Source organism: Oncorhynchus masou, unplaced genomic scaffold, assembly GCF_036934945.1.
Source record: "Oncorhynchus masou masou isolate Uvic2021 unplaced genomic scaffold, UVic_Omas_1.1 unplaced_scaffold_1051, whole genome shotgun sequence".
In the NCBI taxonomy this organism is placed as follows: Eukaryota; Metazoa; Chordata; class Actinopteri; order Salmoniformes; family Salmonidae; genus Oncorhynchus; species Oncorhynchus masou.
Genome location: NW_027000215.1, coordinates 59224 through 127500, shown reverse-complemented (window position 1 = coordinate 127500; position 68277 = coordinate 59224). Strand labels below are relative to the sequence as shown.

The following is a 68277-nucleotide window of genomic DNA, read 5'->3' as shown; positions in this document are numbered from 1 at the left end:
GAACTCAGCCCTAGGACCAGCTAGATGAGGGGACTGAGGCTTCAGTGCGTTAGTAGAACAGGTTTGTGAACTCAGCCCCAGGACCAGCTAGATGAGGGGACTGAGGCTTCAGTGCGTTAGTAGAACAGGTTTGTGAACTCAGCCCCAGGACCAGCTAGATGAGGGGACTGAGGCTTCAGTGCGTTAGTAGAACAGGTTTGTGAACTCAGCCCCAGGACCAGCTGGATGAGGGTACTGAGGCTTCAGTGTGTTAGTAGAACAGGTTAGTGAACTCAGCCCCAGGACCAGCTAGATGAGGGGACTGAGGCTTCAGTGTGTTAGTAGAACAGGTTTGTGAACTCAGCCCCAGGACCAGCTGGATGAGGGGACTGAGGCTTCAGTGTGTTAGTAGAACAGGTTAGTGAACTCAACCCCAGGACCAGCTAGATGAGGGGACTGAGGCTTCAGTGTGTTAGTAGAACAGGTTAGTGAATTTTAGATGTTTCCAAAACTCAATTCCTTTTTTCTTTAGTTCTTATTATTAGTGGATATTGCCCTAAATCTTGTTATGCAAGTGGACCCCACACCTCGCTACCATAAAGTTAAATTGGTTGAATGACTCATTGAATTTGTTTTAGTCAAAGTTTACTAGGTATTTCAATTTGAATGTGTTTTTTTAAGGGTATAGACGCCCTGCGTACTTTCTCTCTCAGTTCACTGCCTCATTCAGGTGTCCAGTTTCAACTTTAGTAATTGAAGTGTGTGCAGTACTCTATACTCTATAAATCAGTATTTTCATATTTTTGGAGTTTACTGCCAGGGCCCAGGTCTGGCAGTACTGCTCTAGCAGGTCCAGGCTCTGCTGTTGGCCATGTGCTGTGGGAACAGCCATTAAACACTTTGTATTCAGGACATAACTCATTTCTTTGCCACAGTTTTCTCCTATCACAGCCATTAAACACTTTGTATTCAGGACAAAACTCATTTCTTTGCCTCATTTTTTTCACCGTTTTACTTTGGTTTCTTGTTGCAAACAGGTTGCATGTTTGTATTCTATACAGGCTTCCTTCTTTTCATTCTGTCAGTTAGTTTCATAATGTGGAGTAACTACAATGTTGTTGATCCCATCCTCAGTGTTCTCCTGTCACAGACATTAAACTCTGTAACTGCTTTAAAGACACACCACTGGCCCCATTGCAAATGAATTGGGAAGGACACCTGTATCTTTTGTTGTGACTTTGTGTTTTTATTCATCGTCCAACGTGTAATTAATAACTGCACCAGGCTCAAAGGGGATATTGAATGTATGTTTTTTGGTTAGTTTGTTTTTTACCCATTTACCAATAAGTGCCCTTCTTTGCGAGGCATTGGAAAACCTCCCTGGTCTTTGTGGGTGAATCTGTGTTTGAAATCCACTGCTCAACTGAAGGACTTGTAAAGATTTTTTTCTTTTTTTACCTTTATTTAACTAGGCAAGTCAGTTAAGAACAAATTCTTATTTTCAAAGACGGCCTGGGAACAGTGGGTTAACTTCCTGTTCAGGGGCAGAACGACAGATTTGTACCTTGACAGTTCGGGGTTTTGAACTTGCAACCTTTAGGTAACTAGTCCTACTCTCTAACCACTAGGCTACCCTGTCACATAATGGTATGTATGGAGCACAGAGATGAGGCAGTCATTCAAAACTTATGTTAAACACTATATTTTTGCACACAGAGTGAATCGATGCAATTTATATGACGTGATTTGTTAAGCAAAATGTTTACTCCTGAACTTATTTAGAATAGCCATAAAAAGGGCTTGAATATTTAGTGACATTTCAGATTTTTTTTATTTTTATTAATCACAGAAGAAAAATACTAAAAACATAATTCCACTTTGACATTATGAGGTATTGTGTGTGGGCCAGTGACACAAAATGTCAAGTTGATCAAATTTGAATTCCGGCCTTAACACAACGTACTGTGGAAGAAGACAGGGAATATAAACACTTTCTGAACGCCATGTATTCCTATATATCTGCTACAGCCACTGCTGCCATCTGCTGGATGGATATGTAATTGCACGTCCTGCTACCTTTCACAAAGACGTTTCAAACCTCTCTGCCTCTCATACCCGAGTTGACACCAAGTGGCCCAGTATCCATATGTCTCAGGACACCAAGGATGTTCTGTTAGACTGAGACAGATAAAAGTTGTTAACCTTATACAGTATCTAAAAACAATAGATACCACTGTGGCATAACCAGTGAAATCATGTTTCCAATTATCTCATCATCAATTCCATGCCATAGAGACAACGTATTTAGGTTATATTGTACTGGACTAACTAGGCCCCAAATCTATTGTTCTATTGTAGAGGACTAACTAGCCCCAAATCTATTATTATATTGTACTGGATTAACTAGGCCCCAAATCTATTGTTATATTGTACTAGACCAACTAGGCACCAAATCTATTGTTATATTGTACTAGACCAACTAGGCCCCAAATCTATTGTTCTATTGTAAAGGACTAACTAGGCCCCAAATCTATTGTTCTATTGTAGAGGACTAACTAGGCCCCAAATCTATTGTTCTATTGTACTGGACTAACTAGGCCCCAAATCTATTGTTATATTGTACTAGACCAACTAGGCCCAAATCTATTGTTATATTGTACTAGACCAACTAGGCCCCAAATCTATTGTTCTATTGTAGAGGACTAACTAGGCCCCAAATCTATTGTTCTATTGTACTGGGGTAACTAGGCCCCAAATCTATTGTTATATTGTACTGGACTAACTAGGCCCCAAATCTATTGTTCTATTGTACTGGGGTAACTAGGCCCCACATCTATTGTTATGTTGTACTGGTCTAACTAGGCCCCAAATCTATTGTCCTATTGTACTGGACTAACTAGGCCCCCAATCTATTGTCCTATTGTACTGGACTAACTAGGCCCCCAATCTATTGTTCTATTGTACTGGACTAACTAGGCCCCCAATCTATTGTTCTATTGTAGAGGACTAATGAGGCCCCAAATATATTGTTATATTGTACTGGGGTAACTAGGCCCTAAATCTATCGTTATATTGTACTGGACTAACTAGGCCCCAAATCTATTGTTCTATTGTAGAGGACTAACTAGCCCCAAATCTATTATTATATTGTACTGGATTAACTAGGCCCCAAATCTATTGTTATATTGTACTAGACCAACTAGGCACCAAATCTATTGTTATATTGTACTAGACCAACTAGGCCCCAAATCTATTGTTCTATTGTAGAGGACTAACTAGGCCCCAAATCTATTGTTCTATTGTAGAGGACTAACTAGGCCCCAAATCTATTGTTCTATTGTACTGGACTAACTAGGCCCCAAAACTATTGTTATATTGTACTAGACCAACTAGGGCCCAAATCTATTGTTATATTGTACTAGACCAACTAGGCCCCAAATCTATTGTTCTATTGTAGAGGACTAACTAGGCCCCAAATCTATTGTTCTATTGTACTGGGGTAACTAGGCCCCAAATCTATTGTTATATTGTACTGGACTAACTAGGCCCCAAATCTATTGTTCTATTGTACTGGGGTAACTAGGCCCCACATCTATTGTTATGTTGTACTGGTCTAACTAGGCCCCAAATCTATTGTCCTATTGTACTGGACTAACTAGGCCCCCAATCTATTGTCCTATTGTACTGGACTAACTAGGCCCCCAATCTATTGTTCTATTGTACTGGACTAACTAGGCCCCCAATCTATTGTTCTATTGTAGAGGACTAATGAGGCCCCAAATATATTGTTATATTGTACTGGGGTAACTAGGCCCTAAATCTATCGTTATATTGTACTGGACTAACTAGGCCCCAAATCTATTGTTCTATTGTAGAGGACTAACTAGCCCCAAATCTATTATTATATTGTACTGGATTAACTAGGCCCCAAATCTATTGTTATATTGTACTAGACCAACTAGGCACCAAATCTATTGTTATATTGTACTAGACCAACTAGGCCCCAAATCTATTGTTCTATTGTAGAGGACTAACTAGGCCCCAAATCTATTGTTCTATTGTAGAGGACTAACTAGGCCCCAAATCTATTGTTCTATTGTACTGGACTAACTAGGCCCCAAATCTATTGTTATATTGTACTAGACCAACTAGGGCCCAAATCTATTGTTATATTGTACTAGACCAACTAGGCCCCAAATCTATTGTTCTATTGTAGAGGACTAACTAGGCCCCAAATCTATTGTTCTATTGTACTGGGGTAACTAGGCCCCAAATCTATTGTTATATTGTACTGGACTAACTAGGCCCCAAATCTATTGTTCTATTGTACTGGGGTAACTAGGCCCCACATCTATTGTTATGTTGTACTGGTCTAACTAGGCCCCAAATCTATTGTCCTATTGTACTGGACTAACTAGGCCCCAATCTATTGTCCTATTGTACTGGACTAACTAGGCCCCCAATCTATTGTTCTATTGTACTGGACTAACTAGGCCCCCAATCTATTGTTCTATTGTAGAGGACTAATGAGGCCCCAAATATATTGTTATATTGTACTGGGGTAACTAGGCCCTAAATCTATCGTTATATTGTACTGGACTAACTAGGCCCCAAATCTATTGTTCTATTGTAGAGGACTAACTAGCCCCAAATCTATTATTATATTGTACTGGATTAACTAGGCCCCAAATCTATTGTTATATTGTACTAGACCAACTAGGCACCAAATCTATTGTTATATTGTACTAGACCAACTAGGCCCCAAATCTATTGTTCTATTGTAGAGGACTAACTAGGCCCCAAATCTATTGTTCTATTGTAGAGGACTAACTAGGCCCCAAATCTATTGTTCTATTGTACTGGACTAACTAGGCCCCAAATCTATTGTTATATTGTACTAGACCAACTAGGGCCCAAATCTATTGTTATATTGTACTAGACCAACTAGGCCCCAAATCTATTGTTCTATTGTAGAGGACTAACTAGGCCCCAAATCTATTGTTCTATTGTACTGGGGTAACTAGGCCCCAAATCTATTGTTATATTGTACTGGACTAACTAGGCCCCAAATCTATTGTTCTATTGTACTGGGGTAACTAGGCCCCACATCTATTGTTATGTTGTACTGGTCTAACTAGGCCCCAAATCTATTGTCCTATTGTACTGGACTAACTAGGCCCCCAATCTATTGTCCTATTGTACTGGACTAACTAGGCCCCCAATCTATTGTTCTATTGTAGAGGACTAATGAGGCCCCAAATATATTGTTATATTGTACTGTGGTAACTAGGCCCCAAATCTATTGTTCTATTGTACTGGGGTAACTAGGCCCTAAATCTATCGTTATATTGTACTGGACTAACTCGGCCCCAAATCTATTGTTCTATTGTACTGGACTAACTAGGCCTTAAATCGATTGTTCTATTGTAGAGGACTAACTAGGCCACAAATCTATTGTTCTGTTGTAGAGGACTAACTAGGCCCCAAATATATTGTTCTATTGTAGAGGACTAACTTGGCCCCAAATCTATTGTTCTATTGTAGAGGACTAACTAGGCCCCAAATCTATTGTACTGGACTAACTAGGCCCCCAATATATTGTTCTATTGTAGAGGACTAACTAGGCCCCTAAATTTATTGTTATATTGTAGAGGACTAACTAGGCCCCAAATCTATTGTACTGGACTAACTAAGCCCCACAGCTATTGTACTGGACTAACTAGGCCCCACATCTATTGTTCAATTGTACTGGACTAACTAGGCCCCACATCTATTGTACTGGACTAACTAGGCCCCACATCTATTGTACTGGACTAACTAGGCCCAAAATCTATTGTTCTATTGTACTGGACTAACTAGGCCCCACATCTATTGTACTGGACTAACTAGGCCCCACATCTATTGTACTGGACTAACTAGGCCCAAAATCTATTGTTCTATTGTACTGGACTAACTAGGCCCCACATCTATTGTACTGGACTAAATAGGCCCCACAGCTATTGTTATATTGTACTGGACTAACTAGGCCCCACAACTATTGTACTGGACTAACTAGGCCCCAAATCTATTGTTCTATTGTAGAGGACTAACTTGGCCACAAATCTATTGTTCTATTGTAGAGGACTAACTAGGCCCCACATCCATTGTACTGGACTAACTAGGCACCACATCTATTGTACTGGACTAACTAGGCCCAACATCTATTGTTCTATTGTACTGGTCTAACTAGGCCCCAAATCTATTGTCCTATTGTACTGGACTAACTAGGCCCCAAATCTATTGTATTGGACTAACTAGGCCCCCAATATATTGTTCTATTGTAGAGGACTAACTAGGCCCCACAGCTATTGTACTGGACTAACTAGGCCCCACATCTATTGTTCAATTGTACTGGACTAACTAGGCCCCACAGCTATTGTTATATTGTACTGGACTAACTAGGCCCCACATCTATTGTACTGGACTAACTAGGCCCCACATCTATTGTACTGGACTAGCTAGGCCCAAAATCTATTGTTCTATTGTACTGGACTAACTAGGCCCCACATCTATTGTACTGGACTAACTAGACCCCACATCTATTGTATTGGACTAACTCGGCCCCATATCTATTGTACTGGACTAACTAGGCCCCACATCTATTGTACTGGACTAACTAGGCCCCACATCTATTGTTCTACTGTACTGTACTAACTAGGCCCCACGTCTATTGTACTGGACTAACTAGGCCCCACATCTATTGTACTGGACTAACTAGGCCCCACATCTATTGTACTGGACTAACTGGGCCCCACATCTATTGTTCTATTGTACTTGGGTAACTAGGCCCCAAATCTATTGTTCTGGACTAACTAGGCCCCAAAGCTATTGTACTGGACTAACAAGGGCCCACGTCTATTGTTATATTGTACTAAGGTAACTTGGCCCCAAATCTAGTGTTCTATTGTACTGAGGTAACTACTCCCCAAATCCAGGAATTCTGAACAAAGAACCAATTGTCTGTCATGAGATCCCCGGGTCCAGAGTCATGTGATGAAGATTGAGTGCAGGAGGGAATGCCAAATGGCACCCTATTCACTATATAGTGCACTACTATAGACCAGAGCCCTATTCCCTATATAGTGGTACTACAATATACCAGAGCCCTATTCCCTATATAGTGGTACTACAATAGACCAGAGCCCTATTCCCTATATAGTGGTACTACTATAGACCAGAGCCCTATTCCCTATATAGTGGTACTACAATAGACCAGAGCCCTATTCCCTATATAGTGGTACTACAATAGACCAGAGCCCTATTCCCTATATAGTGATACTACTATAGACCAGAGCCCTATTCCCTATATAGTGGTACTACAATAGACCAGAGCCCTATTCCCTATATAGTGGTACTACTATAGACCAGAGCCCTATTCCCTATATAGTGGTACTACTATAGACCAGAGCCCTATTCCCTATATAGTGGTACTACAATAGACCAGAGCCCTATTCCCTATATAGTGGTACTACTATAGACCAGAGCCCTATTCCCTATATAGTGGTACTACAATAGACCAGAGCCCTATTCCCTATATAGTGGTACTACTATAGACCAGAGCCCTATTCCCTATATAGTGGTACTACAATAGACCAGAGCCCTATTCCCTTCATAACACACTAAATCAAATCAAATGTATTTATATAGCCCTTCTTTACATCAGCTGATATCTCAAAGTGCTGTACAGAAACCCAGCCTAAAACCCCAAACAGCAAGCAATGCAGGTGTAGAAGCATGGTGGCTAGTAAAAACTCCCTAGAAAGGCCAAAACCTAGGAAGAAACCTAGAGAGGAACCAGGCTATGAGGGGTGGCCAGTCCTCTTCTGGCTGTGCCGGGTAGAGATTATAACAGAACATGGCCAAGATGCTCAAATGTTCATAAATGACCAGCATGGTCAAATAATAATAATCACAGGCCGAACAGTTTGGCCATAATGACCATCGTTATGTTTGGAGGAAAAAGGGGAGGCTTGCAAGCTGAAGAAAAAGCATGAGCGAGCAAGGAGGCCTACAAACCTGTCTCAGTTACACCAGCTCTGTCAGGAGGAATGTGCCAAAATTCACCCAACTATTGTGGGAAGCTTGTGGAAGACTACCCGAAACGTTTGACCCAAGTGAAACCATTTAAAGGCAATGCTACCAAATACTAATTGAGTGTATGTAAACTTCTGACCCACTGGGAATGTGATGAAATAAGTAAAAGCTGAAATAAATCATTCTCTCTACTATTATTCTGACATTTCACATTCTTAAAATAAAGTGGTGATCCTAACTGACCTAAGACAGGGAATTTTTCTTAGGATTAAATGTCAGGAATTATGAAAAAACTGAGTTTAAATATATTTGGCGAAGGTGTATGTAAACTTCCCACTTCAACTGTATCAGCTACAATGGCAATGTTGTGTCAAGTCCACTTGACAGGAGAGTAAACATTAGTGAACAAATTGATTCTGGATTGATTACCAGAGGACAATGACTGGTTTGTCACCAAGGCCAGGAAGTATCCAAACGCCTGAAGGTACCGCGTTCATCTGAGGTCAGAGGTCTTGGCTTGATTTCTTTTGATTATCCCATGATGTCAAGCAAAGAGGCACTGAGTTTGAAGGTTGGCTCAAATGATGTCAATTAGCCTATCAGAAGCTTCTAAAGCCATGACGTCATTTTCCCCCAAGAACAACAGTTGGAGACGACTAAGCAAACAGCTTGGACATTCAGAAGTGCAGTACAACAGTACTGTGCAGTACATTGATACAACAATAGCCTGAGTCACAGTCTGTGCCATAACGCCACCTCTAGGTCCCTCCAGGTGACTCCTTGTCCAGGTGACTCCTTGTCCAGGTGACTCCTTGCCAAACATGTTTGTTTTGACCACAGGCAATGGGCGTTGGCAATAGCACACAGGTTCTGGGAGCAGGCTAGTAAAACCAGTGTATTCTGGGAGCAGGCTCGTAAAACCAGTGTATTCTGTGACGCTTTAGGCTGAAGTATCGCGTGGTCCAGGGTTGTACTCATGTGTGTTAGTATATTAACCTGGAGGTTTACATTCTAATACATAATCCATCCATTCTACATGAACATCTGAATGCATCCCAATTGGTGCCCTATTCCCTATATAGTGGTACTACTATAGACCAGAGCCCTATTCCCTTTATAGTACACTACTATAGACCAGAGCCCTATTCCCTATATAGTGGTACTACTATAGACCAGAGCCCTATTCCCTATATAGTGGTACTACTATAGACCAGAGCCCTATTCCCTATATAGTGGTAAGACTATAGACCAGAGCCCTATTCCCTATATAGTGCTACTACTATAGACCAGAGCCCTATTCCCTATATGGTGGTACTACTATAGACCAGAGCCCTATTCCCTATATAGTGGTACTACTATAGACCAGTGCCCTATTCCCTATATAGTGGTACTACTATAGACCAGAGCCCTATTCCCTATATAGTGGTACTACTATAGACCAGAGCCCTATTCCCTATGTAGTGGTACTACTATAGACCAGAGCCCTATTCCCTATATAGTGGTACTACTATAGACCAGAGCCCTATATAGTGGTACTACTATAGACAATTTGTAAGTCGCTCTGGATAAGAGCGTCTGCTAAATGACTTAAATGTAAATAGACCAGAGCCCTATATAGTGGTACTACTATAGACCAGAGCCCTATATAGTGGTACTACTATTGACCAGGAAACTGAGCCCATTATGACACATTGTAGAATGGATTACTGTGCAGAAACTTGGCCTGCAATTTGCTGTTTACATAAAATAATACATTGACTCTATAGGTCAAAGTTTCTGATGTTCGTGGGACACCTGTGTGTCTTGATCTATAGTTGAATTAGAATTGCAGCTGTCCCAACGTCTGTCTGTCTGTCGTTCCAGTTGACAAAAGTGTGCAAGTGACATTCAAAACAGTCCGAAGACTGGTCAGACCAGTAAAGTCTTGGTTTTGAGACTCGTCCTGTCATGGCGCATTCCGCACGGGACCGCACCTAAAGCAAATACTGAGGCGGCACGCAGCACAATAGGGGGACGGTCTGAAAACACGCCACTTTGATACAGCTACAACCGAAAGTTTTTTGTGTTTTTTTCGTAGCAGGTTAGAAGAATTTACGCCGCGGGTTTGGAGAAGAAACGTATCATGTTCGGAAAATTAGGTTAAGGTTAGGAAAATAATTAACGTTTGCGAAATTCTTTCCTAACATGCTACAAAAATTCACTTCCGGTGAAGTACCGTGTTTTAGGGAGTCCAGTGTTGGAACAACTTTTACATGTCAAAGAGTGGTGATTTATGACTTGCCGATGTTTCTTCACGCATCGCAGCGCTTAAATCGGATAAACTCATGGTACCCATATGAATGGTCTGATACAGACAAAAAATATCACAAAACACTTTTCCTAAAGCCAAAGGTAGTAAACAAATCATTCTCTCAACCGGTAAACTGGCTGTAACATTTCCCGACGTTAAAACACGCCTGGATAGACTTTGGTCGGCCCCATGGTCCCATGGCTGTCGAGGCTACAGGACGTTTTTTTCTTTCTTCTTCTTTGTGTACGTGTGACTCGAGATTCTGGTGTTGTGTAACCGCTCAATCTCAGTTTCAATCACACAATGTTTCTCACGCGAATATCAGCGGGCGGTTTCATAGTGATAAGAGCAGCGCGCTGCGGCACCATACAAAGACGCAGCTTTTCCCCTCGAGTTGCAGAAGAGGGAGCATCCAGATCTGAGGAAGGACCGATCATAAACTCGCGTCATGGGTAAGTCTCAACGGTGAGATATTAGTGCATTTACAATATCTCTGCTTTCAGGTACTTTGGTTTATATTTCATTATCCTACTGGCTTGTTCAGCTGAATTTAAAGTTGTCATGCATTTGTCCAGTGTTTGAGTAAATAGCCAACAAGTGGTGTGATTTTGTGCTGATGCCTTAGTACTTTGTGTTGCTCTACTGCGTAAGATTTATGCAAACGCTATAATGACAAAACCACTCCGTTTTTTTATTCATTAAAGCAGAGTATTGTGATCAGCATTATTGAACTTGGACAGCTTTATACAATAGTTCCGTTGTAGTTTAACAAACACAATGGATGTATTGTCAGTTGTGGAAACAGTCAAATATACCTTAATAGAAAATGAGTCAAGTAAAATTGAAATGTCCCCACTAAAATACTACTTGAAAAAGTTGTAAAGTATTTTGTTTTAAATATACTCAAGTATCAAAAGTATAAGTAATTGCTAAACAAAAAAATAATAATACTTAATTATCAAAAGTATAAATAATTTCAAACATCCTCCTATTTTCTAGTTTTTTATTTACAGATGGTCTTGAAGTGAGCCCCTGGCTATCTACAGTGAGGGAAAGTATTTTATCCCCTGCTGATTTTGTACTTTTGCCCACTGACAAAGAAATAATCCATCTATAATTTTAATGGTGGGTTTATTTGAACAGTGAGAGACAGAATAACAAAAATATCAAGAAAAATGCATGTCAAAAATGTTATAAATTGATTTGCATTTTAATGAGGGAAATATGTATTTAACCATCTCTCAATCAGAAAGGTTTCTGGGTCTCCGGTGTCTTTTATACAGGTAACGAGCTGAGATTAGGAGCACACTCTTAAAGGGAGTGCTCCTCATCTGTTTGTTACCTGTATAAGACACCTGTCCACAGAAGCAATCAATCAATCAGATTCCAAACTCTCCACCATGGCCAAGACCAAAGAGCTCTCCAAGTATGTCAGGGACAAGATTGTAGACCTACACAAGGCTGGATTGGGCTACAAAACCATCGCCAAGCAGCTTGGTGAGAAGGTGACAAGAGTTGGTGCGATTATTAAACACAAAATAACTGTCAATCTCCCTCAGCCTGGGGTTCCATGCAAGATCTCACCCTAGAACTCCCTAGAAAGGCCAAAACCTAGGAAGAAACCAAGAGAGGAACCAGGCTATGAGGAGTGACCAGTCCTCTTCTGGCTGTGCCGGGTGGAGATTATAACAGAACGTGGCCAAGATATTCAAATGTTCATAAATGACCAGCAGGGTCAGATAATAATAATCACAGTAGTTGTAGAGGGTGCAGCAAGTCAGCACCTCAGGAGTAAATGTCAGTTGGCTTTTCATAGCCGATCATTGAGAGTATCTCTACCACTCCTGCTGTCTCTAGGGAGTTGAAAACAGCATGTCTGGGAGAGGTAGCACGTCCGGTGAACAGGTCAGGATTCCATAGCCGCAGGCAAAACAGTTAACCGGAGCAGCAGCACGGCCAGGTGGACTGGGGACAGCAAGGAGTCATCATGCCAGGTAGTCCTGAGGCATGGTCCTAGGGCTCAGGTCCTCCGAGAGAGAGAAAGAAAGAGAGAATTAGAGAGCATACTTAAATTCACACAGGACACCGGATAAGACAGGAGAAGTACTCCAGATATATAACTGACCCTAGCCCCCTGACACACAAACTACTGCAGCATAAATACTGGAGGCTGAGACAGGAAGGGTCAGGAGACACTGTGGCCCCATCCGATGATGCCCCCAGACAGGGCCAAACAGGAAGGATATAACCCCGCCCACTTTGCCAAAGCATAGCCCCCACACCACTAGAGGGATATCTTCAACCACCAACTTTTTTTTTACCATCCTGAGACAAGGCCGAGTATAGCCCACAAAGATCTCCGCCATGGAGATGGAAACATTATGCTTTGGGGGTGTTTTTCTGCTAAGGGAACAGGACAACTTCACCGCATCAAAGGGACGATGGATGGGGCCATGTCCCGTCAAATCTTGGGTGAGAACCTCCTTCCCTCGGCCAGGGCATTGAGAATGGGTCGTGGATGGGTATTCCAGCATGACAATGTCCCAAAACACATAGCCAAGGCAACAAAGGAGTGGCTCAAGAAGAAGCACATTAAGGTCCTGGAGTGGCCTAGCCAGCCTCCAGACCGTAATCCCATAGAAAATCTGTGGAGGGAGCTGAAGGTTCGAGTTTCAGAACGTCAGGCTCGAAACCTTAATGACTTGGAGAAGATCTGCAAAGAGGAGTGGGACAAAATCCCTCCTGAGATGTGTGCAAACCTGGTGGCCAACTACAAGAAACGTCTGACCTCTCTGATTGCCAACAAGGGTTTTGCCACCAAGTACTAAGTCATGTTTTTCAGAGGGGTCAAATACAGTAGTGCACGACCCTATGGACCCTGGGCAACAGTTGTGCACTACCCTATTGGACCCTGGTCAACAGTAGTGCACTACCCTATGGACCCTGGTCAACAGTAGTGCACTACCCTATGGACCCTGGGCAACAGTAGTGCACTACCCTATGGACCCTGGTCAACAGTAGTGCACTACCCTATGGACCCTGGTCAACAGTAGTGCACAACCCTATGGACCCTGGTCAACAGTAGTGCACTACCCTATGGACCCTGGTCAACAGTAGTGCACTACCCTATGGACCCTGGTCAACAGTAGTGCACAACCCTATGGACCCTGGTCAACAGTAGTGCACTACCCTATGGACCCTGGTCAACAGTTGTGCACTACCCTATTGGACCCTGGTCAACAGTAGTGCACTACCCTATTGGACCCTGGTCAACAGTAGTGCACTACCCTATGGACCCTGGGCAACAGTAGTGCACTACCCTATTGGACCCTGGTCAACAGTAGTGCACTACCCTATTGGACCCTGGTCAACAGTAGTGCACTACACTATGGACCCTGGTCAACAGTAGTGCACTACCCTATGGACCCTGGTCAACAGTAGTGCACAACCCTATGGACCCTGGTCAACAGTAGTGCACTACCCTATGGACCCTGGTCAACAGTTGTGCACTACCCTATTGGACCCTGGTCAACAGTAGTGCACTACCCTATTGGACCCTGGTCAACAGTAGTGCACTACCCTATGGACCCTGGGCAACAGTAGTGCACTACCCTATTGGACCCTGGTCAACAGTAGTGCACTACCCTATTGGACCCTGGTCAACAGTAGTGCACTACACTATGGACCCTGGTCAACAGTAGTGCACTACCCTATGGACCCTGGGCAACAGTAGTGCACTACCCTATTGACCCTGGTCAACAGTAGTGCACTACCCTATTGGACCCTGGTCAACAGTAGTGCACTACACTATGGACCCTGGTCAACAGTAGTGCACTACCCTATGGACCCTGGGCAACAGTAGTGCACTACCCTATGGACCCTGGTCAACAGTAGTGCACTACCCTATTGGACCCTGGTCAACAGTAGTGCACTACCCTATTGGACCCTGGTCAACAGTAGTGCACAACCCTATGGACCCTGGTCAACAGTAGTACACTACCCTATTGGACCCTGGTCAACAGTAGTGCACGACCCTGGTCCTCAGTAGTGCACTACCCTGGTCCACAGTAGTGCACGATAAAGGGAATGGGGTGCCATGTGGAACACTGTCACAGTAATAAAACAGTAATACGTTCTTAGAAAAGAAGGTGCTATCTAGAACCAAAAGGGGGTTTTCAGCTGTTCTCATAGAATAACCCTTTTGAAAAAAACAAAAACATTTTGTGTTCAGGGTAGAACCCTTTTTGGATCCAGGTGGAACCATTTTTGGTTTCAAGAAGAACCCTTTTTGGTTCCTGGTGGAACTCTTTTGGGTTCCAAAAGGGTTCTACCTGTAACCAAAAAGGGTTCTCCTACGGCGACAGCCACAGAACCCCTTTGGAACCCTTTTTGATTGAGTAAAAACCAGATGACAACACATTCATAATGAAATGTAACTTGATGTGTAGTGTTGTTTTAGGGAAACAATTATGACTGATCCATCCACCACCTTATCGTGTGTGTGTGTGTGTGTGTGTGTACCAGCTCAGAAGACAGTGCTGATTGTGTACGCCCATCAGAGTGGGGGGTCCTTTAACTCGGCAGCGAAGGATGTTGCCGTGGAAGCCCTCAGACAGCAGGGCTACAAGGTTGTTGTGTCTGACCTTTACGCCATGAACTTCAGAGCCTCCGCCACCATGGAGGATATTATAGGTACACACACACATGCTCACACACGCCAACAAACTACACACACACACGCCAACACACACATGCTCACACACGCCAACACACGTGCCAACAAACTACACACACACACACGCCAACACACACACGCTCACACACGCCAACACACGTGCCAAACAAACTACACACACGCTTGACGTTGCTGCTGTTCTGTCCCTTTGCCAGGTGAGGTGAAGAACCCGGAGCACTTCAAGTACGGAGAGGAGACCATGCATGCCTGGAAGGAGGGTCGACTCAGTGATGACATCATAGCTGAGCAGCGGAAAGTGGAGGCGGCGGAGCTCGTCATCTTCCAGGTCAGAGGTCACACACTCTTCCCAATCCCTCCCTCTCTCTCTCTCCCTCTCTCCTCTCTCTCCTCTCTCTTTCCCCCTCACTCTTTCCCTCTTTCTCTCTTTCACTCTCTCTTTCCCTCTCTTTCTCTCTCTTTCCCCCTCTCTTTCCCCTCTCTCTCTTTCTGTCTCCCTCCCCTCCCCCAACCTCTCTCTCTCTGTCTCTTCTTCGACTGTGCCCTGCTGCGTTTTAAATTCTCCACCTTTCTCCCCAAAGTATTTAAGCCTACACTCCCCATCATAGTCTTAACAGTGATTGGATTGTTGTAGATGGAGTGTCAACCACCTCTCTCTCTCCTCTCTCTCTCTTTCTCCCTCTCTCTCTTTCCCTCTTTTTCTCTCTTTCACTCTCTCTTTCCCTCTCTTTCTCTCTCTTTCCCCCTCTCTTTCCCCTCTCTCTCTTTCTGTCTCCCTCCCCTCCCCCAACCTCTCTCTCTCTGTCTCTTCTTCGACTGTGCCCTGCTGCGTTTTAAATTCTCCACCTTTCTCCCCAAAGTATTTAAGCCTACACTCCCCATCATAGTCTTAACAGTGATTGGATTGTTGTGGATGGAGTGTCAACCACCTCTCTCTCCTCATCAGTTCCCTATGTACTGGTTCAGCGTTCCAGCCATCATGAAGGGCTGGATAGACAGAGTTCTGACTCAAGGCTTTGCCTTCTCGCTGCAGAAGATGTACAACAATGGAATATTCAAGGTTTGACCTTTTGACCCTTCTGTTTCATGTCTTTAGTTCCAGTGGCCTGTGTTAGTGTCATACCCATTGACAATGAGCAGGAAGAGTTCATGCCATGTATGGGCCCGGATCAGGAGGTTTCGATGTAAATGCAATGCTCCCACCTAATCAAGTCCCCACTTGTGACTGAAAACAAGGGTAGAGATGCCAATTGAAAAGCTCTCTGTTCAAAACGTAGATAGCTGGCTATATGACATAAAATGCTGTATAAAATAGCTATAAGTCTATAAAGGTGCATTACCTGTAAAGCTATCAGTCACTAGTGGAAACATTTACAACTGAAATTAAGTTACGTTATCTTTGTTTATGTATTTTATCTCAGACAATCTGGTAGTAAGTTTGCCAGCTAGAACTCCTAGTAGTTTATGCTAACTAGCTAGCTGGCTAGCATTAACTGCTAGTGAATTTGCTAGCTGGCTAGCATTAACTGCTAGTGAATTTGCTAGCTAGCAAGTTAGCATAAACTAGCGCTAACTGGGCTAGTCATTGTCTAAATGTCAGGTAGAACCACATTCATAACCATCAAGGGGTAACTAGCCCCCAACACACTCAACCAACATCTTATTACTTTACTACTTTACAAAAAAATGATCTACATTTTTCTCTCTAAAAAAATGGATTATTTAAGGCATTCTTATATATATATATATATATATAAACAGAGATCTAACTTCATTGGAATATATCTACAACTTTTTCAACATTTCAAAAAAATTAGATCAATTTACCACAATCGTTTTGTTGAATTGTCTCAAAATTGTGGTGACATTGAGGACATTTTTTTGTTCAGCAAGAACAGTGACAGCCTGAGAAAGTGTTGCGAAAATAATTTAGTGACATCTTGTGGTCTTTATGTGAATTTACAGCTAGTTACCCCCTACTACCCTACACAGTTTAAAATAGCCATAATGTAGGGGGTCCACCACTCTGCCCAAAGTGGGTAAACACGCACGTTGGTGATGAAATGTAACTTCCATATGCTATAAAATACATTTTACCAAGACAAATATGATTCTTCATGTTCTGAATGGTTAATCAAAGCGGAATGAAGTCGGGACCTGCAATTGAATAGCAATGGACAGATGCATTCATTTCCTGATTCCGTTTTGTTCACGTTAATATACCGCTAGTTTGCGTTACTGCGTGACAGTAGGATGTTCTAGATTACACAGATTGAACGTGCGCCAGCCTGAATGAGCACGTCTAGTCTAGCTGACACAATGCTATTCTCTAACATCGTCTAGTCTAGCTGACACAATGCTATTCTCTAACTTCATCTAGTCTAGCTGACCTAATGCTATTCTCTAACATCCTCTAGTCTAGCTGACCTAATGCTATTCTCTAACATCGTCTAGTCCAGCTGACCTAATGCTATTCTCTAACATCGTCTAGTCTAGCTGACCCAATGCTATTCTCTAACATCCTCTAGTCTAGCTGACCCAATGCTATTCTCTAACATCCTCTAGTCTAGCTGACCCAATGCTATTCTATAACATCCTCTAGTCTAGCTGACCCAATGCTATTCTCTAACATCCTCTAGTCTAGCTGACCTAATGCTATTCTCTAACATCCTCTAGTCTAGCTGACCTAATGCTCTTCTCTAACATTGTCTAGTCTAGCTGACCTAATGCTATTCTCTAACATCGTCTAGTCTAGCTGACCTAATGCTATTCTCTAACATCGTCTAGCTGACACAATGCTATTCTCTAACATCATCTAGTCTAGCTGACCTAATGCTATTCTCTAACATCGTCTAGTCTAGCTGACCTAATGCTATTCTCTAACATCCTCTAGTCTAGCTGACCTAATGCTATTCTCTAACATCGTCTAGTCTAGCTGACCTAATGCTATTCTCTAACATCCTCTAGTCTAGCTGACCTAATGCTATTCTCTAACATCCTCTAGTCTAGCTGACCTAATGCTATTCTCTAACATCCTCTAGTCTAGCTGACCTAATACTATTCTCTAACATCCTCTAGTCTAGCTGACCTAATGCTATTCTCTAACATCCTCTAGTCTAGCTGACCTAATGCTATTCTCTAACATCCTCTAGTCTAGCTGACCTAATGCTATTCTCTAACATCCTCTAGTCTAGCTGACCTAATACTATTCTCTAACATCCTCTAGTCTAGCTGACCTAATGCTATTCTCTAACATCGTCTAGTCTAGCTGACCTAATGCTATTCTCTAACATCCTCTAGTCTAGCTGACCTAATACTATTCTCTAACATCCTCTAGTCTAGTTGACCTAATGCTATTCTCTAACATCGTTTAGTCTAGCTGACCTAATGCTTTTCTCTAACATCCTCTAGTCTAGCTGACCTAATGCTATTCTCTAACATCGTCTAGTCTAGCTGACCTAATACTATTCTCTAACATCCTCTAGTCTAGCTGACCTAATGCTATTCTCTAACATCCTCTAGTCTAGCTGACCTAATGTTCTTTTCCTGATTTTTCACCACTTTTTTTTCTCTGGCCTCCATTGATTGAATCACCCTGATTTTGTCCATCCTACAAGGGTATAAAACATCCTACAAGGGTATAAAACATCCTACAAGGGTATAAAACATCCTACAAGGGTATAAAACATCCTACAAGGGTATAAAACATCCTACATGGGTATAAAACATCCTACAAGGGTAAAAAAACAAAAAAACATTTTGAACAGATTATGACAGAGACATGAGGTTTGGACCATTGGTTTTTGTTTGAGCATTACCTACACAATTAATATAGTGTTTTACCCATTGGTCAAATGATGTGTTTTTGTTTGGACACCCTACATAATATCTACCTTATGAAATGACACACTGCTCTCATTCAGTTCAGGCTATATTGCTTCTAGGTTAAGGGTAAATGGTGTTTTGGTGGAATGAATAGGGCCTCTGTCTTTTAATTGTACCTCTTTATTTACTAGGCAAGTCAGTTAAGAACAAATTCTTATTTTCAATGACGGCCTAGGAACAGTGGGTCAACTGCCTGTTCAGGGGCAGAACGACAGATTTGTACCTTGTCAGCTCGGGGGTTTGAACTTGCAACCTTTCGGTTACTAGTCCAACGCTCTAACCACTAGGCTACGCTGCCGCCCCTCCGCTCTAACCACTAGGCTACGCTGCCGCCCCTCCACTCTAACCACTAGGCTACGCTGCCGCCCCTCCACTCTAACCACTAGGCTACGCTGCCGCCCCTCCAATCTAACCACTAGGCTACGCTGCCGCCGCTCCACTCTAACCACTAGGCTACCCTGCTGTTGGGAGTTACACTTCATACTCTTTGTCATTTTACAGGACAAGAAAGCCATGTTGTCGTTCAGCACTGGGTCTATGCAGACTATGTACCGCCCTGACGGCCTCAACGGAGACATTAACGTCACACTGTGGCCCCTACAGGTAACGCAGGATGACAGCCAGGGGGGAAGAGTTAAGATGTGACACCCCCCCAAAAAATATTTTGCTGTATTTGCTTCTCATAGATTGAGAAGACAATCAAGTGGCTTTGGGGATACTTGTGTGTCTCAAAATGAGTTTCCTCATACATTTTTATGCTTCAAGGTTATCTCCAAATACCAAGTATTTCCAATGTGTTTCATTTCGTTTTGGGTTTGCATTTTTTGGGGTTTATTTTATTGGTTCCATTGTAGCATATTGTGCAAACTAAACCAAGCGCAGTTCAAGTATTTGCTACATGTATTTGACCCAGACTCCTCTCCTCTCTCCTCCACGTCCCTCCATCCTTCCAGAATGGCGTGCTTCACTTCTGTGGATTTCAGGTGCTAGCCCCCAGGTGTTCTGGTGTCCGGGACACAACCCCCCCGCGACTCGGACAGCCATGCTGGATGGCTGGAGGGCCAGGCTGAAGACCCTGCTGGTCGAGCGACCCCTGACCTTTGCCCCCAGCGAGATGTTTGACCTGACCTTCCCCGGAGGCTTCGTGCTGCGGCCTGAGGTCAGGGCGGAGCAGAGCACCCGCCCCCACGGCATCACCACCGGACACCACTTGGGGAAACCCCTCCCCCCTGACAACCAGCTGAAGGCTGATGACCCCTCCCCCCTGACAACCAGCTGAAGGCTGATGACCCCTCCCCCCTGACAACCAGCTGAAGGCTGATGACCCCTCCCCCCTGACAACCAGCTGAAGGCTGATGACCCCTCCCCCCTGACAACCAGCTGAAGGCTGATGACCCCTCCCCTGACAACCAGCTGAAGGCTGATGACCCCTCCCCTGACAACCAGCTGAAGGCTGATGACCCCTCCCCCTGGCAATCAGCTGAAGGCTGATGACCCCTCCCCCCTGGCAACCAGCTGAAGGCTGATGACCCCTCACCCCTGGCAACCAGCTGATGACTCCTCCCCCTGACAACCAGCTGAAGGCTGATGACTCCTCCCCCTGACAACCGGCTGATGACTCCTCCCCCTGACAACCAGCTGATGACTCCTCCCCCTGACAACCAGCTGATGACTCCTCCCCCTGACAACCAGCTGATGACTCCTCCCCCTGACAACCAGCTGATGACTCCTCCCCCTGACAACCAGCTGATGACTCCTCCCTCTGACAACCAGCTGATGACTCCTCCCCCTGACAACCAGCTGATGACCCCTCCCCCCTGACAACCAGCTGAAGGCTGATGACCCCTCCCCCTGACAACCAGCTGAAGGCTGATGACCCTTGGATAATTATTTCTCCAATAGAATCCAGAGAGTGTCCTTCAGTGGAAGCTTCTCTAACATCAGATATGTAAAGTGCGGTGTCCCTCAGGGTAGTTGCCTTGGGCCAGTTACTCTTCTCTATTTTTACAAATGATTTGCCACTGGTCTTAAACACAAAGCTAGAATCACTACGTATGCAGATGATTCCACACTCTACACATCAGTATCAGGTGTTTAATAATAAAAACATTCTCTAAGACCTAAACCTCAGCTGGAGTTGTGTATAAAGGGTTGTGACCATTGAGCAAGTTGAGGAAGCTAAATTCATACTTATAAACTGGGTGCTTCGAGCCCTGAATGCTGATTGGCTAACAGCCGTGGTATACCACGGATATAACAAAACATTTATTTGGACTCTTCTAATTACGTTGGTAACCAGTTTATAATAGCAATAAGGCACCTTGGGGGGGTTGTGGTAAATGGCCAATATTCCACGGCTAAAGGCTGTATCCAAGAACTCTGCGTTGCGTCGTGCTTAAGAACAGCCCTTAGCCGTCGTAAATTGTCCATAAACCACATCCCCCCCCTCGCGCCTCATTGCTTAAGTATAACAGTGGATGGTCAGTTATTATGGTCAAGTCAAATTGACAGAGTTGTCGTGAAGATGGGGAGAGGTATGTCTGTTGTAAAAAGATGTTCTGCGTTTTTGAAACATCAATAAACTGCACTAGTTGTTCAGACTCTGGTCATGTCTCATGTTGATTACTGTCCGGTAATATGGTCAGGTGGAGCAAAGGAGGAATCTAGCAAAGCTACCCTCTTAAAGGTGCTATCTAGAAACTAAAAAGCATTTTGAACCAAAGGAGAACCCTTTGAAGAACGCTTGTTGGTTACAGGTAGAACTCTTTTGGTTCCAATAAAAACCTTTTCATACCTGGAACCAAAAATGGTTTTCACCTAGAACCAAAAAGGGTTCTCCTATGTGGACAGTTGAAGAACGGTTTTGGAGCCCTATTTTCTAAGAGAGAACCGCTGTCTCAAAACAGAGCAGCACGCCTTGCCCTGAACGCCTTGCCCTGGACGCCTTGCCCTGAACGCCTTGCCCTGGACGCCTTGCCCTGAACGCCTTGCCCTGAACGCCTTGCCCTGGACGCCTTGCCCTGAACGACTTGCCCTGAACGCCTTGCCCTGGACGCCTTGCCCTGGACGCCTTGCCCTGAACGCCTTGCCCTGAACTAACATCAGCAACATGCATCCCAGTCTTTCCTGGTTGAGGGTTGACAAGAGATGAACTGCTTCTCTTCTATTTGTTTTAATGATAAATACTACTGGAATGAACATTCCAGATTGTTTGCGTAATCAAATAACACCCAGCAGAGACACCCCATACATACCCCACAAAGACATGCCACCAGGGGTCTCTTCACAGTCCCCAAGTCCAGAACTAATTCAAGGCAATACACGGTTTTATACAGAGCCATGATTGCATGGAACTCCCTTCCCTTTAAAAAACGGATTAAAATTAAAAACAACTCATGGGAGGAGGACACACAAACATTTGTTTTTAGTTGTATTGTTGGGAACCCCTCCTCCATGACAACCAGGTGAAGGCTGGTAACCCCTCCTCCATGATAACCAGCTGAAGGCTGGTAACCCCTCCTCCCTGATAACCAGCTGAAGGCTGATAACCCCTCCTCCCTGATAACCAGCTGAAGGCTGGTAACCCCTCCTCCATGACAACCAGCTGAAGGCTGATAACCCCTCCTCCCTGATAACCAAATGAAGGCTGATAACCCCTCCTCCCTGATAACCAGCTGAAGGCTGATAACCCCTCCTCCCTGATAACCAGCTGAAGGCTGGTAACCCCTCCTCCCTGATAACCAGCTGAAGGCTGATAACCCCTCCTCCCTGACAACCAGCTGAAAGCTGATGACCCCTCCTCCCTGATAACCAGCTGAAGGCTGATAACCCCTCCCTCTGATAACCAGCTGAAAGCTGATGACCCCTCCTCCCTGATAACCAGCTGAAAGCTGATAACCCCTCCCTCTGATAACCAGCTGAAGGCTGATGACCCCTCCCTCTGATAACCAGCTGAAAGCTGATGACCCCTCCTCCCTGATAACCAGCTGAAAGCTGATAACCCCTCCCTCTGATAACCAGCTGAAAGCTGATAACCCCTCCCTCTGATAACCAGCTGAAAGCTGATGACCCCTCCTCCCTGATAACCAGCTGAAAGCTGATAACCCCTCCTCCCTGATAACCAGCTGAAGGCTGGTAACCCCTCCTCCCTGATAACCAGCTGAAGGCTGGTAACCCCTCCTCCCTGATAACCAGCTGAAGGCTGGTAACCCCTCCTCCCTGATAACCAGCTGAAGGCTGGTAACCCCTCCTCCCTGATAACCAGCTGAAGGCTGGTAACCCCTCCTCCCTGATAACCAGCTGAAGGCTGGTAACCCCTCCTCCCTAATAACCAGCTGAAGGCTGGTAACCCCTCCTCCCTAATAACCAGCTGAAGGCTGGTAACCCCTCCTCCCTGATAACCAGCTGAAGGCTGGTAACCCCTCCTCCCTGATAACCAGCTCAAGGCTGGTAACCCCTACTCCCTGATAACCAGCTCAAGGCTGGTAACCCCTCCTCCCTGATAAAAAGCTCAAGGCTGGTAACCCCTCCTCCCTGATAAAAAGCTCAAGGCTGGTAACCCCTCCTCCCTGATAAAAAGCTCAATGCTGATAACCCCTCCTCCATGACAACCAGGTGAAGGCTGATAACCCCTCCTCCCTGACAACCAGCTGAAGGCTGGTAACCCCTCCTCCCTGATAACCAGGTGAAGGCTGGGAACCCCTCCTCCCTGATAACCAGCTGAAGGCTGATAACCCCTCCTCCCTGATAACCAGCTGAAGGCTGATAACCCCTCCTCCCTGATAACCAGCTGAAGGCTGGTAACCCCTCCTCCCTGATAACCAGCTGAAGGCTGGTAACCCCTCCTCCATGACAACCAGCTGAAGGCTGATAACCCCTCCTCCCTGATAACCAGCTGAAGGCTGATAACCCCTCCTCCCTGATAACCAAATGAAGGCTGATAACCCCTCCTCCCTGATAACCAGCTGAAGGCTGGTAACCCCTCCTCCCTGATAACCAGCTGAAGGCTGATAACCCCTCCTCCCTGACAACCAGCTGAAGGCTGATAACCCCTCCCTCTGATAACCAGCTGAAAGCTGATGACCCCTCCTCCCTGATAACCAGCTGAAAGCTGATGACCCCTCCCTCTGATAACCAGCTGAAGGCTGATGACCCCTCCCTCTGATAACCAGCTGAAAGCTGATGACCCCTCCTCCCTGATAACCAGCTGAAAGCTGATAACCCCTTCCTCTGATAACCAGCTGAAAGCTGATAACCCCTCCCTCTGATAACCAGCTGAAAGCTGATGACCCCTCCTCCCTGATAACCAGCTGAAAGCTGATAACCCCTCCTCCCTGATAACCAGCTGAAGGCTGGTAACCCCTCCTCCCTGATAACCAGCTGAAGGCTGGTAACCCCTCCTCCCTGATAACCAGCTGAAGGCTGGTAACCCCTCCTCCCTGATAACCAGCTGAAGGCTGGTAACCCCTCCTCCCTGATAACCAGGTGAAGGCTGGTAACCCCTCCTCCCTGATAACCAGCTGAAGGCTGGTAACCCCTCCTCCCTGATAACCAGCTGAAGGCTGGTAACCCCTCCTCCCTGATAACCAGCTCAAGGCTGGTAACCCCTCCTCCCTGATAACCAGCTCAAGGCTGGTAACCCCTCCTCCCTGATAAAAAGCTCAAGGCTGGTAACCCCTCCTCCCTGATAAAAAGCTCAAGGCTGGTAACCCCTCCTCCCTGATAACCAGCTCAAGGCTGGTAACCCCTCCTCCCTGATAAAAAGCTCAAGGCTGGTAACCCCTCCTCCCTGATAAAAAGCTCAATGCTGATAACCCCTCCTCTATGACAACCAGGTGAAGGCTGATAACCCCTCCTCCCTGACAACCAGCTGAAGGCTGGTAACCCCTCCTCCCTGATAACCAGGTGAAGGCTGGTAACCCCTCCTCCCTGATAACCAGCTGAAGGCTGGTAACCCCTCCTCCCTGATAACCAGCTGAAGGCTGGAAACCCCTCCTCCCTGATAACCAGCTCAAGGCTGGAAACCCCTCCTCCCTGATAACCAGCTCAAGGCTGGTAACCCCTCCTCCCTGATAACCAGCTGAAGGCTGGTAACCCCTCCTCCCTGATAACCAGCTGAAAGCTGATAACCCCCCCCTCTGATAACCAGCTGAAAGCTGATAACCCCTCCCTCTGATAACCACCTGAAAGCTGATAACCCCTCCCTCTGATAACCAGCTGAAAGCTGGTAACCCCCCCTCTGATAACCAGCTGAAAGCTGATAACCCCTCCCTCTGATAACCAGCTGAAGGCTGAGGATAGTAAAGGGGAAACTGTTTGACATCAACAAAACCAGGGTTGTAAAATTCTAGTAACTTTCCCCAAAATCCCAGGTTTTCCAGAACTCCTGATTGGTTGATAATGGGTTTGCCATTTGACATCAACTCAACGTACATATCACAGGAGACTGCTGCTCATAATGATGACCGGAACGGAGCAAATGGAACGGCATCAAACACTTGGAAACCATGGAAACCACGCGTTAGATGGTATTTGGTACCATTCCAAAGATTCCGCTCCAGTCATTACCACGAGCCCATCCTCCCCAATCGAGGTGCCACCAACCTCCTGTGGGTGCATACACAGTTTTTATAACCTCATAGAACCAACCTGATCTCAGGGCCTCCTTGAGATGAAACAGAATGGTGAGCTATCACATGATCAGGCTCGTTCACGAAAATACAGTTTGGATTATGTCAAAGTGCAAAATTCTGGAAACTTTCCCCCCCCAAAATGCTGAAGTTTTCCAGAAATCCCAGCTGGAAGATTCTGGGAATCAGGATGGTATAAGTAGGAAATCCAACCTGGATTTCTGGAAAACTTGGTGACAGCGATTGTTACAGAGGCTGGCAAGTCAACTACACACACTACACTGTAAAGTTACTGTATAATAATAATAGTAGATTACTGTTGTGTGTTGTATTATCCTCATTCTGTACCACCATGTACTAAAGCACTGCTGATATCTGAATACCTGTATATGTTATACAGCCATTACTATTAGTATATACTTATAATAAAACAATTAGGGATAAATAATAGAGCTGGGTTTGACCTTCACATGGCAATAACACTCCAATCAGAGCACGGATTAAACTTCTTCAAACCGTCCAACTACAGATTCTCTGTTGCCTGAAGGAGGGGGGTGAGAGTGACTGAATAAAGGAGGGGGAGTGAGAGTGACTGAATAAAGGAGGGGGGTGAGAGTGACTGAATAAAGGAGGGGGAGTGACTGAATAAAGGAGGGGGGGTGAGAGTGACTGAATAAAGGAGGGGGTGAGAGTGACTGAATAAAGGAGGGGGGAGAGTGACTGAATAAAGGAGGGGGTGAGAGTGACTGAATAAAGGAGGGGGTGAGAGTGACTGAATAAAGGAGGGGGAGAGAGTGACTAAAAAAGGAGGGGGTGAGAGTGACTGAATAAAGGAGGGGTGAGAGTGACTGAATAAAGGAGGGGGGGGTGAGAGTGACTGAATAAAGGAGGGGGGGTGAGAGTGACTAAAAAAAGGAGGGGGTGAGAGTGACTGAATAAAGGAGGGGGTGAGAGTGACTGAATAAAGGAGGAGGGGGTGAGAGTGACTTAATAAAGGAGGGGGGGTGAGAGTGACTGAATAAAGGAGGGGGGGTGAGAGTGACTGAATAAAGGAGGGGGGTGAGAGTGACTGAATAAAGGAGGGGGGTGAGAGTGACTGAATAAAGGAGGGTGGGGTGAGAGTGAATGAATAAATGACCAGCTGATGGTACACTTCCATAGTGCTGTTACCGAAGCCTACTTTGAAGGCCCAGAATAAGGAGGAGTGTGTCCACTGGGATCCTATTTCAATTAGTCTTGTGTATGATTCCGTATGTAACTCTCTAGTGGGATGCCGCCCAAACAACATATCTATGATATTCCTATGTGAATCAATGTCATACTTTATCCCATGAAAGGGGTAGAAAATAGAGAGGATTTATGGAGATATAATGGGGTTTCTAGGACAAATCACTTGCTCATCAGCTCAGGTATCTGTCATAAACTAGACCAGACTGTCATGTTTTTAAAAAGATAGTGCTATCCGGTGATCTTTGGGACTTCCATAACCTAAATCCTAACCCTTACCCTAAAACTTAACCAGAGCCATTACCCTAACATTAACCATTTTAAATGTCAATTCAAAGGGGTAAAGTCGAGTTGGAATGATCCAGAACCTCAAGTACCTTTAAAAAAAAAAAAAGAACGAAAGTAGACTGAGATCCTAGATATGTTCCAGAGATACAAACTCTGCGCAGACCTGCTCTAGGTTATAGCAGACTGTTAGCTACGTCTTTATCGTGTGGATTGGTGATTGGACGTTAAACACGCAAACGTTAAACACCGAGGCGTTGTAAAGATCTGATAATCTGCGCAGCCTGTGTGTCCCTGAACCGCACCCACTCGAATCAGCCTCCGTCCCCTGCGATGCGATGGTACAGTCCCATAGTGACGGCATCGCTGAGGCCGACTGAGACTTGTTTTGCTACATTGTTGACGTTCTTGGTCAACATTTTTACATTGTTTTGAGTTTTAGGAATACAGCATTAGCAATCTTTTTTTGTTGTTGTCACTGTCTGATTCCTCACCAACCCTCTACGATTTTACCGCGCATCGAGCAAACTCTCCTGGAATCAGCCACCATGAAGTGGATGTTCAAAGAGGATCATTCCCTGGGTAAAGGGGGTTACTTGTTTCATAACAGGCAGATAACACAATTGTCAAAATAGGAACAAATATGTATCTCCTCTGTATTCTTCTTTTTTTAAATGGCATTTGCTGATTATGATTGGCTACTTTTCTGCACTAACATCGGCTGACTGTAGTGGCCTCGCCGCTCAGATGTTGTTGAGTCCTTTGGCTACAAAATAACACTACGAAGTTAATCTAAATTGTATGTCGACGTCACTTAAGACATTAGTCACATATTGCTAATGGATTGGTTGTTTTACTGGTTAAATGTGCTATGCGTTTTCAATTTGAATCACCTCGATTCCGGACATGTCGTTCCTATTGACATGACAACTGATATGATATTGAAAGTAAATATATCATGTCAATTAGAACTAGGCCTATTCTGTTCTAACAAACAGTTGTCAAAATGTTGTCTCAATCCTTTGCTCCTGACGCATGGCATATCCCCTGAACATTGGGGTATTATTGTGATAACATTACAACGATATATGGCTGAAATATTCTTACGTAACATGGCAAAATTATTTATATATTTTAACAAAAGTCTATTCCAGAGTTCTCTTTTCCCTTTTGTTACATAATTTGGATATAGGCCACACCTGTATGGCTTATGTGTTAGATTGACACATAGAGAAGTAGCCTAGGGGAAATATTGACATATTTAGCCCAGTGAATTGGCAGCTTTTGCTAGTGATTACCCAGAGTGCATCTGGTGTCCAACAGCTGCTGCTGATGCCTGTGGATCTCGGTCAGGCAACGTCATGTGACCTCTTGTCAAATGTTGATCCTCCTGTCACAGCCACCCAAGAGATTGAGTTCCAAATGGAACCCTATTCCCTATATAGTGCACTACTTTTGACCAGAGCCTTGGTTAAAAGTAGTGCACTACGCAGGGAATGGGGGAGGGGGGGGGGATTTTGGGACACAACCCTGCTCTTTGGTGAACTGAGTAGGTCAGGGGGGCAACCCACCGGCCTATTCTACTAATCTGAGTGGCTCTTAAGGTTCTTGATTAGCTGAATCAGCTGGTTTAGAGTAAAGGCTGGAGCATAACGCCTACCCTCCCGGTAGCTAGGAGGGGTTGAAACATGTTGTATTACAGTGTAACACCCTTCACAACATCTCTCAATCCATCTCTTCTTCTCAACAGAACATCGGTGTATAGAGTCGGCCAAAATACGCAGCAAGTACCCAGATAGGGTTCCGGTGAGTGAGACGGGTTTTCACTGGGTGTTGGATGTGTTGTTGTACCTTTTATTTTGACAGGGAGTCATGCTGAGACCAATGCCTCTTTTACAGATGAAAATAAACACATCAATATGAAATGCAAAACAGATATATAACGAAAACACTATAATAGAAACTAAGCACAAAGGCTCCTCAAATCAGTCTGAATTGCCCGAGAGGCACATTATTTCAGGTAAGGTACAGAAAATGATTTACCGACCTCTGTAGGGACCGAAGGAATGTCCATTTAGCCCTGAGCCCTGCTATGCTAACTCCTACGTCTAATGGTTATTAATGATATTAGGTACAGCGGGATTTTGTTGTTAAAATAACTTTATAGAAGTGTTTCACGCATCGTTATAACATATTTATTACAATGTAACAGTGATTTTTTTTAATGCCTGTCTCATCAGGCTGTAATGGTTGCACATCGGTCCCCAATTCAAATGTTTAAGAAACCAGTTGTAAAGGCCCTGGGTGTAGCTGGTGTAGAGAGTCAGGCGCAGGACAGCAGATATGAGTAACCAATGTACTTTACTCAAAAAAGACAAATATACAAAGTGACATCACGAGCCCACAAAGACGGACCGAATCACAATAAACAATCACTCACAAACAAAACATGGGGGAACAGAGGGTTAAATAATAAACAAGTCATTGGTTGAGTAAAGCCAGGTGTGATTTAAGACAAAGACAGAACAAATGGAAAATGAAAAGTGGATCGGCGGTGGCTCGAAGGCCGGCCGAACAAGGAGAGGGACCGACTTTTGAGGAAGTCGTGACACAAGTGGACCCCAAACCGATCCAAATGTAGCATAGCATCGGTCAGAAAACATTAGGAATCGCCGGTTCACATTAATTTAAAACTTTTTGCATCATATTATATTATTTCTATCTTCTGAAAATGCAGCTCATCATTCGTGTCAAATTGCATGTACAGAGCCTTCAGAAGGTATTCATACCCCTTGATTTATTCCACGTTTTCTTGTTACAGCTTGAATTCAAAATGGAAAGAATATATTTTTTTAAATCTCACCCATCTACACACCGTAATGACAAAGTGAAAACGTGTTTTTAAATGTAATTTAAAGGAAATAAAGACATGCAGTGCCTTCAGACCCCTGGACTGAGATCATTGCACACCTGGATTGTACAATATTTGCCCATTTATTATTTCAAAATTCTTCAAGCTCTGTCAAATTGGTTGTTGATCATCGCCAGACAACCATTTTTTTTGTTGCCATTTTCAGAATGATTTTGTCAAAACTGTACCTCAACTACGCACGTTCCCCCCCCTCACGTTCCCTCCCCTCCTGGTAAGCAACCCCCTCCCCCTCACGTTCCCTCTCCTCCTGGTAAGCAACCCCCCCCCTCACGTTCCCTCTCCTCCTGGTAAGCAACCCCCCCCCCTCACGTTCCCTCTCCTCCTGGTAACCCCCCCCCCCCAGTGTCTAGTGGAAAGCAACCCCCCAGTGTAGATTTGGCCTTGTGTTTTAGGTTATTATCCTGCTGAATGGTGAATTCATCTCCCAGTGTCTGGTGGAAAGCAACCCCCCCCCCCCCCCCAGTATCTAGTGGAAAGCAACCCCCCCCAGTATCTAGTGGAAAGCAACCCCCCCAGTATCTAGTGGAAAGCAACCCCCCCAGTGTCTAGTGGAAAGCAACCCCCCCAGTATCTAGTGGAAAGCAACCCCCCAGTATCTAGTGGAAAGCAACCCCCCAGTATCTAGTGGAAAGCAACCCCCCCCCCCCAGTATCTAGTGGAAAGCAACCCCCCCCCCAGTGTCTAGTGGAAAGCACCCCCCCAGTATCTAGTGGAAAGCAACCCCCCCAGTATCTAGTGGAAAGCAAACCCCCCCCCCAGTGTCTAGTGGAAAGCAACCCCCCCAGTATCTAGTGGAAAGCAACCCTCCCCCCAGTGTCTAGTGGAAAGCACCCCCCCAGTATCTAGTGGAAAGCAACCCCCCCCAGTATCTAGTGGAAAGCAACCCCCCCCCAGTGTCTAGTGGAAAGCAACCCCCCCCAGTGTCTAGTGGAAAGCAACCCCCCCAGTATCTAGTGGAAAGCAACCCCCCCCCCAGTGTCTAGTAAGCAGACTGAACCAGATTGTCCTCTAGGATTTTGCCTGTGCTTAGCTCCATCTGTTTCTTTTTATCCTGAATAACTCCCTAGTCCTTAAAGATGACAAGCAAACATGATGCAGCCACCACTATGCTTGTAACTATGGAGAGTGGTACTCAGTAGTGTGTTGTATTGGATTCGCTCCAAACATAACCATTTGTAATCAGGACAAATAGTAAGTGGCTTTGGCACAGGTTTTGCAGTATTAGTTTAGCACCTTGTTGCAAACAGGATGCATGTTTTGGAATATTTTTTATTCTGTACAAGACTTCCTTCTTTTCATTCTATCAATTAGGTTAGTATTGTGGAGTAACTACAATGTTGTTGATCCCATCCTCAGTTTTCTCCTATCACAGCCATTAAACTCCGTAGCTGTTTTAAAGTCCCTATTGGCCTCGTGTTGAAATCCCTGGGAAATGTATTTCCTCTCCAGCAACTGCGTTAGGAAGGACGCCTGTATCTCTGTAGTGACTGTATCTCTGTATCTCTGTAGTGACTGTATCTCTGTATCTCTGTAGTGTCTGTATCTCTGTAGTGACTGTATCTATGTAGTGACTGTATCTCTGTATCTCTGTAGTGACTGTATCTCTGTAGTGACTGTATCTCTGTAGTGACTGTATCTCTGTATCTCTGTAGTGACTGTATCTCTGTAGTGACTGTATCTATGTAGTGACTGTATCTCTGTATCTCTGTAGTGACTGTATCTCTGTAGTGACTGTATCTCTGTATCTCTGTAGTGACTGTATCTCTGTAGTGACTGTATCTCTGTAGTGACTGTATCTCTGTAGTGACTGTATCTCTGTATCTCTGGGTGTATTGATACACTGAGTTAGGAAGGATGCCTGTATCTCTGTATCTCTGTATCTCTGGGTGTATTGATACACCATCTAATGTGTTATTGATAATTACACCAGGCTCAACGGGATATTCAATAGTCTGATTTAAAAAAATATATGTTTTTACCCCCATCTACCAATAGGTGCCCTTCTTTGTTAGGTATTGGAAAACATCCCTGGTCTTTGTAGTTGGATCTGTGTTTCAAATCCACTGCTCTACTGAGGGACCGTACAGATACTTGTATGTGTGGGGTACAGCGATGAGGTAGTCATTCAAAAATCATGTTAAACACTATTATTGCACACAGAATGAGTCCATGCAACTGATTATGTGACTTGTTAAACCCATTGTTCCTCCTGAACCTTATTTAGGCGAGCCAGTAAAGGGGTTGAATACTTATCGACTCAAACCATTTCAGCTTTAATTATTTAAAAATACGTTTCGACAACATACGTTCTTGGAGTCCCTGTATCTAGATCCATATGGTTCCTCTATGGTGTTGGAGTCCCTGTATCTGGATCCATATGGTTCCTCTATGGTGTTGGAGTCCCTGTATCTAGATATATATGGTTCCTCTATGGTGTTGGAGTCCCTGTATCTAGATCCATATAGTTCCTCTATGGTGTTGGAGTCCCTGTATCTAAATCCATATGGTTCCTCTATGGTGTTGGAGTCCCTGTATCTAGATATATATGGTTCCTCTATGGTGTTGGAGTCCCTGTATCTAGATCCATATGGTTCCTCTATGGTGTTGGAGTCCCTGTATCTAGATCCATATGGTTCCTCTATGGTGTTGGAGTCCCTGTATCTAGATCCATATGGTTCCTCTATGGTGTTGGAGTCCCTGTATCTAGATGTGTATGGTTCCTCTATGGTGTTGGAGTCCCTGTATCTAGATCCATATGGTTCCTCTATGGTGTTGGAGTCCCTGTATCTAGATGTGTATGGTTCCTCTATGGTGTTGGAGTCCCTGTATCTAGATCCATATAGTTCCTCTATGGTGTTGGAGTCCCTGTATCTAGATCCATATGGTTCCTCTATGGTGTTGGAGTCCCTGTATCTAGATCCATATGGTTCCTCTATGGTGTTGGAGTCCCTGTATCTAGATATATATGGTTCCTCTATGGTGTTGGAGTCCCTGTATCTAGATCCATATAGTTCCTCTATGGTGTTGGAGTCCCTGTATCTAAATCCATATGGTTCCTCTATGGTGTTGGAGTCCCTGTATCTAGATATATATGGTTCCTCTATGGTGTTGGAGTCCCTGTATCTAGATATATATGGTTCCTCTATGGTGTTGGAGTCCCTGTATCTAGATCCATATGGTTCGTCTATGGTGTTGGAGTCCCTGTATCTAGATCCATATGGTTCCTCTATGGTGTTGGAGTCCCTGTATCTAGATCCATATGGTTCCTCTATGGTGTTGGAGTCCCTGTATCTAGATCCATATGGTTCCTCTATGGTGTTGGAGTCCCTGTATCTAGATCCATATGGTTCCTCTATGGTGTTGGAGTCCCTGTATCTAGATCCATATGGTTCCTCTATGGTGTTGGAGTCCCTGTATCTAGATCCATATGGTTCCTCTATGGTGTTGGAGTCCCTGTATCTAGATCCATATGGTTCCTCTATGGTGTTGGAGTCCCTGTATCTAGATCCATATGGTTCCTCTATGGTGTTGGAGTCCCTGTATCTAGATCCATATGGTTCCTCTATGGTGTTGGAGTCCCTGTATCTAGATCCATATGGTTCCTCTATGGTGTTGGAGTCCCTGTATCTAGATCCATATGGTTCCTCTATGGTGTTGGAGTCCCTGTATCTAGATATATATGGTTCCTCTATGGTGTTGGAGTCCCTGTATCTAGATCCATATAGTTCCTCTATGGTGTTGGAGTCCCTGTATCTAGATATATATGGTTCCTCTATGGTGTTGGAGTCCCTGTATCTAGATGTGTATCGAATCGTCTTGAAAGGGAAAGATGCACATCCCTACGCTGTCATATCTTTCAATTCAGTCAATCTTTATTGTTCCAGGAGGGCAATTTACGTGAACACTTACAAACATCCAATATGACATGACTCTGTGTTGTCTGTTTTGTAGGTGATCGTGGAGAAGGTGTCTGGGTCTCAGATTGTGGACATCGACAAGAGGAAGTATTTGGTCCCCTCTGACATCACGGTGGCCCAGTTCATGTGGATCATCAGGAAACGCATCCAGCTGCCCTCGGAGAAGGCCATCTTCCTCTTCGTCGATAAGACCGTGCCTCAGTCCAGGTCGGGAACTCTAAGCACTCAGAAATGGCACCTTAGAAAACGATATTTCCCCAAGTTAAATAGATAAAACACTGCTTTTAGCCACTGATGTTGTCAGACACTGACCATACAGCACAAATATACTGGAGGCTAGGTTTTACCAGGTTAACCAGGGACAGGAGGTATAGATATAGACACACTGGTGGGTTAACCAGGTTAACTAGGGACAGGAGGTATAGATATAGACACACTGGTGGGTTAACCAGGTTAACTAGGGACAGGAGGTATAGATATAGACACACTGGTGGGTTAACCAGGTTAACCAGGGACATGAGGTATAGATATAGACACACTGGTGGGTTAACCAGGTTAACCAGGGACATGAGGTATAGATATAGACACACTGGTGGGTTTACCAGGTTAACCAGGGACAGGAGGTATAGATATAGACACGCTGGTGGGTTTACCAGGTTAACCAGGGACATGAGTTATAGATATAGACACACTGGTGGGTTAACCTGGTTAACCAGGGACAGGAGTTATAGATATAGACACGCTGGTGGGTTAACCAGGTTAACTAGGGACATGAGGTATAGATATAGACACACTGGTGGGTTAACCAGGTTAACCAGGGACATGAGGTATAGATATAGACACACTGGTGGGTTTACCAGGTTAACCAGGGACAGGAGGTATAGATATAGACACGCTGGTGGTTTTACCAGGTTAACCAGGGACAGGAGGTATAGATATAGACACGCTGGTGGGTTTACCAGGTTAACTAGGGACAGGAGGTATAGATATAGACACACTGGTGGGTTTACCAGGTTAACCAGGGACAGGAGGTATAGATATAGACACGCTGGTGGGTTTACCAGGTTAACCAGGGACAGGAGGTATAGATATAGACACACTGGTGGGTTAACCAGGTTAACTAGGGACATGAGTTATAGATATAGACACGCTGGTGGGTTTACCAGGTTAACTAGGGACAGGAGGTATAGATATAGACACGCTGGTGGGTTTACCAGGTTAACTAGGGACATGAGTTATAGATATAGACACGCTGGTGGGTTTACCAGGTTAACTAGGGACAGGAGGTATAGATATAGACACGCTGGTGGGTTTACCAGGTTAACTAGGGACAGGAGGTATAGATATAGACACGCTGGTGGGTTAACCAGGTTAACTAGGGACATGAGGTATAGATATAGACACACTGGTGGGTTAACCAGGGACATGAGTTATAGATATAGACACACTGGTGGGTTAACCAGGGACAGGAGGTATAGATATAGACACACTGGTGGGTTAACCAGGTTAACCAGGGACATGAGGTATAGATATAGACACGCTGGTGGGTTAACCAGGGACATGAGGTATAGATATAGACACACTGGTGGGTTAACCAGGTTAACCAGGGACAGGAGGTATAGATATAGACACACTGGTGGGTTAACCAAGTTAACTAGGGACAGGAGGTATAGATATAGACAAGCTGGTGGTTTTACCAGGTTAACCAGGGACAGGAGGTGTAGATATAGACACACTGGTGGGTTAACCAGGGACAGGAGGTATAGATATAGACACGCTGGTGGGTTAACCAGGTTAACTAGGGACATGAGTTATAGATATAGACACACTGGTGGGTTAACCAGGGACATGAGGTATAGATATAGACACACTGGTGGGTTAACCAGGTTAACTAGGGACAGGAGGTATAGATATAGACACACTGGTGGGTTAACCAGGGACATGAGGTATAGATATAGACACACTGGTGGGTTAACCAGGTTAACTAGGGACATGAGTTATAGATATAGACACACTGGTGGGTTAACCAGGTTAACTAGGGACATGAGTTATAGATATAGACACACTGGTGGGTTAACCAGGGACATGAGGTATAGATATAGACACACTGGTGGGTTAACCAGGTTAACTAGGGACAGGAGGTATAGATATAGACACACTGGTGGGTTAACCAGGGACATGAGGTATAGATATAGACACACTGGTGGGTTAACCAGGTTAACTAGGGACATGAGTTATAGATATAGACACACTGGTGGGTTAACCAGGTTAACCAGGGACAGGAGGTATAGATATAGACACGCTGGTGGGTTTACCAGGGACATGAGGTATAGATATAGACACGCTGGTGGGTTAACCAGGTTAACCAGGGACAGGAGGTATAGATATAGACACACTGGTGGGTTAACCAGGTTAACCAGGGACATGAGGTATAGATATAGACACACTGGTGGGTTAACCAGGTTAACCAGGGACATGAGGTATAGATATAGACACACTGGTGGGTTAACCAGGTTAACCAGGGACAGGAGGTATAGATATAGACACGCTGGTGGGTTAACCAGGGACATAAGTTATAGATATAGACACACTGGTGGGTTAACCAGGTTAACTAGGGACAGGAGGTATAGATATAGACACACTGGTGGGTTAACCAGGTTAACTAGGGACATGAGGTATAGATATAGACACGCTGGTGGGTTAACCAGGTTAACTAGGGACATGAGGTATAGATATAGACACGTTGGTGGGTTAACCAGGTTAACTAGGGACAGGAGGTATAGATATAGACACGCTGGTGGGTTTACCAGGTTAACTAGGGACATGAGGTATAGATATAGACACACTGGTGGGTTAACCAGGTTAACCAGGGACATGAGGTATAGATATAGACACGCTGGTGGGTTAACCAGGGACATGAGGTATAGATATAGACACGCTGGTGGGTTAACCAGGTTAACCAGGGACAGGAGGTATAGATATAGACACGCTGGTGGGTTAACCAGGTTAACTAGGGACATGTGTTATAGATATAGACACACTGGTGGGTTAACCAGGGACATGAGGTATAGATATAGACACGCTGGTGGGTTAACCAGGTTAACCAGGGACAGGAGGTATAGATATAGACACGCTGGTGGGTTAACTAGGGACATGAGGTATAGATATAGACACGCTGGTGGGTTAACCAGGTTAACTAGGGACATGAGATATAGATATAGACACGCTGGTGGGTTAACCAGGTTAACTAGGGACATGAGTTATAGATATAGACACGCTGGTTGGTTAACCAGGTTAACTAGGGACATGAGGTATAGATATAGACACACTGGTGGGTTAACTAGGGACATGAGGTATAGATATAGTCACACTGATGGGTTAACCAGGTTAACTAGGGACAGGAGGTTTAGATATAGACACGCTGGTGGGTTAACCAGGTTAACTAGGGACAGGAGGTATAGATATAGACACACTGGTGGGTTAACTAGGGACATGAGGTATAGATATAGACACGCTGGTGGGTTAACCTGGTTAACCAGGGACATGAGGTATAGATATAGACACACTGGTGGGTTAACCAGGGACATGAGGTATAGATATAGACAAGCTGCTCTAAAGGGCCCGCTCCTCGTGGGTTCATAGTTTGACCTGGTCCTGGTCTGAACCCACGGATACTAGTGGCTGCTGGGTTGGGTCCTGGTCTGAACCCACAGATACTAGTGGCTGCTGGGTTGGGTCCTGGTCTGAACCCACGGATACTAGTGGCTGCTGGGTTGGGTCCTGGTCTGAACCCACGGATACTAGTGGCTGCTGGGTTGGGTCCTGGTCTGAACCCACGGATACTAGTGGCTGCTGGGTTGGGTCCTGGTCTGAACCCACGGATACTAGTGGCTGCTGGGTTGGGTCCTGGTCTGAACCCACGGATACTAGTGGCTGCTGGGTTGGGTCCTGGTCTGAACCCATGGATACTAGTGGCTGCTGGGTTGGGTCCTGGTCTGAACCCACGGATACTAGTGGCTGCTGGGTTGGGTCCTGGTCTGAACCCATGGATACTAGTGGCTGCTGGGTTGGGTCCTGGTCTGAACCCACGGATACTAGTGGCTGCTGGGTTGGGTCCTGGTCTGAACCCACGGATACTAGTGGCTGCTGGGTTGGGTCCTGGTCTGAACCCACGGATACTAGTGGCTGCTGGGTTGGGTCCTGGTCTGAACCCACGGATACTAGTGGCTGCTGGGTTGGGTCCTGGTCTGAACCCACGGATACTAGTGGCTGCTGGGTTGGGTCCTGGTCTGAACCCATGGATACTAGTGGCTGCTGGGTTGTGTCCTGGTCTGAGCCCACGGATACTTGTGGCTGCTGGGTTGGATCCTGGTCTGAACCCACGGATACTAGTGGCTGCAGGGTTGGGTCCTGGTCTGAACCCACGGATACTAGTGGCTGCTGGGTTGGGTCCTGGTCTGAACCCACGGATACTAGTGGCTGCTGGGTTGGGTCCTGGTCTGAACCCACGGATACTAGTGGCTGCTGGGTTGGGTCCTGGTCTGAACCCACGGATACTAGTGGCTGCTGGGTTGGGTCCTGGTCTGAGCACTCGGATACTAGTGGCTGCTGGGTTGGGTCCTGGTCTGAGCCCACGGATACTAGTGGCTGCTGGGTTGGGTCCTGGTCTGAAACCATGGATACTAGTGGCTGCTGGGTTGGGTCCTGGTCTGAACCCACGGATACTAGTGGCTGCTGGGTTGGGTCCTGGTCTGAACCAAATCAAATCAAATCAAATTTATTTATATAGCCCTTCGTACATCAGCTGATATCTCAAAGTGCTGTACAGAAACCCAGCCTAAAACCCCAAACAGCAAGCAATGCAGGTGTAGAAGCACGGTGGTTAGGAAAAACTCCCTAGAAAGGCCAAAACCTAGGAAGAAACCTAGAGAGGAACCAGGCTATGTGGGGTGGCTAGTCCTCTTCTGGCTGTGCCGGGTAGAGATTATAACAGAACATGGCCAAGATGTTCAAATGTTCATAAATGACCAGCATGGTCGAATAATAATAAGTCAGAACAGTTGAAACTGGAGCAGCAGCACGGCCAGGTGGACTGGGGACAGCAAGGAGTCATCATGTCAGGTAGTCCTGGGGCATGGTCCTAGGGCTCAGGTCCTCCGAGAGAGAGAGAAAGAAAGAGAATTAGAGAGAGCATATGTGGGGTGGCCAGTCCTCTGCCGGCTATGCCGGGTGGAGATTATAACAGAACATGGCCAAGATGTTCAAACGTTCATAAATGACCAGCATGGTCGAATAATAATAAGGTAGAACAGTTGAAACTGGAGCAGCAGCACGCACCAGGTGGACTGGGGACAGCAAGGAGTCATCATGTCAGGTAGTCCTGGGGCATGGTCCTAGGGCTCAGGTCCTCCGAGAGAGAGAAGGAGAGAATTAGAGAATGCACACTTAGATTCACACAGGACACCGAATTGGACAGGAGAAATACTCCAGATATAACAAACTGACCCCAGCCCCCCGACACATAAACTACTGCAGCATAAATACTGGAGGCTGAGACAGGAGGGGTCAGGAGACACTGTGGCCCCACCCGAGGACACCCCCGAACAGGGCCAAACAGGAAGGATATAACCCCACCCACTTTGCCAAAGCACAGCCCCCACACCACTAGAGGGATATCTTCAACCACCAACTTACCATCCTGAGACAAAGCTGAGTATAGCCCGCAAAGATCTCCGCCATGGCACAACCCAAGGGGGTGCCAACCCAGACAGGATGACCACATCAGTGAATCAACCCACTCAGGTGACGCACCCCTTCCAGGGACGGCATGAGAGAGCCCCAGTAAGCCAGTGACTCAGCCCCTGTAATAGGGTTAGAGGCAGAGAATCCCAGTGGAAAGAGGGGAACCGGCCAGGCAGAGACAGCAAGGGTGGTTCGTTGCTCCAGAGCCTTTCCGTTCACCTTCCCACTCCTGGGCCAGACTACACTCAATCATATGACCCACTGAAGAGATGAGTCTTCAGTAAAGACTTAAAGGTTGAGACCGAGTTTGCGTCTCTGACATGGGTAGGCAGACCGTTCCATAAAAATGGAGCTCTATAGGAGAAAGCCCTGCCTCCAGCTGTTTGCTTAGAAATTCTAGGGACAATTAGGAGGCCTGCGTCTTGTGACCGTAGAGTCTGTGTAGGTATGTACGGCAGGACCAAATCAGAGAGATAGGTAGGAGCAAGCCCATGTAATGCTTTGTAGGTTAGCAGTAAAACCTTGAAATCAGCCCTTGCTTTGACAGGAAGCCAGTGTAGGGAGGCTAGCACTGGAGTAATATGATCAAATTTTTTGGTTATAGTCAGGATTCTAGCAGCCGTATTTAGCACTAACTGAAGTTTATTTAGTGCTTTATCCGGGTAGCCGGAAAGTAGAGCATTGCAGTAGTCTAACCTAGAAGTGACAAAAGCATGGATTAATTTTTATGCATAATTTTTGGACAGAAAGTTTCTGATTTTTGCAATGTTACGTAGATGGAAAAAAGCTGTCCTTGAAATCGTCTTGATATGTTCTTCAAAAGAGAGATCAGGGTCCAGAGTAACGCCGAGGTCCTTCACAGTTTTATTTGAGACGACTGTACAACCTTTAAGATTAATTGTCAGATTCAACAGAAGATCTCTTTGTTTCTTGGGACCTAGAACAAGCATCTCTGTTTTGTCCGAGTTTAAAAGTAGAAAGTTTGCAGCCATCCACTTCCTTATGTCTGAAACACATGCTTCTAGCATAGTACCCACGGATACTAGTGGCTGCTGGGTTGAGTCCTGGTCTGAACCCACGGATACTAGTGGCTGCTGGGTTGGGTCCTGGTCTGAACCCTCGTATACTAGTGGCTGCTGGGTTGGGTCCTGGTCTGAACCCACGGATACTAGTGGCTGCTGGGTTGGGTCCTGGTCTGAACCCACGGATACTAGTGGCTGCTGGGTTGGGTCCTGGTCTGAACCCACGGATACTAGTGGCTGCTGGGTTGGGTCCTGGTCTGAACCCACGGATACTAGTGGCTGCTGGGTTGGGTCCTGGTCTGAACCCTCGTATACTAGTGGCTGCTGGGTTGGGTCCTGGTCTGAACCCACGGATACTAGTGGCTGCTGGGTTGGGTCCTGGTCTGAACCCACGGATACTAGTGGCTGCTGGGTTGGGTCCTGGTCTGAACCCACGGATACTAGTGGCTGCTGGGTTGGGTCCTGGTCTGAGCCCATGGATACTAGTGGCTGCTGGGTTGGGTCCTGGTCTGAACCCACGGATACTAGTGGCTGCTGGGTTGGGTCCTGGTCTGAACCCTCGTATACTAGTGGCTGCTGGGTTGGGTCCTGGTCTGAACCCACGGATACTAGTGGCTGCTGGGTTGGGTCCTGGTCTGAACCCACGGATACTAGTGGCTGCTGGGTTGGGTCTTGGTCTGAACCCATGGATACTAGTGGCTGCTGGGTTGGGTCCTGGTCTGAGCCCATGGATACTAGTGGCTGCTGGGTTGGGTCCTGGTCTGAACCCACGGATACTAGTGGCTGCTGGGTTGGGTCCTGGTCTGAACCCACGGATACTAGTGGCTGCTGGGTTGGGTCCTGGTCTGAACCCACGGATACTAGTGGCTGCTGGGTTGGGTCCTGGTCTGAACCCACGGATACTAGTGGCTGCTGGGTTGGGTCCTGGTCTGAGCCCACAGATACTAGTGGCTGCTGGGTTGGGTCCTGGTCTGAACCCACGGATACTAGTGGCTGCTGGGTTAGAACTGGCTTGCTGCTCCCACAGGATATCCTTTAGTTTGAGTTATACACAAATCCAGAGCATTCAGAAAGTATTCAGACCCCTTGACCTTTTCCACAGTTTGTTACGTTTACAGCCTTATTCCAAAATTGAAAAAATTGTTTTTTCCTCTTCAAGCTACACACAATACCCCATAATGACATCACAATACCCCATAATGACATCACAATACTCCATAATGACATCACAATACCCCACAATGACATCACAATACCCCATAATGACATCACAATACTCCATAATGACATCACAATACCCCATAATGACATCACAATACTCCATAATGACATCACAATACCCCATAATGATATCACAATACCCCATAATGACATCACAATACCCCATAATGACATCACACTACCCCATAATGACATCACAATACCCCATAATGACATCACAATACCCCATAATGACATCACAATACCCCACAATGACAAAGCTAAAAGGTTTTGCTAGAAATTTTTGCAAATGTTTCTTTTTTTAAAGTATTTCCCTAAGTATTCAGACCCTTTACTCAGTACTTGTTGAAGCACCTTTGGCAGAGATTACAGCATTGAGTCTTCTTGGGTTTGACTCTACAAACTTGGCACACCCGTATTTGGGGAGTTTCTTCCATTCTTCTCTACAGATCCTCTTTAGTTCTGTCAGGTTGGATGGGGAGCATCGCTACACAGGTATTTTCAGGTCTCTCCAGAGGTGTTCGATCGGGTTCAAGACCAGGCTCTGGCTGGGCCACTCAAGGACATTCAGAGACCTGTCCCAAAGCTACTCCTGCTTTGTCTTGGTTGTGTGCTTAGTGTCATGGTCCTGTTGGAAGGTGAACCTTCAGCCCAGTCTGAGGTCTTGAGTGTTCTGGAGAAATTTTTCAAGGATCACTCTGTACTTTGCTCCGTTCATCTTTGCCTCAATCATGACTCGTCTCCTAGTCACTGGCATTGAAAAACATCCACACAGCATACCATAAAGGCCTGATTGGTGGAGTGCTGCAGAGATCATTGTCCTTCCACTCTGACATTCACTGTCAACTGTAGGACCTTATATAGACAGGTGTGTACCTTTCCAAATCATGTCCAATCAATTGAATTTACCACAGTTGGACTCCAATCAAGTTGTAGAAACATCTCAAGGATGATTAAGGTAAACAGGATGCACCTGAGCTCAGTTTGGAGTTTCATAGTAAAGGATCTGAATACTTATGTAAATACGTTTTCATACATTTCTTAAAACCTGTTTTTACTTGGTGGTATTGTGGGATTTACTTGGTGGTATTGTGATGTCGTTATGGGGTATTGTGATGTCATGGGGTATTGTGATGTCGTTATGGGGTATAGTGATGTCATTCTGGGGTATTGTGATGTCATTATGGGGTATTGTGTGTAGATTGATGAGTATTTTTATTTTTTTATTTAATCCATGTTAGAATAAGACTGTAACAAAATGTGTAAAAAGTGAAGGGGTCTGAAATCTTTGGTAATGCGTTGTAAATGAAGTGTTTGTTGTGACCTCCCGTTGCAGCATCACCATGGGACAGCTGTACGAGAAGGAGAAGGACGAGGACGGGTTTTTATACGTGGCGTACAGCGGAGAGAACACCTTCGGTGTCTAGACCCGCCGTCGTCGTGGTCATCATAAGCCTTACTTACGACAGAATACACCACCCACCACCCCTGGGAGAAGCCCTGGGAAATCCCAGAGAAAAGAAGTTAAATAAATAGATGAAGAGAGTGATCAGTTGAGTGAGAACCATCATGATGTGTGTCACCAGTCTGTCTAATCTATTCCTGCACATGTTTTGTATCGATGCTGTACACATTCATTTATTAATATGTTTATTATTATTATTATTATGATGATATGTATAGTGATACAAATTGGACTGTTTTGGTTTTGTCTGACGTTTTGTGCTTTACATTTTAGTTTAGGTGCTTTTGAGTTTGTTTGTTTTTTCATTCGTGAAATAATATTTTTTTGTTTTGTTTTTGAAGTTTCACTTTTAGTTTGGCTTTTATCCTTGAAGATTTATATTTCAAATAATTTTAACTATTTGAACGGTAAGGTAGCTGGATAACCTAACCAATAAAAAATGTGAATGATCCTTGTGTTTTTATTGACCTATACCAGGGCTCTTCCTCTTCGGTCCTGGAGAACAACTGTTCTGATCCAGCCCTAAAGTAACACACTGTTATTAAACAGGTTAAACAAGTTCAATAAAGGTTCAATAAAATAAATAACACACACTGTTATTACAGCATTATACCAGTTCATAAAGTAACAGACTGTTATTACAGCGTTATACCAGTTCATAAAGTAACACACTGTTATTACAGCATTATACCAGTTCATAAAGTAACACACAGACTGTTATTACAGCATTATACCAGTTCATAAAGTAACAGACTGTTATTACAGCATTATACCAGTTCATAAAGTAGCAGACTGTTATTACAGCATTATACCAGTTCATAAAGTAACAGACTGTTATTACAGCATTATACCAGTTCATAAAGTAACACTGTTATTACAGCATTATACCAGTTCATAAAGTAACAGACTGTTATTACAGCATTATACCAGTTCATAAAGTAACAGACTGTTATTACAGCATTATACCAGTTCATAAAGTAACACACAGACTGTTATTACAGCATTATACCAGTTCATAAAGTAACAGACTGTTATTACAGCATCATACCAGTTCATAAAGTAACAGACTGTTATTACAGCGTTATACCAGTTCATAAAGTAACAGACTGTTATTACAGCATCATACCAGTTCATAAAGTAACAGACTGTTACTACAGCATTATACCAGTTCATAAAGTAACACTGTTATTACAGCGTTATACCAGTTCATAAAGTAACAGACTGTTATTACAGCATTATACCAGTTCATAAAGTAACACACTGTTATTACAGCGTTATACCAGTTCATAAAGTAACACACAGACTGTTATTACAGCATTATACCAGTTCATAAAGTAACACTGTTATTACAGCATTATACCAGTTCATAAAGTAACACACTGTTACTACAGCATTATACCAGTTCATAAAGTAACAGACTGTTATTACAGCATTATACCAGTTCATAAAGTAACACACTGTTATTACAGCATTATACCAGTTCATAAAGTAACAGACTGTTATTACAGCATTATACCAGTTCATAAAGTAACAGACTGTTATTACAGCATTATACCAGTTCATAAAGTAACAGACTGTTATTACAGCATTATACCAGTTCATAAAGTAACAGACTGTTATTACAGCATTATACCAGTTCATAAAGTAACAGACTGTTATTACAGCATTATACCAGTTCATAAAGTAACAGACTGTTATTACAGCATTATACCAGTTCATAAAGTAACACACAGACTGTTATTACAGCATTATACCAGTTCATAAAGTAACAGACTGTTATAACAGCATTATACCAGTTCATAAAGTAACAGACTGTTATTACAGCATTATACCAGTTCATAAAGTAACAGACTGTTATTACAGCATTATACCAGTTCATAAAGTAACAGACTGTTATTACAGCATTATACCAGTTCATAAAGTAACACTGTTATTACAGCATTATACCAGTTCATAAAGTAACACACTGTTATTACAGCGTTATACAAGTTCATAAAGTAACACACAGACTGTTATTACAGCATTATACCAGTTCATAAAGTAACAGACTGTTATTACAGCATTATACCAGTTCATAAAGTAACAGACTGTTATTACAGCATTATACCAGTTCATAAAGTAACAGACTGTTATTACAGCATTATACCAGTTCATAAAGTAACACTGTTATTACAGCATTATACCAGTTCATAAAGTAACAGACTGTTATAACAGCATTATACCAGTTCATAAAGTAACAGACTGTTATTACAGCGTTATACCAGTTCATAAAGTAACAGACTGTTATTACAGCATTATACCAGTTCATAAAGTAACACTGTTATTACAGCATTATACCAGTTCATAAAGTAACACTGTTATTACAGCATTATACCAGTTCATAAAGTAACACTGTTATTACAGCATTATACCAGTTCATAAAGTAACACTGTTATTACAGCGTTATACCAGTTCATAAAGTAACAGACTGTTATTACAGCATTATACCAGTTCATAAAGTAACACACTGTTATTACAGCGTTATACCAGTTCATAAATTAACAGACTGTTATTACAGCATTATACCAGTTCATAAAGTAGCAGACTGTTATTACAGCATTATACCAGTTCATAAAGTAGCAGACTGTTATTACAGCATTATACCAGTTCATAAAGTAACAGACTGTTATTACAGCATTATACCAGTTCATAAAGTAACAGACTGTTATTACAGCATTATACCAGTTCATAAAGTAACAGACTGTTATTACAGCATTATACCAGTTCATAAAGTAACACTGTTATTACAGCATTATACCAGTTCATAAAGTAACAGACTGTTATTACAGCATTATACCAGTTCATAAAGTAACAGACTGTTATTACAGCATTATACCAGTTCATAAAGTAACAGACTGTTATTACAGCATTATACCAGTTCATAAAGTAACACTGTTATTACAGCGTTATACCAGTTCATAAAGTAACAGACTGTTATTACAGCATTATACCAGTTCATAAAGTAACAGACTGTTATTACAGCATTATACCAGTTCATAAAGTAACAGACTGTTATTACAGCATTATACCAGTTCATAAAGTAACAGACAGTTATTACAGCATTATACCAGTTCATAAAGTAACACTGTTATTACAGCATTATACCAGTTCATAAAGTAACAGACTGTTATTACAGCATTATACCAGTTCAGAAAGTAACACACTGTTATTACAGCGTTATACCAGTTCATAAAGTAACAGACTGTTATTACAGCATTATACCAGTTCATAAAGTAACACTGTTATTACAGCGTTATACCAGTTCATAAAGTAACACTGTTATTACAGCATTATACCAGTTCATAAAGTAACAGACTGTTATTACAGCATTATACCAGTTCATAAAGTAACAGACTGTTATTACAGCATTATACCAGTTCATAAAGTAACAGACTGTTATTACAGCATTATACCAGTTCACAAAGTAGCAGACTGTTATTACAGCATTATACCAGTTCATAAAGTAACAGACTGTTATTACAGCATTATACCAGTTCATAAAGTAACAGACTGTTATTACAGCATTATACCAGTTCATAAAGTAACACTGTTATTACAGCGTTATACCAGTTCATAAAGTAACAGACTGTTATTACAGCATTATACCAGTTCATAAAGTAACACTGTTATTACAGCATTATACCAGTTCATAAAGTAACACACTGTTATTACAGCATTATACCAGTTCATAAAGTAACACTGTTATTACAGCGTTATACCAGTTCATAAAGTAACAGACTGTTATTACAGCATTATACCAGTTCATAAAGTAACACACTGTTATTACAGCGTTATACCAGTTCATAAAGTAACACACAGACTGTTATTACAGCATTATACCAGTTCATAAAGTAACACTGTTATTACAGCATTATACCAGTTCATAAAGTAACACACTGTTACTACAGCATTATACCAGTTCATAAAGTAACAGACTGTTATAACAGCATTATACCAGTTCATAAAGTAACAGACTGTTATTACAGCATTATACCAGTTCATAAAGTAACAGACTGTTATTACAGCATTATTCCAGTTCATAAAGTAACACTGTTATTACAGCATTATACCAGTTCATAAAGTAACACTGTTATTACAGCGTTATACCAGTTCATAAAGTAACACACAGACTGTTACTACAGCATTATACCAGTTCATAAAGTAACAGACTGTTATTACAGCATTATACCAGTTCATAAAGTAACAGACTGTTATTACAGCATTATACCAGTTCATAAAGTAACACACTGTTATTACAGCATTATACCAGTTCATAAAGTAACACTGTTATTACAGCATTATACCAGTTCATAAAGTAACACTGTTATTACAGCATTATACCAGTTCATAAAGTAACACACTGTTATTACAGCATTATACCAGTTCATAAAGTAACAGACTGTTATTACAGCATTATACCAGTTCATAAAGTAACAGACTGTTATTACAGCATTATACCAGTTCATAAAGTAACAGACAGACTGTTATTACAGCATTATACCAGTTCATAAAGTAACAGACTGTTATTACAGCATTATACCAGTTCATAAAGTAACACTGTTATTACAGCATTATACCAGTTCATAAAGTAACACTGTTATTACAGCGTTATACCAGTTCATAAAGTAACACTGTTATTACAGCGTTATACCAGTTCATAAAGTAACAGACTGTTATTACAGCATTATACCAGTTCATAAAGTAACACTGTTATTACAGCGTTATACCAGTTCATAAAGTAACAGACTGTTATTACAGCATTATACCAGTTCATAAAGTAACACACTGTTATTACAGCATTATACCAGTTCATAAAGTAACACACTGTTATTACAGCATTATACCAGTTCATAAAGTAACACACAGACTGTTATTACAGCATTATACCAGTTCATAAAGTAACAGACAGACTGTTATTACAGCATCATACCAGTTCATAAAGTAACAGACTGTTATTACAGCATTATACCAGTTCATAAAGTAACAGACTGTTATTACAGCATTATACCAGTTCATAAAGTAACAGACTGTTATTACAGCATTATACCAGTTCATAAAGTAACACACTGTTATTACAGCATTATACCAGTTCATAAAGTAACACACTGTTATTACAGCATTATACCAGTTCATAAAGTAACAGACTGTTATTACAGCATTATACCAGTTCATAAAGTAACACTGTTATTACAGCATTATACCAGTTCATAAAGTAACACTGTTATTACAGCATTATACCAGTTCATAAAGTAACAGACTGTTATTACAGCATTATACCAGTTCATAAAGTAACACTGTTATTACAGCGTTATACCAGTTCATAAAGTAACAGACTGTTATTACAGCATTATACCAGTTCATAAAGTAACAGACTGTTATTACAGCATTATACCAGTTCATAAAGTAACAGACTGTTATTACAGCATTATACCAGTTCATAAAGTAACACACTGTTATTACAGCATTATACCAGTTCATAAAGTAACACACTGTTATTACAGCATTATACCAGTTCATAAAGTAACAGACTGTTATTACAGCATTATACCAGTTCATAAAGTAACAGACTGTTATTACAGCATGATACCAGTTCATAAAGTAACAGACTGTTATTACAGCATTATACCAGTTCATAAAGTAACAGACTGTTATTACAGCATTATACCAGTTCATAAAGTAACAGACTGTTATTACAGCATTATACCAGTTCATAAAGTAACAGACTGTTATTACAGCATTATACCAGTTCATAAAGTAACACTGTTATTACAGCATTATACCAGTTCATAAAGTAACACTGTTATTACAGCATTATACCAGTTCATAAAGTAACAGACTGTTATTACAGCATTATACCAGTTCATAAAGTAACACTGTTATTACAGCGTTATACCAGTTCATAAAGTAACAGACTGTTATTACAGCATTATACCAGTTCATAAAGTAACAGACTGTTATTACAGCATTATACCAGTTCATAAAGTAACAGACTGTTATTACAGCATTATACCAGTTCATAAAGTAACAGACTGTTATTACAGCATTATACCAGTTCATAAAGTAACAGACTGTTATTACAGCGTTATACCAGTTCATAAAGTAACAGACTGTTATTACAGCATTATACCAGTTCATAAAGTAACACTGTTATTACAGCATTATACCAGTTCATAAAGTAACACACTGTTATTACAGCGTTATACCAGTTCATAAAGTAACACTGTTATTACAGCATTATACCAGTTCATAAAGTAACACACTGTTATTACAGCGTTATACCAGTTCATAAAGTAACAGACTGTTATTACAGCATTATACCAGTTCATAAAGTAACACTGTTATTACAGCGTTATACCAGTTCATAAAGTAACAGACTGTTATTACAGCGTTATACCAGTTCATAAAGTAACACACAGACTGTTATTACAGCATTATACCAGTTCATAAAGTAACACACAGACTGTTATTACAGCATTATACCAGTTCATAAAGTAACACACTGTTATTACAGCATTATACCAGTTCATAAAGTAACAGACTGTTAATACAGCATTATACCAGTTCATAAAGTAACACACAGACTGTTATTACAGCATTATACCAGTTCATAAAGTAACACACAGACTGTTATTACAGCATTATACCAGTTCATAAAGTAACAGACTGTTACTACAGCATTATACCAGTTCATAAAGTAACACACTGTTATTACAGCATTATACCAGTTCATAAAGTAACAGACTGTTAATACAGCATTATACCAGTTCATAAAGTAACACACTGTTATTACAGCATTATACCAGTTCATAAAGTAACAGACTGTTAATACAGCATTATACCAGTTCATAAAGTAACACACTGTTATTACAGCGTTATACCAGTTCATAAAGTAACACACTGTTATTACAGCATTATACCAGTTCATAAAGTAACACACTGTTATTACAGCATTATACCAGTTCATAAAGTAACACACTGTTATTACAGCGTTATACCAGTTCATAAAGTAACACACTGTTATTACAGCATTATACCAGTTCATAAAGTAACACACTGTTATTACAGCATTATACCAGTTCATAAAGTGACAGACTGTTATTACAGCATTATACCAGTTCATAAAGTAACAGACAGACTGTTATTACAGCATTATACCAGTTCATAAAGTAACAGACTGTTATTACAGCATTATACCAGTTCATAAAGTAACACACAGACTGTTATTACAGCATTATACCAGTTCATAAAGTAACAGACAGACTGTTATTACAGCATTATACCAGTTCATAAAGTAACAGACTGTTATTACAGCATTATACCAGTTCATAAAGTAACACTGTTATTACAGCATTATACCAGTTCATAAAGTAACAGACTGTTATTACAGCATTATACCAGTTCATAAAGTAACAGACTGTTATTACAGCATTATACCAGTTCATAAAGTAACACTGTTATTACAGCATTATACCAGTTCATAAAGTAACAGAGTGTTATTACAGCATTATACCAGTTCATAAAGTAACACTGTTATTACAGCGTTATACCAGTTCATAAAGTAACACTGTTATTACAGCATTATACCAGTTCATAAAGTAACAGACTGTTATTACAGCATTATACCAGTTCATAAAGTAACAGACTGTTATTACAGCATTATACCAGTTCATAAAGTAACACTGTTATTACAGCGTTATACCAGTTCATAAAGTAACAGACTGTTATTACAGCATTATACCAGTTCATAAAGTAACAGACTGTTATTACAGCATTATACCAGTTCATAAAGTAACAGACTGTTATTACAGCATTATACCAGTTCATAAAGTAACAGACAGACTGTTATTACAGCATTATACCAGTTCATAAAGTAACACTGTTATTACAGCATTATACCAGTTCATAAAGTAACAGACTGTTATTACAGCATTATACCAGTTCATAAAGTAACAGACTGTTATTACAGCATTATACCAGTTCATAAAGTAACACACTGTTATTACAGCATTATACCAGTTCATAAAGTAACACTGTTATTACAGCATTATACCAGTTCATAAAGTAACACACTGTTATTACAGCATTATACCAGTTCATAAAGTAACACTGTTATTACAGCATTATACCAGTTCATAAAGTAACAGACTGTTATTACAGCATTATACCAGTTCATAAAGTAACAGACTGTTATTACAGCATTATACCAGTTCATAAAGTAACAGACTGTTATTACAGCGTTATACCAGTTCATAAAGTAACAGACTGTTATTACAGCGTTATACCAGTTCATAAAGTAACACTGTTATTACAGCATTATACCAGTTCATAAAGTAACAGACTGTTATTACAGCATTATACCAGTTCATAAAGTAACAGACTGTTATTACAGCATTATACCAGTTCATAAAGTAACAGACTGTTACTACAGCATTATACCAGTTCATAAAGTAACAGACTGTTATTACAGCATCATACCAGTTCATAAAGTAACAGACAGACTGTTATTACAGCATTATACCAGTTCATAAAGTAACAGACTGTTATTACAGCGTTATACCAGTTCATAAAGTGACAGACTGTTACTACAGCATTATACCAGTTCATAAAGTAACAGACAGACTGTTATTACAGCATTATACCAGTTCATAAAGTAACAGACTGTTATTACAGCATTATACCAGTTCATAAAGTAACAGACTGTTATTACAGCATTATACCAGTTCATAAAGTAACACACAGACTGTTATTACAGCATTATACCAGTTCATAAAGTAACAGACTGTTATTACAGCATTATACCAGTTCATAAAGTAACACACTGTTATTACAGCATTATACCAGTTCATAAAGTAACACACAGACTGTTATTACAGCATTATACCAGTTCATAAAGTAACAGACTGTTATTACAGCATTATACCAGTTCATAAAGTAACAGACTGGTATTACAGCATTATACCAGTTCATAAAGTAACAGACTGTTATTACAGCATTATACCAGTTCATAAAGTAACAGACTGTTATTACAGCATTATACCAGTTCATAAAGTAACACTGTTATTACAGCATTATACCAGTTCATAAAGTAACACTGTTATTACAGCATTATACCAGTTCATAAAGTAACACACTGTTACTACAGCATTATACCAGTTCATAAAGTAACAGACTGTTATTACAGCATTATACCAGTTCATAAAGTAACAGACTGTTATTACAGCATTATACCAGTTCATAAAGTAACAGACTGTTATTACAGCATTATACCAGTTCATAAAGTAACAGACTGTTATTACAGCGTTATACCAGTTCATAAAGTAACAGACTGTTATTACAGCATTATACCAGTTCATAAAGTAACAGACTGTTACTACAGCATTATACCAGTTCATAAAGTAACAGACTGTTATTACAGCATTATACCAGTTCATAAAGTAACAGACTGTTATTACAGCATTATACCAGTTCATAAAGTAACAGACTGTTATTACAGCATTATACCAGTTCATAATAAAAAAATGAAATGTCTTGGAAGTTAGTTCCGTTTTGCTCCAGTAGATGGCATCAGTCAGTTGTGATGCGATCGATGTGAGGGATTTGAAATGGTGTATGACAGAGGTAGTCATACACTGAGTGTACAAAACATTAGGAACATTTCATGGTCAACAGTTTTCCGTGCGTCTCAACAATTGTCCACCTCCCAAAGGACATCCAGCCAACTTAGGGGTGGCAGGTAGCCTAATGGTTAGAGCGTTGGACTAGTAACCAAAAGGTTGCTGGATCGAATCCCCGAGCTGACAAGGTAACAATCTGTCGTTCTGTCCCTGAACAAGGCAGTTAACCCACTGTTCCCCGGTAGGCTGTCATTGTAAATAAGAATTTGTTTTTCACTGCCAAGTTAAATGAACAAAATTAAAACTTGACACAACAGTCAAGCATCGCTGTGGAACACATGAGACTCTGTGGAGTCCATGCCTCGTGGAGTCCATGCCTCGTGGAGTCCATGCCTCGTGGAGTCCATGCCTCGTGGAGTCCATGCCTTGACTAACTGAGGCTGTTCCGAGGGACAAAAGGGAGACTCACTATCACATAGGTGTTCCTCATTTTTGGGGAACTCAATGTATATTCTCAACACATTAAGAATGCTGAAATGAATATCAGAGAATTCTTCAGAGTACTTGATTTATTTAAACAGCTGCAGATTGAGAACATGTACACAACCTATTAATATATATCTATATCAGTAGAATAGACCTAGTTACAACCCATCAATATCTATATAAGTATTTTAGACCAAATTACAACCCATTAATATATACATCAGTACAGTAGAATATACCTAGTTACAACCCATTAATATCTATATCAGTACAGTAGAATAGACCTAGTTACAACCCATTAATATCTATATCAGTAGAATAGACCTAGTTACAACCCATTAATATCTATATCAGTACAGTAGAATAGACCTAGTTACAACCCATCAATATCTATATCAGTAGAATAGACCTAGTTACAACCCATTAATATCTATATCAGTACAGTAGAATAGACCTAGTTACAACCCATTAATATCTATATCAGTACAGTAGAATAGACCTAGTTACAACCCATTAATATATATATCAGTATAGTAGAATAGACCTAGTTACAACCCATTAATATCTATATCAGTAGAATAGACCTAGTTACAACCCATTAATATATATACCAGTAGAATAGACCTAGTTACAACCCATTAATATATATACCAGTAGAATAGACCTAGTTACAACCCATTAATATCTATATCAGTAGAATAGACCTAGTTACAACCCATTAATATATATACCAGTAGAATAGACCTAGTTACAACCCATTAATATATATACCAGTAGAATAGACCTAGTTACAACCCATTAATATATATACCAGTAGAATAGACCTAGTTACAACCCATTAATATATATACCAGTAGAATAGACCTAGTTACAACCCATTAATATCTATATCAGTAGAATAGACCTAGTTACAACCCATTAATATCTATACCAGTAGAATAGACCTAGTTACAACCCATTAATATATATACCAGTAGAATAGACCTAATTACAACCCATTAATATATATACCAGTAGAATAGACCTAGTTACAACCCATTAATAGCTATATCAGTAGAATAGACCTAGTTACAACCCATTAATATCTATACCAGTAGAATAGACCTAGTTACAACCCATTAATATCTATACCAGTAGAATAGACCTAGTTACAACCCATTAATATATATACCAGTAGAATAGACCTAGTTACAACCCATTAATATATATACCAGTAGAATAGACCTAGTTACAACCCATTAATATCTATATCAGTAGAATAGACCTAGTTACAACCCATTAATATATATACCAGTAGAATAGACCTAATTACAACCCATATATATCCATTTATACATTAATTGAATCATATCAATCTTTCACAGGATGTTTGAAGTTTTCAACGGCTTTATAAAATATAAAATATAAAATAGGTTACTGAATAGTTACATGTCAAATATGTTTACAGTTATAGAAAAATAAACAATTAGTATATCCTAAACCTAGTACATTACACTGAACCTAATCCATACCAATCTCAGATAGGATATTAACCTAGTACATTACACTGAACCTAATCCATACCAATCTCAGATAGGATATTAACCCAGTACATTACACTGAACCTAATCCATACCAATCTCAGATAGGGTACAGACATGCATGACAAGGTTTGCATCACTAATGGCAACCTATTCCCTTTAAAGTGCACCAACAAGGGGTTGGGGTGTTAGGGGGTGATGGTAGTTGATGACATCATCGTCGTCTTGGCAGTAGTCGATCTGCTCTCAATCTTGGTCACATGACTCTGGACCCAGGCTTCAGAAGGGTCAACACAAAATGTCTTCCCTTTCTTTGTGGTGAAACTGCAACAGATACACAACACATTGTCTCTCAGAACATCCAGTCTGTAATATGAACGGCTCCATCTTGTCTTGTACAGTGTAGCCTGGATGTAGCCTGGTTCCAGGTGTGTTTGTGCTATCATATCAACTCCTTGTCACTCCTGGTCCTGTTTGGCATGACAAGGAGTTGACGTGAAGTCACAAACAGATCTGGGACCAGGCTAGCCCAGATGTTTACAGTTTACAGTAGACTATGCTTACTTACATCAGTGCTTTGCGAGGGCAGCTACTGGAGGTTGTTCTGAGAGAAACTACATGTTGAAGAGGGATCCTCGCGCTGAATTTCATACAGCATTCAGGTGCCATTTCCAACGCGATGACACCTGTAAACAAACCACAGTTAACATAAAGATCTCCAGGTGTGTCTCCAACAGCGTATTAAATAGTATTGCTACACACACACACACACACACACACACACACACACACACACACACACACACACACACACACACACACACCTGCAGACGTCGTATGGAGGGAGCAGAGCAGTCCCAGGAGGAGTAGAGCAGTCAGGGTCTTCATGGTTCAGAGATGGTTGAGATGCTGAAGATTGTATTGTCTGAGATATTCTCTGATGTTCTGGTCTCTGATGTTGTGATATCTGATGTTCTGGTCTCTGATGTTCTGGTCTCTGATGCTCTGGTCTGGTTCAGTGTCAGAAGTCTAGCTGATGCTCTGGTTCTATGTCTGAGGTGTGATCTGACCTGTCTTTTATACAGAGAGCTGGTCCATCAGACCCATTGCCAATTGACGGGGGAATCTCCCCTCTATTCCTTCATTCACTCTGAATATCTTTCTAAGAACCAACATGCTGCGTTTCAGGTTCCTCTTCCTCAATTCTCTGTAACTCTGATTCCTCCAGGATGTTCAGCAGCGCTGCTATTTTCTGAAATACTCAGAATACATTTACTGGAGATTTGCATATCAAAGGAAGGATATTAAAGTGGACTATATACTATATGATACATTACATCAAGTACAAGAACAATTAAGATTAAATTAAGTTCTCTACATCATAACCAACTAGTTTGTAAGTAATTCTTGAAATCAACTATGTGTCTTTCAACTTTTAATTGCAGATTTTAGGATGTGTAGACTACAGACTACTGTAGACTCTGTATCTCTCCCCACACTCACACCAACTTCATTAGACTACTGTAGACTCTGTATCTCTCCCCACACTCACACCAACTTCACTAGACTACTGTAGACTCTATCTCTCTACTCTATCTCTACCCACACTCACACTCAGCAGAAACAGCCTTTTACTGTAAAATATAATTTCAAGAAATTCTAGAAAAATGATTCCATTATGTTCTGTATTCGAAATGACAGAAGACTTCCTGTAGGCCTGTTATACAATCATACTGACTGACCCATCTGTTATACAATCATACTGACTGACCCATCTGTTATACAATCATACTGACTGACCCATCTGTTATACAATCATACTGACTGACCCATCTGTTATACAATCATACTGACTGACCCATCTGTTATACAATCATACTGACTGACCCATCTGTTATACAATCATACTGACTGACCCATCTGTTATACAATCATACTGACTGACCCATCTGGCTCTACAATCATACTGACTGACCCATCTGGCTCTACAATCATACTGACTGACCCATCTGTTATACAATCATACTGACTGACCCATCTGTTATACAATCATACTGACTGACCCATCTGTTATACAATCATACTGACTGACCCATCTGTCTATATAATTGTACTGACTGACCCATGTCTCTCTATCTATACAATTTATTAGTGTTCAGTAGAAGATGCATATTTAGCTGACACGCACTGAACCAAGTATCCTGTTTCAGTTCAGACCAGAAAGATTCAAGTAAAGAGAGACGTCTCTTTTTAATTAACTCTCACTTCCCCGTTCTGTCACCAGAACTTTGTATGATGCAAATGACTGCAGCTTTTCTAAGAACAAACATTGCAGCGCTCTTCTCTCATTGTCTTTCTCAAAATGTTTGTAATAACTTGAAGCCAGAGTTCACAGTTCTGCACAGAGTTACTGGTGGAAACAGGGAGGGACTGACAGTAACTGAACTGGCACGCAAAATAACAAACATGTTCATTAAGAAACAGGGTATTTTAAAAGGTGGTTTGAACATTTCTTTGTGTGCAACCGTTTCTGAGAGTGTCGTTCCAGTTGTAGTGTTCTGTTGTGTGATGTCATAATAGTTTTATCTTGAACACTGCCAGTATGAAGTCTTTAAATGATTGCATCTGACCTGTGAGAAACATCACTATTTCTCTGGTAAAAAAAACATATTTACGATAGTAACAACTTGGTTGACTTTCTGATACAATGTAACATGTTTTCTGAGTAACTTTAAGGCATTGTAATGATACAATTTATCTCTCTCTCTCTCTCTCTCTCTCTCTCTCTCTCTCTCTCTCTCTCTCTGTCTCTCTCCCTCTCTCTCTCTCTTTCTCTCTCCCTCTCCCTCCCTCTCTCTCCCTCACCCTCTCTCTCTCTCTCTCCCTCTCCCTCTCTCTTTCTCTCTCTTTTCCCTCTCCCTCTCCCTCTCTCTCTCTCTTTTCCCTCTCCCTCTCCCTCCCTCTCTCTCTCCCTCTCCATCTCCCTCTCTGTCTCTCTATGTCAATTCAAGTCAAATCAAATTTATTTATATAGCCCTTCGTACATCAGCTGATATCTCAAAGTGATGTACAGAAACCCAGCCTAAAACCCCTCTCTCTCTCTCTCTCTGTCTCTCTCTCTCACCCTCTCTCTCTATCTCCCTCCTTCTCTCTCTCTCTCTCTCTCTCTTTTCCCTCTCCCTCTCCCTCCCTCTCCCTCTCCCTCTCCCTCCCTCTCCCTCTCTCTCTGTCTCTCTGTCTCTCTATGTCTCTCTCTCTCTCTCTCTGTCTCTCTGTGCCTCTCTCTCTCTCTCTCTCTCTCACCCTCTCCCTCTCCCTCTCTCTCTCTCCCTCTCCCTCTCCATCTCTCTCAGTCTCTGTCTCTCTATGTCTCTCTCTCTCACCCTCTCCCTCTCCCTCTCTCTTTCTCTCGCTCTCTCTCCCTCTCTGAATTAAATTAATTTCAAAGGGCTTTGTTGGACTTTATTTGACTAATTATGTGACTTCTGAAGGTAATTGGTGTCATCAGATCTTATTTAGGTGATAAATAGCAACGGGGGTGAATATATATGAACCTACCAGATTCCTGTTTTTAATTTCTTGGAAAATCTTGAAACAAGTTCTTTTTAAATTTTATTAAACCAATTTGGACTATTTTGTGTTCGTCCATTACATGAAATCCAAATTAAAATCTATTTAAATGACATGTTGTAATGCAACAAAATAGGAAAAACGCCAAGGGGGATGTAACAGCGTTCTTTTGTTGTTGAAGGAGAGTCGGACCGAAATGCAGCGTGTAAGTTACTCATGTTTATTATGTGAAGACAAAACGAACGAACTATACACGAATAACTATAAATACAAAAAAAAAAACAGAACGAAACCTAATACAGCCTGACTGGTGCAACCTACACAGAGACAGGAACAATCACCCACGAAATACAAGGCGAAAAACAGGCTACCTAAATACGGTTCCCAATCAGCGACAACGAGAAGCACCTGACTCTGATTGAGAACCGCCTCAGGCAGCCAACCTAATTAACACACACACACACCCCTAATCAACTACCAACCCAAACACTACAAACCCCAATACGGAAATACAATACATAATAACCCCATGTCACACCCTGGTCTGACTAACTAATAAACTAAAACACACAATACTAAGACCAAGGCGTGACAGGGGATGAATACCTTTGCAAGACACTGTACTTCTCCATAGTCAGTTGAACTTGTTTCTGTGTCCAGTATGAAGGAAGTTAGAGGAAGTTTCACAAGCCAATGCTGACTAGCGTTAGCACAATGACTGGAAGTCTATGGGTATTTGCTAGCATGCCTGCAGTAGATAAAGGACATCATTGCAAAAATACAGAAGTATCCCTTTAAGCATTTTTTCATCTGACTGTAACAGAGAACTTTATTGCAGAAATCTCTCACCATCCCTTTCAACTTTGACCTGTACTGATGAAGAGTGAATCTCTCACCATCCCTTTAAACTTTGACCTGTACTGATGAAGAGTGAATCTCTCACCATCCCTTTAAACTTTGACCTGTACTGATGAAGAGTGAATCTCTCACCATCCCTTTAAACCTTGACCTGTACTGATGAAGAGTGAATCTCTCACCATCCCTTTAAACCTTGACCTGTACTGATGAAGAGTGAATCTCTCACCATCCCTTTAAACCTTGACCTGTACTGATGAAGAGTGAATCTCTCACCATCCCTTTAAACCTTGACCTGTACTGATGAAGAGTGAATCTCTCACCATCCCTTTAAACTTTGACCTGTACTGACGAAGAGTGAATCTCTCACCATCCCTTTAAACTTTGACCTGTACTGATGAAGAGTGAATCTCTCACAATCCCTTTAAACTTTGACCTGTACTGATGAAGAGTGAATCTCTCACCATCCCTTTAAACTTTGACCTGTACTGATGAAGAGTAAATCTCTCACCATCCCTTTAAACTTTGACCTGTACTGATGAAGAGTGGATCTCTCACCATCCCTTTAAACTTTGACCTGTACTGATGAAGAGTGAATCTCTCACCATCCCTTTAAACCTTGACCTGTACTGATGAAGAGTGAATCTCTCACCATCCCTTTAAACCTTGACCTGTACTGATGAAGAGTGAATCTCTCACCATCCCTTTAAACTTTGACCTGTACTGATGAAGAGTGAATCTCTCACAATCCCTTTAAACTTTGACCTGTACTGATGAAGAGTGAATCTCTCACCATCCCTTTAAACTTTGACCTGTACTGATGAAGAGTAAATCTCTCACCATCCCTTTAAACTTTGACCTGTACTGATGAAGTGTGAATCTCTCACCATCCCTTTAAACTTTGACCTGTACTGATGAAGTGTGAATCTCTCACCATCCCTTTAAACTTTGACCTGTACTGATGAAGTGTGAATCTCTCACCATCCCTTTAAACTTTGACCTGTACTGATGAAGAGTGGATCTCTCACCATCCCTTTAAACTTTGACCTGTATTGATGAAGAGTGAATCTCTCACCGTCCCTTTAAACTTTGACCTGTACTGATGAAGAGTGGATCTCTCACCATCCCTTTAAACGTTGACCTGTATTGATGAAGAGTGAATCTCTCACCATCCCTTTAAACTTTGACCTGTACTGATGAAGAGTGAATCTCTCACCGTCCCTTTAAACTTTGACCTGTACTGATGAAGAGTGGATCTCTCACCGTCCCTTTAAACTTTGACCTGTACTGATGAAGAGTGAATCTCTCACCGTCCCTTTAAACTTTGACCTGTACTGATGAAGAGTGAATCTCTCACCATCCCTTTAACCTTTGACCTGTACTGATGAAGAGTGAATTGGAAAGAGGTGGTCTCCTGACTACCATGTTCTGTGTCCCTCAGATCCGGTGCTGAATGAACAGACCATCTCCAACACAGACACCAAGGCAATAAGTGGATCCAATGCAACATGATGGACAGAGAGGAGGTAACATACAGAGTTCTGCCCAAAGAATGTTCGAGCGGCGCCACCTGGTGGACTGGCAGCGCCATTATGTAAAATAAAATACTTCAATATTTATTTATTTGTCGTGAAGAAGGCACCACAACGCCTCCACATGTCGACTCCAATGCTTCCCACAGTTGTGTCAAGTTGGCTGGATGTCCTTTAGGTGGTGGACCATTAATGATACACACTGGAAACTGTTGAGCATGGAAAATCCAGCAGTGGCAGCTCTTGACGCACTCTAACCGGTGCGCTTGGCACCCTCTATCATACCCCATTTAGAGGCACTAAAATCGAATGTTAAAATGAATATCAGAGAATTCTTCAGAAGCCGTCATTTATTAATTAATAAAACGACAGACCGGTTGAAAGTATCGTAGAAAAATACAATATCTGTGTTAGTAGAATAGACCTAGTAACAACCCATTAATATCTTTATCAGTATAAAATATCTAGTTACAAACCATTAATATCTATATCAGTATAAAATATCTAGTTACAAAAAATGAATATCTGTAAATTCATTAATTGAATAACATGAACAACTCCTTCACAGGATATATCAAATGTGTTTACAGTTATTGAAAAATAAACAATTAGTTTATCCTAGACTTAGTACATAACATTGAACCTCCTCTATAATCTCAGATAGGGTATTAACCCAGTACATTACATTGAACCTAATCCATACCAATCTCAGATGGGGTATTAACCTAGTACATTACATTGAACCTAATCCATACCAATCTCAGATAGGATATTAACCCAGTACATTACATTGAACCTAATCCATACCAATCTCAGATGGGGTATTAACCCAGTACATTACATTGAACCTAATCCATACCAATCTCAGATAGGATATTAACCCAGTACATTACATTGAACCTCCTCTATAATCTCAGATAGGGTATTAACCCAGTACATTACATTGAACCTAATCCATACCAATCTCAGATGGGGTATTAACCCAGTACATTACATTGAACCTAATCTATACCAATCTCAGATAGGGTATTAACCCAGTACATTACATTGAACCTAATCCATACCAATCTCAGATAGGATATTAACCTAGTACATTACATTGAAACTCCTCTATAATCTCAGATAGGATATTGACCTAGTACATTACATTGAACCCAATATATACCAATCTCAGATAGGGTATTAACCTAGTACATTACATTGAACCTAATCTATACCAATCTCAGATAGGGTATTAACCCAGTACATTACATTGAACCTAATCCATACCAATCTCAGATGGGGTATTAACCCAGTACATTACATTGAACCTAATCCATACCAATCTCAGATAGGATATTAACCCAGTACATTACATTGAACCTCCTCTATAATCTCAGATAGGATATTAACCTAGTACATTACATTGAACCTCCTCTATAATCTCAGATAGGATATTAACCTAGTACATCACATTGAACCTAATCTATACCAATCTCAGATAGGGTATTAACCCAGTACATTACATTGAACCTAATCCATACCAATCTCAGATAGGATATTAACCTAGTACATTACATTGAAACTCCTCTATAATCTCAGATAGGATATTGACCTAGTACATTACATTGAACCCAATATATACCAATCTCAGATAGGGTATTAAGATAGTACATTACATTGAACCTAATCTATACCAATCTCAGATAGGGTATTAACCCAGTACATTATATTGAACCTAATCCATACCAATCTCAGATAGGATATTAACCTAGTACATTACATTGAACCTCCTCTATAATCTCAGATAGGATATTAACCTAGTACATTACATTGAACCTAATCCATACCAATCTCAGATAGGATATTAACCCAGTACATTACATTGAACCTCCTCTATAATCTCAGTTAGGATATTAACCTAGTACATTACATTGAACCTAATCCATACCAATCTCAGATAGGGTATTAACCTAGTACATTACATTGAACCTCCTCTATAATCTCAGATAGGGTATAGACATGCATGACAAGGTCTGCGTCACTAATGGCAACCTATTCCCTTATTAGTGCACCAACAAGGGGTTGGGGTGTTAGGGGTGATGGTGGTTGATGACATCATTGGGTTCTGCTCTCAATCTTGGTCACATGACTCTGGACCCAGGCTTCAGAAGGGTCAACACAAAATGTCTTCCTTTCTTTGTGGTGAAACTGCAACAGATACACAACACATTGTCTCTCAGAACATCCAGTCTGTCATATGAACGGCTCCATCTTGTCTTGTACAGTGTAGCCTGGATGTAGCCTGGTTCCAGGTGTGTTTGTGCTATCATACCAACTCCTTGTCACTCCTGGTCCTGTTTGGCATGACAAGGAGTTGACGTGAAGTCACAAACAGATCTGGGACCAGGCTAGCCCAGATGTTTCCAGTTTACAGTAGACTATGCTTACTTACAGCAGTGCTTGCGAGGGCAGCTACTGGAGGTTGCTCTGAGAGATACCACTTGTTGAAGAGGGATCCTCGCGCTGAATGTCATACAGCATTCAGGTGCCATTTCCAACTTAATGACACCTGCAAACAAATGATCATAAACTACAGTTAACATAAAGAGCTCCAGCGTATTACACAATATGGGTAGTCATCCACTCCCCAACACACACACACACGCACGCGCACGCACACGCACACGCACACACACACACACACGCACACACACACACACACACACACACACACACACACACACACACACACACACACACACACACACACACACACACACACACACACACACACACACACCTGCAGAAGTCGTATGCAGGGAGCAGAGCAGTCCCAGGAGGAGTAGAGCAGTCAGGGTCTTCATGGTTCAGAGATGGTTGAGATGCTGAAGATTGTATTGTCTGAGATATTCTCTGATGTTCTGGTCTCTGATGTTGTGGTCTCTGATGTTCTGGTCTTCTATGTCTGAGTTCTGTTCTCTCATTATATATAAACAGATATCACATAACAACTCGACCATGAAAAGCCCTTCCCTCAATTTCTGTTCCTCTTCTCTGGTCAAAAGTAGGACTCACTTCTTCATTGCTGACATTAACAACTTGTGTAGAATTGCTTGCTCAGCATTCATATGTACATTATGCATTGGTTCTGACATTCTTGAAAGGTATCAAAATAGTTTGTTGGTAAATGTTCAGAGTTACAGACCTGTTAGGTGGTTGGTTAAGGTTCACAGAGTTACAGACATGTTAGGTGGTTGGTTAAGGTTCATAGTTACAGACATGTTAGGTGGTTGGTTAATGTTCATAGTTACAGACATGTTAGGTAGTAGGTTAAGGTTCACAGAGTTACAGACATGTTAGGTGGTTGGTTAAGATTCATAGTTACAGACATGTTAGGTGGTTGGTTAATGTTCATAGTTACAGACATGTTAGGTGGTTGGTTAAGGTTCACAGAGTTACAGACATGTTAGGTGGTTGGTTAAGGTTCATAGTTACAGACATGTTAGGTGGTTGGTTAATGTTCACAGAGTTACAGACATGTTAGGTTGTTGGTTAATGTTCATAGTTACAGACATGTTAGGTGGTTGGTTAATGTTCAGAGTTACAGACCTGTTAGGTTGTTGGTTAAGGTTCATAGTTACAGACATGTTAGGTGGTTGGTTAATGTTCATAGTTACAGACATGTTAGGTGGTTGGTTAAGGTTCAGAGTTATTTTTTTAATCTTACCTTTATTTAACTAGGCAAGTCAGTTAAGAACAAATTCTTATTTTCAATGACGGCCTAGGAAGATTGGGTTAACTGCCTGTTCAGGGGCAGAATGACAGATTTGTACCTTGTCAGCTCGGGGATATGAACTTGCAACCTTCCGGTTACTAGTCCAACGCTCTAACCACTAGGCTACCTTTGCTGCCCCTGCCCCCTGTTAGGTTGTTGGTTACAGTTCACAGAGTTATAGACCTTTTAGGCTGTGGGCTAAATATCACAACTTTTGGTCCGTTCGGTGTCAGAGGAAGGCCCATTATGTAAAATAACATTCTTCAATATTCATGAGTAGATTGCAGGAAATGTCAGTTACAGGTGTTTTCAACAGCTGCTCAGCTGCACCACCTTGTTAAATAATCCTGGGCAGAACCCTGACCTGTACACTCTCACACCTGTCCACACACACATACCTGCACAGAAACACCCAGATTGGAACAAGCCCAGACTTCCATTCTTTTGATCGTGTCTCTATTCCTTCTTTGCCGTCCAGGAAAACCTTTGTTACCTCAACTTGTGACCCTTTCGTGGCAGAAACGATCTGCCTCCAAGTCTACAGCCATACTGGAGCAAGAAGTCAACTTGCAACACACACAACACTCTTGGATTAAACCTAAATCTTTCACAACGTGGTTCTAGCGTTGCTTGGCCCCAGTCACACACAGCGTATCGGATCCAAGCTATGAGGTGTGATATTGCCTCCTAGAACTGCCCCTGAAATCCCTGCCCGCTCCCCACCCAGCTCCACTCCCTGTTTTCAAATAAGCTGATGTCAGATGTGATACAGAGACTGACTCCAGGTCAGTTTGGCACTGGTGTTGTGCTGTGAGATGTGTGTTGGTCAGTATGGAGCTGCACTGGCCTGGGGTCAGAGTTATAATAGCACTGAGTGGCATGGAGGCTCTTTTCTGCTGTGGATAGAACAAATACTATATTAAAGAGAATAAACCATTTGTAACGATAGATTTCCTCTTCGTCTGAAGAGGAGTAAGGATCGGACCAAGATGCAGCGTGGTAAGTGTTCATGACGATTTATTAAAAAACTGAACACTGAAATACAAAACAGTAAACGATGTGATGAAAATGAAAACCGAACCAATACCATGTGGCGACAAAAACTCACACGGAAACAAACATCCACAAACCAACAGTGAAACCCAGGTTACCTATGTATGATTCTCAATCAGAGACAACTAACGACACCCGCTTCTGATTGAGAACCATACTAGGCTGAACACAAAAACAAACATAGAAAAACAAACATAGACTGCCCACCCAACTCACGCCCAGACCATACTAAATAAAGACAAAACAAACAGACTGCCCACCCAACTCACGCCCAGACCATACTAAATAAAGACAAAACAAACAGACTGCCCACCCCAACTCACGCCCATACAATACTAAATAAAGACAAAACAAACAGACTGCCCACCCCAACTCACGCCCAGACCATACTAAATAAGGACAAAACAAACAGACTGCCCACCCAACTCACGCCCTGACCGGACTAAATAAAGACAACTCACACCCTGACCATACTAAATAAAGACAAAACAAACAGACTGCCCACCCAACTCACGCCCTGACCATACTAAATGAAGACAACTCACGCCCTGACCATACTAAATAAAGACAACTCACACCCTGACCATACTAAATAAAGACAACTCACGCCCTGACCATACTAAATAAAGACAAAACAAACAGACTGCCCACCCAACTCACGCCCTGACCATACTAAATGAAGACAACTCACGCCCTGACCATACTAAATAAAGACAACTCACACCCTGACCATACTAAATAAAGACAACTCACGCCCCTGACCATACTAAATAAAGACAAAACAAACAGACTGCCCACCCAACTCACGCCCTGACCATACTAAATGAAGACAACTCACGCCCTGACCATACTAAATAAAGACAACTCACACCCTGACCATACTAAATAAAGACAACTCACGCCCTGACCATACTAAATAAAGACAACTCACGCCCAGACCATACTAAATAAAGACAAAACAAACAGACTGCCCACCCAACTCACGCCCTGACCATACTAAATAAAGACAAAACAAACAGACTGCCCACCCAACTCACGCCCTGACCATACTAAATAAAGACAAAACAAACAGACTGCCCACCCAACTTATGCCCAGACCATACTAAATAAAGACAACTCACGCCCTGACCATACTAAATAAAGACAAGTTCTCATTTGCAACTGCGACCTGGCCAAGATAAAGCATAGCAGTGTGAACAGACAACACAGAGTTACACATTTAGTAAACAATTAACAAGTCAATAACACAGTAGATAAAAAGGGTCTATATACACTGTATGCAAAAGGCATGAGGAGGTAGGCGAATAATTACAATTTTGCAGATTAACACTGGAGTGATAAATGATCAGATGGTCATGTACAGGTAGAGATATTGATGTGCAAAAGAGCAGAAAAGTAAATAAATAAAAACAGTATGGAGATGAGGTAGGTAAAATTGGGTGGGCTATTTACCGATAAGACTATGTACAGCTGCAGCGATCGGTTAGCTGCTCAGATATCAGATGTTTGAAGTTGGTGAGGGAGATAAAAGTCTCCAACTTCAGCGATTTCTGCAATTCGTTCCAGTCACAGGCAGCAGAAAACTGGAACGAAAGGCGGCCAAATGAGGTGTTGGCTTTAGGGATGATCAGTGAGATACACCTGCTGGAGCGTGTGCTACGGGTGGGTGTTGCCATCATGACCAGTGAACTGAGATAAGGCGGAGCTTTACCTAGCATGGACTTGTAGATGACCTGGAACCAGTGGGTCTGGCGACGAATATGTAGCGAGGGCCAGCCGACTAGAGCATACAAGTCGCAGTGGTGGGTGGTATAAGGTGCTTTAGTGACAAAATGGATGGCACTGTGATAAACTGCATCCAGTTTGCTGAGTAGAGTGTTGGAAGCTATTTTGTAGATGACGTCGCCGAAGTCGAGGATCGGTAGGATAGTCAGTTTTACTAGGGGAAGTTTGGCGGCATGAGTGAAGGAGGCTTTGTTGCGGAATAGAAAGCCGATTCTGGATTTGATTTTCGATTGGAGATGTTTGATATGAGTCTGGAAGGAGAGTTTACAGTCTAACCAGACACCTAGGTATTTATAGATGTCCACATATTCAAGGTCGGAACCATCCAGGGTGGTGATACTAGTCAGGCGTGCAGGTGCAGGCAGCGAACGGTTGAAAATCATACATTTGGTTTTACTAGCGTTTAAGAGCAGTTGGAGGCCACGGAAGGAGTGTTGTATGGCATTGAAGCTTGTTTGGAGGTTAGATAGCACAGTGTCCAAGGACAGGCCGGAAGTATATAGAATGGTGTCGTCTGCGTAGAGGTGGATCAGGGAATCGCCTGCAGCAAGAGCAACATCATTGATATATACAGAGAAAAGAGTCGGCCCGAGAATTGAACCCTGTGGCACCCCCATAGAGACTGCCAGACGACCGGACAGCATGCCCTCCGATTTGACACACTGCACTCTGTCTGCAAAGTAGTTGGTGAACCAGGCAAGGCAGT

At 42.3% G+C, this 68277-nt stretch overlaps 1 protein-coding gene, 1 long non-coding RNA gene and 1 pseudogene across 2 annotated transcripts; all 3 read left to right on the top strand.

The window, feature by feature from the left end:
* The first annotated feature begins 10645 nt into the window (after positions 1-10645).
* Positions 10646-20338, top strand: LOC135528860 (NAD(P)H dehydrogenase [quinone] 1-like; annotated as a pseudogene).
* Positions 20339-20358: 20 nt separating this feature from the next.
* LOC135528861 (uncharacterized) lies at positions 20359-21525 on the top strand. Its single transcript, XR_010453597.1, has 2 exons — positions 20359-20754; positions 20789-21525. It is a non-coding gene; the product is annotated as an uncharacterized LOC135528861 (long non-coding RNA).
* A 5854-nt stretch (positions 21526-27379) lies between these two features.
* On the top strand, positions 27380-43809 carry LOC135528859 (gamma-aminobutyric acid receptor-associated protein-like 2). Its single transcript, XM_064957899.1, has 4 exons — positions 27380-27643; positions 28812-28867; positions 33945-34117; positions 43232-43809. The coding sequence occupies exons 1-4, from the start codon at positions 27610-27612 to the stop codon at positions 43320-43322; spliced, it is 354 nt and encodes a 117-aa protein (XP_064813971.1). The 5' UTR covers positions 27380-27609; the 3' UTR covers positions 43323-43809.
* Positions 43810-68277: the final 24468 nt, after the last annotated feature.

What these genes read in the sequence shown, in the direction of transcription:
- LOC135528859 (XM_064957899.1), top strand. Translation starts at nt 27,610, where the DNA reads ATGAAGTGGATGTTCAAAGAGGATCATTCCCTGG. An exon ending in CAAAGAGGATCATTCCCTGG is followed by an intron (nt 27,644 to 28,811) that starts GTAAAGGGGGTT and finishes TCTTCTCAACAG; the next exon opens with AACATCGGTGTATAGAGTCG. An exon ending in AAGACCGTGCCTCAGTCCAG is followed by an intron (nt 34,118 to 43,231) that starts GTCGGGAACTCT and finishes CTCCCGTTGCAG; the next exon opens with CATCACCATGGGACAGCTGT.